The sequence below is a fragment of the Ciconia boyciana genome, chromosome 2 (assembly GCF_034638445.1).
Source record: "Ciconia boyciana chromosome 2, ASM3463844v1, whole genome shotgun sequence".
In the NCBI taxonomy this organism is placed as follows: Eukaryota; Metazoa; Chordata; class Aves; order Ciconiiformes; family Ciconiidae; genus Ciconia; species Ciconia boyciana.
The window spans coordinates 96,218,086-96,290,174 of record NC_132935.1 but is presented as its reverse complement, the minus strand read 5'-3'; the positions used below and the strand labels follow the sequence as shown (position 1 = coordinate 96,290,174).

The 72,089-nt window shown below is 37.5% G+C and overlaps 1 protein-coding gene across 3 annotated transcripts; it reads left to right on the top strand.

Moving 5' to 3' along the window:
- The first annotated feature begins 26,995 nt into the window (after positions 1-26,995).
- SLC35B3 (solute carrier family 35 member B3) lies at positions 26,996-57,880 on the top strand. Of its 3 annotated transcripts, none has more exons than XM_072853265.1 (10): positions 26,996-27,147; positions 31,777-32,055; positions 33,440-33,561; positions 35,516-35,670; positions 37,272-37,379; positions 42,147-42,244; positions 45,083-45,175; positions 45,578-45,689; positions 50,096-50,165; positions 51,255-57,879. In XM_072853265.1, exons 2-10 carry the CDS (start codon positions 31,855-31,857, stop codon positions 51,403-51,405), a joined length of 1,110 nt encoding a protein of 369 aa, XP_072709366.1. In that variant the 5' UTR covers positions 26,996-27,147; positions 31,777-31,854; the 3' UTR covers positions 51,406-57,879. The 3 variants fall into 3 exon arrangements, with proteins under 3 accessions (XP_072709366.1, XP_072709365.1, XP_072709367.1); XM_072853264.1 differs by lacking the exon at positions 26,996-27,147 and adding an exon at positions 27,208-27,266; XM_072853266.1 differs by lacking the exons at positions 26,996-27,147; positions 45,083-45,175 and adding an exon at positions 27,208-27,266 and having other exon boundaries at positions 51,255-57,880.
- Positions 57,881-72,089: the final 14,209 nt, after the last annotated feature.

The following is a 72,089-nucleotide window of genomic DNA, read 5'->3' as shown; positions in this document are numbered from 1 at the left end:
AGTGTTGATCACCTCTTATCATTACCAGTAGTTTTAAATTAGCTGAGGCAAACTAGTAAACAGAAGCCTGAAAACAAAATTAAAAACAAAAGACACCTTGACATAACACACTAATGCATTCCAGTGTCATCCAAAATGTAAAGCCTTGCTGTCCTGAGGGCACAATGTACAAGGGCTCCTGCAACTCATCTCAGACCAAAGTGGCATCCTGACAAGTGAATAATCTTAGGAACACAATGAAACTCAACAAGTAAAGACCAGTTCAAAGCTGATTTTTTTTTTTTTAACAGTTACCTCGGTATTTAGGCACTAGCATTACTTAAGCTGTGGATTAAAGCTAGAAGGCTTGCAAAATACTCCACCATGGCATGTTTCACTTCCCAAGTGCCAGAACCACTTTGCAGAGAGTCTTGGGGTACTGGGAAAAAGAGTAAGGAAACAATACTGTAACCCTCTGCCTATCTGCATGTCACATCCTCCCCTAACATGGGAAAAACTGACCTGTGAATTCCTTCTCCCTCCACCCATCTACTTGCACAGAAGGGACTGTAACAATCTCAGGCAGCTAATGGAAGCCTGAGAATCATACCTGGTGTTCTGCCTGCCAATCTAATAACAACTGCAGGAATGGGATTGAAGTTCCCTGTGCCGAAACCAAAGTAAATGAGATTCCAATATCTTTAAAAAATAATGTTTGTGTGCTGAGGGAAAATACAATTCTTGTCCCTTTCCAATTAATGAAACCCAGTATCTGCAATTATCTACAAGGAGGTTTCTATGCAGTGAAGAGGAATTACTTGTTTCTGGCAGCAAGATTCCCATGCTTAAAGCCCCTAACTCTATCAGTCATTCCTGAGCACTTTCCATTCTCTGCAATCCGGAAATCCTCTGGATGTGTGGACTAGTTGTGTAAGAAAAACTGCATTAATACACACGCTGGATGACTCAAACTACCGTATTCACTGCACTTCTCACAGACACTACTACTGAAACTGATATTATTTTAGCAGTGCATAAACAATGTAGATGTAAGCTTTTAACATGCAAAGCAATCAAGTTAACAAGCCAATATTAAGTTACTTTTTTTTTTTCTTTTTTTTTCCTGGTAGTAAATGCAGAACACTGTAAGCTCAATGTGATTTACAAGGTGTTAATAAACCCTAAGGTAAATAAATATCTTTATGATTCTGAAGGAGTCCTGAGGTGGCTAGGCAGTCTTAGATTCATAGCTAGTTACAATGCAGGAATAAAAACAAAAGCAAAAAAGTTTTTTTAAGTGCAGTCACAGAAGTGGCTGATACAGTGAGATGGTTCCCTCTTCTGGCCAAAACTGGAGGAGACTAACCTCTGATTTATTTTTTTTTTTTTAAATTGAAATCAGATAATCTGTAGAATTAAAAATAAAAACATCGGTCTAATTTTACTTTACAACAAATCCACCAAAATATTTTTACAATATATTTTCAGAAATTAGTCCAGAGATTAGGTAATTTTCAGAAAAGTCTTTAGTGAAGGTCATATCTGGTCTGTGGAACTTCATATTTATATTACCTTACTGATAAGGAAATATTAGCATAGATCTCAAACATGTGTCCAACTCACTGTTCTCTTAATGAATATGCATTCTTCAAAAGAAAGAAAATGCAAAAACCAGTTAAAGCTAAACTGAAAGATTATTTAATAGCATATTTAAAAAAAAAAAAAAGTGTCATTCCCTTGTTGACCTTGACTAACCTTGTAACTTCCATCAGTGCTCCATTCCAAACACCTGCTGGTATCTATGGCAATGCAAGCTCAATAATGATAAATTAAAAAGAAAAAAAAAAGCCCCAAACCAGAATATCTCCTTTCTACATATTGCACCTGAGAACCTAACTACACCACTAACAGTGCCGGTGCCCATTCAAGAGTGTATATTATCTTTTTACCACAACGTAAATAAAAAAATAATTTAATATATGAATTTGTATCGAGAAGTCAGGAAATACCAAGCTAAACTGAAAGAGCAGCTCCTAGGGCAATCAGTAAAAAATATTTAAATTAATAATATAATATTAAAGTTGAATACATAATTGTCTGGGTTTTTGTCTGAGGCTATTTTGGACCTCATCCAAGGAAATAAGATCAGCAAAATAAACAATGTAGAAACCAGAGAAGATGCAAGAACTGTTGAAGTCATTTGTTATAAAATACCAAAGAAAGAAACTCATCTTAAGAATCACCATGATTATCTTACAACAGTGTTAAAGCTCCTTAAGAGATCATTCAGAGCACAACTGGTAACAGTTAACCACAGGAACACAATGTACAAGGACATCTACACACATCTAGCAAAAGAGTGGACAAAGAAACAAAAAAGAAACAGCTCAAATGCTGCAACAAAACACTTCCTAGGTTAACTCCCATCAAATGAAGGCAAAATGGAAATGATGGGACTTCCACAGGACCTGAAGTTTTATTCTGATTCTAAAGCTCTGACAGATAATGAAGAATTTGGGGATGATGCTAACAGTCAGGTTCTTCTATTGAAATGCATACAGAAGTAAGGATAGACATAAAACAGTGTATTTGATGTTTCACATTAGTTTGTTATAAGCAGACTAAGTTCAGCCATTTGCCTAGTTTGAACACCATCTACTTGTCTCTGGGCACCATTTCTCCCACATTCATCCCTCTTTTTGAATTGCACCCTGGAAAAATTCCCTGAATTTCTCAATTTTTTTTTTTTTTTTCAATCCCAATTACTGTAATACATTCCTGACAAAAGCCAACATTAAGTTTTGGAGCTGAGACAATGTGCTTTCCAAACTGATACTTTTCTGGAGCATTATATTGCCTTTCCTAGGAGACTTGCAGCTGCTCATTCGCTGAAAATCCTATTAGCCCTAACTGCTACAATAAAAAACAAGAGATATTTCACTGTGTAGCACACGTCACTCAAGCCAAAGAGTTACCTGGTTAATGATGACAAATTGGGGAAGGACATGATAAAATATTTATTCTGTTCTCTTGTGCTTTAGGACTTATGCTCTGTTAGATTTTTGTATGAACTCACACGACCGAAGTTCTTCATAAAAGGATCCTTTCCCCTCCCACAAGTTATTGTGGCCAAATCATTCTGAATTCCTTTAATACATCTCCTTTTTGCTTCACTTGCCTCATCTCATTTATTATTCAGACATTGAGTCTACTAACTCTGGTTCAAATCCTGATTATTTTTTGTCTAGGGAAAATCATATAGCAAGTCAATCAAAGCTGTGTTAAAACAGTAACAACAACAACAACAGAGTTAAAAGCAAACAGAGCATACCATTTTGGCTCTACAGCAGCCCACAGAGAATTGGGAAGCAAGAACATGCATGGAGAAAAGAAAATTTCGAACAAGGTGCAATCTTGTGAGCACGCAGCTGGAAAAGATTAAGTTGCCACTGAAATACTTCCATAAAAAACTATAGTAAAAAAGAGCAAGTCTTGCTCAGAATGAAGAGCTACATCTACAGTAGCAAACAGAGCACGGCCAAGGCACAGGACTGAGTACTAACCTATGATCGTCCATAATATCTAGCTGCTGCATGTTGTCCACCATGGCTTCATGCCATGCCAAGTAGCACTCTCCCAGACAATGCCCAGACTTGGTCTGAGGGCCAACACAGGACAGAGGTTGTTCTCAATACACAGTGTGGATAAGGGCAGCCTGTTCTGTGAGGAGGCAGGCAAGGAAGAGATAAGAATGAGTTTAGCTTTATGGACACAAACTATTAATTTGCCCTTTTAACTCTCCCATCTCTGCACCACTTTGCTCAGGTACCTTTTATATGCACCTCAGAAATGTAAAACACTTATTTATTGGCTAACGCACACAAAAAACAGCTAGGACAGGCGAGGTACTACACTAAGCATTAATATGGTCACCATCCTTAATAATAATAATAATGAGTATTTTCCAGCTAGGCAGGCATCAGCCAGGTGGGAAAAGGTTGGTCTCTGTCGCTCCTCGGAATGGCTGCTCCTTGATGTTGTTGAGTTCCCATCTGCCAACTCCATTTTTTTTTTCTATTTTTCCATGTTAGTGGTTCTCGTCTTGAATCCCTGAGAACTTTCAACTAATCCCAGTTCTCCCATCTTACCTTTCTCTGCAATTTTACCTTTCTTGTCTTGTGCAGCTCTAGTTTAGGCACTTTCTCACAACTCAATTTTTCTCTAGAGTCTCTAGAGCCAAAGTTACACTGCCTTATCAATGCTGAACCTTGGAGGAAGGTAATCCCTAAGAGGCAGGTTACACCTTCAGGTCAAGAGAATGGGCCTTTTTCCAATTTATTGGCAAATACAAACATAGCCAATGAGCCCTGAGTACTGTTATTTGAAACATGGAACCAGTACACCTTAGTATGGAGTGGAGGCCACAGGCACCATCTCTTACAACATCATAGAGGGACAAGTCCAAATTCATTTGTATAAGAACAAACTTCCTTGCCTTGAATCTCACCCCTCTAGTGCAGGCTGTATCTGTCTACACATTAAAAAAGTAAAATTAAAAAAAAATATATCAAAATGTTTCCTACCACAGCAGGATGTTGCCACTATCCAAGTATCTTGTTTTTCAAAGTATGTTTTCAGGAAAAGAAACAATTTCATGAAGCAGACTGGTCTTGAGAGCTGCATTTTCTGACAAAGGTGTTTAGTTGCAATTTTCTAATCAGTTCTGCCACAGCATTCACAGGGGTGCTGTGAATGCTAATTTATTAATGTATATATCAGCAAATTATTTAAAAGATCCTTAGTTAGAACTGTTTCTGGACTATTAAAGTACTGTTACTCTCAATATGAACAGTAGCTTATATATCACTATTTTTTACCTGGGAAAAAAAAAAAAAAACAAGTCAGGAGAAAAAAAAAAACAAACCACTCCACTTGGCTTCCACAACAATTTTGTCCTGGAAGTTCAAGGCAATCAGTAATTTGATAAAAATAAAATAATTTTTCATTGAAAAAGTTATGAAATATTCAGAAACATTAGAAAGAAAACATATTTTGCAGGTGAAATTTATGTTACGGGCCAAAATGGTACTTAAATGATACTTAGTTTTATGTTTCTCTTGCACTGAAATACAGTGAATTTCAATATATGATCTAACATTAAAAGGTTTCCCTTAAACATATGCTATTTATACAGCACCAAGATTTTCTTATAATGGAAAGCTTCTCAAAATATGACTTTTTGGAATAAATCTGTAAATAAAACACTACTTTTTGTGTAAGCTTGACTTCATCACTTGTTATTCTTATATAAAAGAATGTCAGAGATATAAAAATGACAGAGATAAAGCTTTTACAGAGCACAGAGAGTCAGAATGTTTTGCATATTAAAACAAGCTTTTGTAAATTTCCTTTGTCTCAGATGATTTGCTTACTGAATCTTAACTTACCCAACAATGCTCACATTAATAATGCTAACATTACTAGATGACATACAATCTTTCCTCACACACAGAGTCCAGCTGAATAAAGAGGAATTAAGAGAAAATTTCTGTCAACTTCTACAATAATACGCAGTACTTCAAAGAAAGGCATTTACCTGACAAAAATAAAGGCAAGAAAGTGATACTTAGCAAAAGTAAGTATGAGCAAACTGAACCCCAAATTTCTAAATGTATGAGGAACATTATATAAATTGCTATCAGGTGTTTTATATCCTTTCTGTACCTAGTTTCCAGGATTTTCTTGATGCAGGAAAATAGTCAACCAGAATGTATTAGTGTTGATATAGCCATTTCTCCAGAAAAACAGAATTTTATTACCATAACTGAAATAAGAACAACAAATTCAAAAGATAAAATTCCACACTCGAGCAATCTGAAATTTTCATATGCTACCCTCAAGCAGTATTTCCAGTTGTCTTTTTTTAAAAACAAAAAGTTACAGTTTTTAGGATGTGAGGATTTTAGCATTGTTTTTGAGGTAGATCTCATCAGCAGAAGGCTCAAAACTTGAGTCACATGAGTACCAAATTTCTGGAAGAGATAAAAAACTTGGTATTTAGATCCGCCTCTATAACCTAAAAAAGCAGCTTCTTAAGAAAAGTCTCTATCAATCAATATTTACTCTGAAATAAGTTACTAATAATTCTGTTAAACAGCCATGGCACTACTTGTCCATTATATGTTCCACACATCAGTTTCTCATAGTTTTCAAGAAAAAATTAAACCATATCTTTAAAAAAAACAAACAAAAACAAAAAAAACAAGAAAAAAAACACAACCAAAAAAAACAAAGACAGGAGTTCACCTTTCTGGATGTTATAGTTCACGGATGTTATAGTTTGGTATAATTCAACTTCTAATTCCTGATGATATCAACATAAACTATAATTTGATTCCACTAGTTTAATTTATTTAGACACACATGTAAATTAAATATTATGCATATTATCATATTGCCTTTCAGTTTTGCTTTCTAAACTTAATGCAATACAAAGTATTCTTAATTAGTAGCAACGATGGAGAAACATAACAAAAAAAAACACCTCAGAGTTGGGTAAGATACAGAGATCAGCTACCACACAGCTTATGTTTTTTTCTTTTTCCAAAGGGGGTCTAATGTAACTCTATATAGCACCAACTTACAAAGTTGTATCCTGAACAAAGACCAGAAAAAGCAGTTCAGATGCATGCATCAAAATTTACAAAAATTAAGAGGCAAACCTAAGAAAGGTGAAGATCTGTTAAGATGTCATCTATAGGCTCATAGATGATTCATTACAATTTGCCCAGCTTTAATTCTACACCTTTAGATGGTGGCTTACTAAAAGCCAACAGCAAATGACAGACTAACCTTGAGTGTCATTCAGTTTTGTGGTCAACTGGCATTCATGCCAGATGCACCATTACATGAAAGGAAGGCGCAATGTTTAAGCTGCAACAATGTTGCATGGTGTTCCCTCCCACACCATACTCTGCAATGACTGACATGTATTTCTACAGACAGCTTCTCAGACAGGCCTGCATTTACAAGGGATGATGCCAAGCACTTTTCCTTTGTATTTCTGAGGGTCTTTATGCTGAGAGGTGACTCTTGACATTTTGGCATATTGATGTGAAAAGTACGGATATATTTTCCAGCAGCTTTGCATAAGACATATGGGAACCAGAACACACCTGTCACAAGTTGCCAACCATAATATGTAGCTTGTAAGAAAACATAACCTCTGGGAATATCCAAATGATATTAATATAGTATGGCTAAACAGACAGAGACCATAGTCAGGCCTGGCATATAAGGGCACAACTGCTACTGACTTTGGATGGTGTAACATTTCCTTACACCATAGCTGTACATGGTCCCAAATGACTATCAATTTAAAAAAACTTCATGTTTCAGTTAATCACAGGCATAACAGTAAAGACATTTCTTTCAGGGTTATTATGAAAGCATTTGAAGTAGAGAGAAGCAGAAATCACCTTTAAGCCATCGAATGGCTTTTTTCTGAATATCTTCACTCAGACAATACACGCTATTTCAGTGCCTAAATGATGGGTTCAATCACCCACAACAGTTCTTACTACACTGTAATTTCTCTGAAAGTAAATAAAAATAAAAATGTCATATATAGAGACACATCTGGAAATAGAAATAGTAAATTCTCTGCAAAAATAATTGGTTAGAAAATAATTCTTCAGCTACAAGCTGAATAATAGACAGCAACTGCTGAAAATACTAGAAGATATACAAACTTCTGAAGTTATAATGGATAATATTTTTAATCTGAGTAGGGATGACAATGAAAAAAGTTCCACATAAAACTGGAGAAATATTTCCTGAAATATAATCATCTATTACATTTAAATAATTGGTCTCCTCCTAGAAATCATCATGAAACAGTAGCATATCGATCAGTATTTTCTCATGTTTTCCCACAGGTACATTGTTACGCTTGCATTCTTATTCAAGAAGCATCTACAACACACAGGGAGCTCAACTAAATTACTTTTCTAACATACCTGATAAAAGAGGCTTATAATTTCGTTCAGACCATCAGTTTGTTCATAGTAACGGCTTGCCTGCAATGTTCTAATAATGCTGAAAGAACTTACTTTTTAGTCATTGTAATAGCTATGATTCTGACCAAGCAGCAAATCAAACACAAAGAGAGCCCAGAAACATAAGTAATCCCTTATCTACACTAACAGCCTCAAAATCACAAAATCAAAAACGAGTACAAATTCATTGACAATCTAAATTATCAATAGGCCAATGGAAGACAATCTGCAGCTGTACAATTCTCACACCTACCCTTGCAACACTCCTGATCCAACTCCTCTCCTCTAGTCAAATCCTACCACATTCCTGACAGTCAACTCACATAACTTCTTGCACAGGCAACACTTTGCTATAGTTTGTTTCCATTCATTTTGTTTATCATTTGCACTGAAACAGCAGTCAGGCAGTGTGTTTTAATTCCTGTACAAACTCACAGTAAAAACCAAGGTCATACCCCTGAAAAGCCTGCAAACCCCAGTCTCACAATATTTAACATAATTACAAATATGTGATATCAGACCTGATTTTGCATTCCAAAACTCGCTTCAATGAACCAAAATTCCCACTATAGTGAGTGGAAGCAGCAACATGTCTGGTAACACCCGAAGTCTATCATATCCAATCAGTACAGTCAAGTGATATACAACTTAATTTGTGACCGAAGAAGCATAGTAACTGAGTGATGTGTATCTTGCAATGCTGCGTGCTGCAATCATTATTATAACAAACCCGTGTAATCACTAGACAGCCCTGGGGAACACTATTGACTAAAGAAACAACTGATAACTTAATATCCAAAATGAGAGGTCTCGCTAGATAACAAAAATGCCAGCGTGGTCCTAAGGTATCACAAGAATCTCTGTCACTGAAGTTCCTGTTCCTGACAACAGAGATCAAACAATTTCAAAAAAAAAAAAAAAAATTGTATATTTATAACATTATACAATTGTGGGTTAACAGCCAGATCATGCTGCAAAGGAGCTTAATTCTGTGATCTTCCTACAATAGTTGACTTCAGATCACTCAAAGCAACATGGGATAAATAAAAAAAATCATGTTAAGTACTTTATATTTTAAACCCTTGTGTTTGATCTTAAGATACTTAACATCATGAATTATGGAACGGAATATGCACTTCTGAAAACTGATATGAAATTCACAATAGGTGAAATTTCATTAAAGAAAAAAAAGTGTAACCAACAGGTTTAGACTTCCTTAGGATATCGTGCTGTAGACAGAAATATAGAAAAGAATGGCACTGGTTTTGTTTAGTTTTTAAAGGTTGGCTTTCTGTAGGTTTTGAGTCTTTTTGAATTTATGTACAAAGAAAACTAACAGAAAATTCATCATCCTCCTCCATTTTTGTTGTCTTTTTTTTTTTTTTGGTGATGATCTATGGTACTGCCTAGATGATTATACTTCACTATCTGGTTAACCTTATCAGCAAGACACTAGAAAACAAATCCTGTGCAGTACAATTTTATCTATACTTCAGTTATTCTGATCAGAAGCGCTTACCCAAAACTATGAAAAATTGTTATGGAGACTTGAAATGTGCTGCATAAACCACTTTCTACTGAATTCAACTAAGGGCTCCTGCACTTTTCAAGGAAAAAAGTTATCCCCCAAAACTCCACTCATGATCATGGTTTTCATGAGTGAGAATATGCTACGTTAGATACTAGACAAGTAGATAATACTGGTTGGTACCAAGGTATTGGGAGAGCAGAGATCAGAGCACCCAGAAGCAGGTTAAAGTTTTTGATAAGCAAAAAACCCCAAATATTCCAGTCTTGGTAACTTATTTGGGATCTAGGAAAAATAAGCAGCAATGACATTTTGCATTTGAATCTTCAGGGCAAAATAGACATGTTTATCCTACAGAATAACAGTTACATTGAAAGTCTCACACAGTGGTTATCCATATACGTATGACAGAGAAAAACCTGGTATTTACAGCATAAGAAATAAATAAGCAAAAACAAATCTCTCATACACTACACAACAGAGTCATGCTGATAACCATAAGCAATCTCTTAATAACAACACTACTCTATTAGAGCAATGTGTTTCTGTGTTAATTCTATGAAAATTGACCCTTCACAGTTTTTGAGACACTAGAGTTTCCTAAATGGGCCACTGAAACTTTAAAACAAATATAGGCCATGCTAGAAAGTGAAGAGCAAGCCATCAGCCATACTGACTGGTTCTTCTAATTCCTTAGGGAAAAAGATCTGCCAGAGCAGGTTTTTTTCTTGTAGGCATCCTCAAAGAAAGGACAATGATCTGTTTTTCTTAAATGGCAGCCAGGAAATCCTCTTATCTAATTATTGCTCCACTGTCTGCAAAGGCAGAAGCCTTTATGAATTAAGATCAAAAATCCTAATTGGAGTTAGTAAAAGAACACCTCTCCAAGAGTGATCCAAAAAACTTGCTCAGCTTTTCTCTTCCAACTTTCTCCAGCAGAAATACCACAGTCTTACTGTCTATTGTAAGGCTGCTCCTAGCCTCATCATCAGAAAGAAATGAAGAAAATGAGAAGAAAAAGCATAAAGAGGTAAATTGTGACTACCTCACAATGGTCATTCAGTATTCAGCAGGTAGTATTCCAAGTAGATTGTCCATCCTTAACTTTTTGATGCAGCAGTTTTTAAAAACCAAATTCAAATTGATCACAATTTTAGTCCTATTTAGTCCCATGTATGATACAAGGTCATAAACAACAAAGACGTTTGCTCTGTAAATGAATGCAAACTGTTCTACTTGTACATGACATTTCAGTAGTTATGCAGAGCTGCTTTGGGTTTCTGCCATGGCCTTTACCTACCACTAAAGTGATAAACAAGACAAATGAGTGAACCACAAGGAGGTAGGGAGAAATTACCACAGGAAGGCAGCATAGAATCAACAAAAACTGCCTTATACTCCATGCCAGGCCCTAGTACAGAGCATAGTTAGGTGTGTGGAAACCCTGGATCTCAGTGCTATAGAATATATATGGTATACTGCATCCCACTGGCTAAAGAAAGGCTGCTATGAATTACAGCAGTCCCCAGAAATTCTCTAATTTATGCCAGAAGCTGCTGCAATCCCTTTCTTGACAGAGCCTTCTGTATTTCACCTCTCAGGAGAGTAGCATCAAATAATCTGCCCCACTGGGTCATGTACATTATAGAAATACAGATCTTTTACAGCAGGATCTCAAGATAGTGGGCAGCCCACACTTATTTTTGGAAAGAACAAAGCCAATATCTTCTGATAAACACCTCACTTGAAAAGAGTTGAAACATTTTTGTTTACAAAACAGTCAAACTCCCCTGTATTTATTGTTACCCAAATGAGAGCCAGTAACACAACATAGGCTTACCCTTAATATACAGATTTTAGAGAACAACTATAACCCTGTTCACCAATACTTCACCAATCTCAAAAATTACCTTAGAGGATCACCACATCCTGCTAACACTGAACTTGGTGTTCTGCATTCCAAAGGAATTCCATCACTCTTAACCACCGTTACAATCTCTCTCTTCCTCATACCTACAGAATGCCAAGAGCTTTGAAATGCATTACTATGCAAATATCTTGGGTGCCTTTACTACACATTTATATTGCAGAGTAATCAATAAATTATTATTTCAATATTTATTGGAATCTCAGAATAAGAAAGAAGACAGATTACACAAATCCATTTTAGTTGATTAATGGGTACTCCAGCAAAAGGCATACACTGATGGAGTGGGTCAGTATGCAGACTATATTACTGAATATTTCAGCTCGGTTGTAAATATAGTATCTGTTTCTCTTAGGGACTGTCACACTGAGTGCAGTATAAAAGGCAATAAATTTCAACAGATTAATTAACTCTTTGGTTACTGGGGCTGTGTGTCACCTATCCTGGCACCTAATAAAAAATCCTTTAATGCCAAGACATAAAGAAGGGCCTCTTTGGAAATGAGTTATTAACAGCATTTCGTGAATAGATGGAGAAATTGTAGCCCAGCCATTTAAGTGTCATAAAGTGCAGCAAAGGCTGCTGGAGGCCTCTGAGGGACGCCAGGCAATACCATAACAATCAAATCTGAGATGGAAGAGGGATTGAGCTGTCCACTCAGAATTTTTATATTGTCAAAGAGCAGCGAGGAAATAATGTGATCAAGAAGTGAATTAACCTTGTGTGTGAAAGAAAGGGGATGATCTGATGGAAAAGGCAGTAAAGTAAAAATCACTCCATAATGCCTACATTGCAGGCTGGTCATGAGGGGCCCCTAATGTTTGCAGGCTGTCAGGGAACAGATCCAGCCCTCTAAGTACCATAAACCCATTACCTGCATTAGTCTGTAATTGGAATACATTTATTCATACTTTTTAAGTTCTTAGGGTCCTGGTGCTGGCTAAACACACAGCATTAATTTCCATAAATGTTCTCTGTTTCCATCCTTGTGATAGAACATGGACAGTCTTCTGGGGCAATTAATACTCAAAAAAGGGATGGAAGACTTATATACCACTTTACATTTATACGTACGTCTATATCACACCATACTGTTTAATCTGGTTTCCTTGGTGTCAATTCCCTATGAAGCTATGCTGGCATTTCTAGTAAATAACAAGCTGCAGAAACTTGCACTGTTGGAATTGACACAACCATATGGGAGGACTATACCAAGGAGAAAATAATCCTTACCAAGTCTAACAAGGTTGCTTTGACCTAAATGTCTTTAGCAACATGCTAGCCAAGCAAGAGGCACTGAAAGTCATAGAGTATACTTCTGTCATGTAGGAGTATGCAATTTTTTTTTTTCCTCCTTACACAAGACAAAAATTTTCCTTGGACCACTCTTTATGGAAGTGATGGGCACAGTCTAGGAGTCGATTATGTCTACTGGGCACAAGCCTCTTACGTATACATCATTCACAATCAGATGTGACACCAGTGAACCCTAGTATAAAAAAAAAATCATGCATGGACACGCACACTTAAAGTCACCCACAAAGACACAGACAAATTACACGCAGAGTGGGCTCGCACTTGACGTTTTGTATGTTTAAAAGTATTTTCTATTATTAAGGCTGCCTTCCTCATTAAAAATTTGTTCACTATTACCTCAAAGCAGAACATATAACAGTGCAAAGAGAGCTAGAGACCATCTAAGCAATTGGTTGCAGCATTATTATACGAACTGAGCACAAGAAAAGCATCCTTTAAAGAAGGTCTAACAAATCCATATCCTGACTATTAGAAATACCTAGAATTACAAAACCAATACGCAAGTTTAACAAAGATTTTAAAATGTACTATGGCTGTCCAAGTATTCTTACTATAGTGAGGAAAATTTTGTTATCATCCATTCCAGCATACTTTAGTCCATCTAGCAATCAAAATCAGGTTGAGAAATGCAAGCGTGCGAGGTCTCCGTACTGCTGCCAACAGAATTTGCCAAAAAGAGTATGTTTCCTAGCCAGACATTGCCCTCAGAGGAAGGGCACAGGACTTCTGGTATAAGTAATCTCTCTTAATAGTCATGTTCAGCCACGATCCTGGGGATACCACTAGCTCTTGCCTTACAATTCTCCCCAGTCCAGCCCCTAGCACTTCTGACACTCAGAATGTGAACACAGTTATAGTTTAACCAAGAAGGTTTATCAAGAACCACTATTGTATCTAATTTTCAGAGGGCCTAGAGTAAGTACTATCACAGCTCTCACAGTCCACCCTTTCCTCTAACAAACTGACACTAAAGGAAAAAAATTGCAACTGACATTTCTGTAAATACCACTTCTTAGACAAGCTTTTGTGAAACTGTGTGTTTCTATTTATGCAGAGAATTTACTAACAGTAGAAAGGGATATAAAATTAAACAATTAATTTCATAAACAGAAAGTATTTACTAGTCATGGTGAATGTATTTTGAAATTTTGAAATAGAATTCCTGAAATTCTATTCAGCAGGTCAACAACAGCAGGAGTTGAATGAGTTTGGAAAGCTTTGGACATGCTTATAACAGATTACATTATGAATATAACCGTTAAGTTAGCCTTCTCTGCTCCTTCAAGATTGTCCACACTCTCTTATATGTTCATGACAAACATACAGCAAAATACCTTGTGTCAGTCAGTATTATATCCACTTTTAGTTACCACCAGAAAATATACAAAAGCTGCCTCTAGGAGCATCTCTCCAGGGCATGGAAAAATGCATCCCTAATCTTTCTGTCCCTTTTGTTCAACCAGCCAAATATCTGAAGCATCTAAGTGAACAAGCAATACTGGAGAATACATTCAAAGCTGAAATTAGGTTAGTCACTTCCCAACTCTGAACAACAACAAATAATGTATCCAAATCTATTACCCAAGAAAACATGGAATCAAACTGTGCAGCACTGAGCAGATTTAAAAAGCACTTTCACCTTAAAAAAAAAAAAAAAAAAAGTACTTGCAACAAAACAGCTGAATGAAAAAGTCTTTCTCCAGGTCTGCAGAGCAGCAGTAAGTGCCAAGCAAGGCTCAAGTACAGCAAAATTAAATCTAGCAGAAGTCCAGGCACAGACTGCCAAGCATAGTGTGCAGCAGGGATACAGAAACCATTCGTCCTGCTCCCAAGACTTCCAGTTCAGTATCGGGTGAAAACACCTCATCATTTTTAGTAACCTCACACTGATAATCCAATTGCTTGACATGAAAAATAGTTTTGCCAAGGAATATTAAATTCAGGCAATATTTGCTGAGCCTAATGGCATTTGAGCACATGGCCACAAAAAAAGCAAGACCAAAGATCAATTTTTCAGCCTCTCTTTCAGTTTGGTGAGAAACAGGCACTTTGTTCCTCAAACATTACAAAATTTGACAGCTATATGAAATGCCTGTTTACTAGTTTGGTTGCATTTTTGTTCCTTAGAACTTAAGACTTAATCCATGGGCTTCATCTTCCATTTATGAAATGGGCACTTCAATCCACAAACTACTAGGAGGAAAATTTACTTAACCCATAGTACTGTTCACATTCACATTCGTAATCAGAGAAGCCTTCCTAATCCTGATTAACTCTTGAACCTCATCCAACTAAAATCAGGTTGGATGAAACTTTTTCCATGGCTATCCTACATGTCTAAAGATTTCTAAAGATTGCAAAAATTTTGAGAAAAAGACAAACCTGCCTGTCTTCAACAACAACAACAAAAAAGGAATCAGCCTACATTTGAGATTGCAAAACAAAGTCAAACTCTCCTCAAAGCTGAAGCACTCTGGGACAATGCTTACTGGGCTGTGAGAGGAATTAATGAGCTCTAATAGTACAAGTAGTACTGCCCACTGTGTTATAAATGCTTCACTCACTTCTTCAGTTTTCTCACCTATAAACAGGAGCCAGAATAAAAACAGCATGGTGTTGAAAGACTACTTGTGAGACCTTACATCATCTTCAAAAATTATCAAACACTGTACTAGTTCAAAGTATTATAGATAAATGGCTGGACTAAAAGACCACATTTCTATGCAGATGACTTTTCACTTCAGGAAACAACCAAACAGAATGGTTTTCACGCTTTCGTAATGGAAAATGTTATAAATGGATGGTCTAAGTCATGAAACATCACTGTTCATTGCTTAAGGTCATGTCTACCACCACACTCAATCACTTTAAACTGAACTCCTACTCAGTTCAGTTTTGTAGTCATGGAATTTAAACACCTACATGGGCACTTCAGCATGTAAAACACTAAACATCAAGAGACTGAAGAATCCCAGGGAAAATTACATAAAGGAACTTTGTTTCAATCTGAAAAAAAAAAAAATCAGTTGGTTTTGGAAGAGTCACTGAAGTATGTCCAGATACCTCAGCCAAAAGCAATGATTCTGGTTAGTAAGCCCTGGAACAATTGTGCTGGTGAGTGAACTATTAAAGAGTTTCTTGTAGGGAAGTTTAAAACTAGCAGACCTCTAGCTACTTCCCATAAGGAATGGCCTTTAAGACAGCTGAAGCCTTTAAGATAGCTGAAGCATAATATCTGACAAGCAAAGGACCATGGAATGAATATTTTCATATAACCACATGCTTTTCTAATACAACTGTAGTGTAGTATGTTTTCAGAATGGCCAATTGCAATTAATGCTCACACAAACAAATAGAATAATACTAACAATGCTTACCAGTCAAGGCATTTGCCACAGCCAATACCATAAGAAGAACAGTTAGTCATTTTAGTAAAGCTACAAAATATATTTTTCCCTTTTATTTCTTTTTCTCTTCTGCAGTAAATATGAAAAAAATAATTGATTAATCTTCAAAATTAAATGTATTGGGTACATGGGAACCAAAGGCCACTAGTTTCTATCTAAACAAAAACTGTTCAACACTACCTTTAATCCTTTACAGTGAACCCTGCTGGTTCTTGCTCGTGGAAGGATTTTCTGCCACCAGCTTTTCTGCCCCAAGTAATTTTCATCTTTCTCACACACCATTAATAATGCTACTGCTCCAGGTATCACTAAACAATATAATTAATGGAGCCCAACTACACTGCAACCTAGCCATGTTGCAATGTGATTTGGGTCTATAAAGAACATGCTGAAGGCCTTGGCAGAATTGGCCTGATCACCCCAAATAATAACGCTGTGTAGGTTCAGAAAAATAAAAAAATAAAATAAAAAACCCCAAACCACAAAAACCACACCACCTTCAATATAACCAAGCAATTAGAATACAACTGTAATAAACTGAGAATAATGAACATGTTATAACGTTACTTATTTGTAAATATCAGTTTAAACTGCTTAGCAAAGGAAAAAAGCTTGCAAGATGGACCATGGGGAAAAAAAAGACTTCAGATTATTGGCCTAAGTTCAGCAGCAGAGTTAGCAATTTATGGACTTGATTATACCTTCAAAATGAACAATAACCCAGTAACTACTGCAGTAGAAAGGTACTAAATTTTTATGATATGGGGTAATCAGGTTGGCTACCAAAGACATAGTAGACTTGCTGCAAAGAAGAAACAATTCACATTAAAATAGCTGAGTAACAAATTCCCTTCTTGAAAAGGATATTTTTCTTTATATGATGTCTTTAGCAGACTGTAGGCTGTTTCTTTAAATGAATGCATATGACACACTTAATTTTCAGGCACACTTGGTTACAGAAACAGGCACTGCACTGTACATCATGTTTAGAAATAAATAGAGCTGTCATACCTGGATTCATATTGACATTTACATCAGACTCTTAATCTGTATAGATTTGACATATAGGAAAAAGTCAGTCACCCCACATATAAATGATGCTTACATATTCATAATCAAAATGCTCTTGCTTGTTTACTCAGTAAAGCAAAACTAGTTTCTTTATACATCTCTACTATGTCAGTAAATAGTCTAACATTTCAGCGTATTTGGAGACAGTATGCTATTTTATTGCAATTACTCTTTCCAGCAAAAAATTAAGAGGCAAAAATTGTGGTGATTTTTTTTTTAAATAATGTATTCATTTTTGTAGAAGGTTGAAAAGAATTGCATTCTTTGCTTCATGGTGTAATGGGTACTCACAGACTGTGGAATTAGAAATTTCATGCAAAATCAGTAAACTTTTCCCTGCTATTTAGTGCATGAGTTGTTAATAAAAATGAAATAAAAAATGAAGTACCTATGATGACTCAATAAGCACTCAAAGGAATGTAATGCTTTTTTAATTACTTAATGCCTACAGGAGTAACTCAGTTGCTATAAAAATGATGCAAATTAAATTATAAAATAGAACAATCAGAATTTAATATAAATAACATCCAAATGTTTTTATGACTCTACTATGTTTTTTCCAACTTCTTGCTATCTCCTAGAACTTAAATCAATTTTTATACTGTCCTCTCCTGAATGTTTATGTAATGAGTTGAGCCCAAAGTTGGGCACCATCGCTGTGTAGTTAGATGTTGGATGCATCCATAGGGATTTCCAATGAAGGCAATGAAGTCACATGTGGCATGAGACAATTTTTAGGACATTGAAGATAAATTTCTAGATATCAATTTATCTTTGTCAGCTGCATTAATTATGCCACAAAATATTTTTCTGTTCAAGCATTTTAGATAGGGTAATATACAATATATCCAGAGTCTATTTCAAAAAGCCAATACACAGTGATTTAGAAGGAGAAAAGGAAGTTCACCAATACACTTAATCCTAATAAAAAGAAATCAACCTAACACCAATAATGCTGATAAAACTCAGCCTTCAAAGAGACAACTGTGCTCTTTGCCTGAAGGAATACGTATAAATTTTATCCTTCCAGTTATTTACCAAAATGTGTGGAAAGGTTGATTTCCGTTTGGTTGGTTTTTAAAATCACATATTTACAAGCTAAGAGCTATAATGTTTGTCAGCACATTGAAGGATCTAACCACACTTCTTAACTGGGTATTTCTCGAAGCAATAAAATTCCCAGTGTAATCCAAAGCCCACAGGCTCAGATATCTGTCAGTCAAGGCCAGGTTTTAAGCAGCACACTGTGTAATGTCCATTCGGGTTTGCTAACTTGTGAACGACTATGTAAGCTAAAGCCAAACAGGAAAGGAAAAGGGAAAACGCAAACTAAAGTGAAACTGCTGAAACAGTAATAATAATTCAAGAGCTCAAGTGAAAAATACCAACATGACATGGTACAAAAGCCTAACAAAAAACCTGAAGAGTCAGAAGAGGCATTTGACAGACTAAGGATCATCCTGTTCTGAGGAACAACAGAGATCAACACTTCCATACCTTCTGGAAAGCTCATCAGATGTCTGCATTGAAAGTGGTGAGATATTAATGTGTCACCTCATGGCCTGTTAGCCCTAGCTATCCACCATGCATATTAGCAGTTGATAATTGCTGTATACTGGAAAGTTACACATGATATGCTTGCACTCTCTCCATGCACAGTAAAAGACGCCCAAATAAAAAGTGACCCCACAGAAGGTGTACTATACCAAATGGACTGTATATCATATGAATTAGTATTTATTTCTATTTTTCCCTAAGTTATTCCACATTATAAACTCCCCTGGTTAGAGAGGTTTATTTACGGTAAGTTTATACAAACTCGAGCACAACTCAAGCCCTGTCTTGCTTGAAGAATCCAGATGTTACAGTAGTAATAATAAATAAGATTCAAGCATGATTAGGAGACTTTTTTACTAATGGGAAAAAGAAGATACTTACTACACAAACGTGCACAATTTCCAAAAAAATATTGCTATAAAAGGACAATACTAGGGAAATAAAATTATTAGAGGTCTTTTCTGATGTACATTCTTCATACATTGAAATATCTACATGATAAACATTTTATAGTTCTATCGGTGCTACAATTCAGCTTGTAAAATGGGGGGGTGTCTTGGGGTTTGGCGGGGGCAGGGTTGGTTTGTTTGTTTTAATCAAAACCTGTCTCTCCAGTCACAACTTTAAGGGAGCAATCTCCAATAGTTTTGCTGATTATTTATTCCAGTGCACAGCGTTTCACCTAGTCAGAAAACACAGGTAGCTGTTTGCTATTAGATGGGAAAGAGATGGTTCTTCAGGAGTCTATAGTAGTCAGTAGCTGCACAATGACCATGGGGTTGTCCGAAAGCATGCAGCACCCTGCTGCCTTACAAGAGTATTGCCAACTGCCTTGACCAGACCATTAGCACAAGAAATCAGAGGTCCTGTTCACTGTAGTGGAAAGTAGGCCATGCCGGTAAATGTGCACTGACAATATCACACTGAAAAGCATCAACTAACTCTGCTTACTGTCTCTGTACATCATAGTAACATTGACATTGCACAGACAGAATCAAAAGCCGATACAGCGTTTGGGAGATTAAGTACAACTTTCTTGAGGGAAATGATACTTTTCTTGGGGAGTGCAGGGGGTGGGGACACAAATGTCTGCTCTGCAGTTACCTCTACTCCTCTTCTGTACAGCTCCAAAACTTGAACAATTCACATTTCTAAAGGTGTTTCATCATTTTCATTGTCTTCATGCCATTTTAGTATAAAAGAGCAGGTAAGATCTTGAATACTAGGGTCTAAGTATTTTGCTTCTAAATACTTAGAAGCAAAGCAATGCTCTTACACGCCCAGCACCACTGGTCCAGACCTCTGATTACACGATAATCATCAGCCTACACAAATTTTTCCTGTGGCCTGTTAACATATGGCAAACAATGATGAGACTGCATAGAAGGAAGGATATGCTCAATACATCACTCTTACCTCATCAGTTCCACGCTATGGGAAAACAGAGATGAGACATCTCCTATAACAGAAAACAGTACTGATGACACCAAATGCTACAAAACAAACTAGAATGCAACTTTACAGCAAAGAAGATGCCAGAGGGTGAAGCTGGCAGTTACAGAAGTCTCTGTCTTTGACAGCTTTGATTACCTGCCTGTTGCAGAAACTGAACTACATTTCTCACCAACAGCACCAAAGGAAGCTGAACATGGCACATGTCAGTTCAAAAGAGACTCCATCCAATGACAGGGAGACAATATCTTCGACGATGACTCTCTGGCTAGTCTAGTAAATTCTCTGTAGTCTCCAAAACATATTTTCATGAATGGAAGATAAAACTTTGTGTTGCTTTGGTGCAGGGGGAAATAGGCTTAATCATAAACATTTTCAGTGGATACTCTTTGCCATAGTGTGCCATATGGATCCATTCTCACACAACTGCAGGGTAGAGATTAGGATAGCTTAATAGAACTTTTCGTAAAAATGGTTTGGCACATGGATGACAAGTTCTCAACCCTTGTAAAACAAGGGGAAGAGTTAACACAAAAGGGAGATCTGCATTCCCTTCTTACCTCAGCCACTGAAGTCCATATAAACCTGGATATACGATTGTATCTTGTAGAATACCAGTTCTGATGCCCATAAAGCAGTGACAAAAGTACTTCACAGGAGTGCTGTTTTATCAATGCATGTTTGCAAGATATTCATAAGACACCATAAAATACCATAAACACACCCATGAGTACAAAACAAGTGATGTGAGAATTCATTTCAAAACCTTCCCATGCGTAACATGTTAGTTTCTTCAGATTACATTACATTATGGAGTTTTTCACAATCTTTCTTGCCTTCAGAAAATTTGAGAATACATATAAAATCCATTATTTATGGTACCAGGTCTTTAGTAATAAACACAGAATATTGCTTTTAACTGCAATTGTGGCTAATTCCCAGCTGACTATTTTTCTAGCACATCAGCAAAGTATATAGAGTTCTTTCACTCACGGTATTAACTAATATTAACTAATTCAGCAGAAGAAACCACTGAAATGTAAAAATTACTTAAACCCTCTTCTAAGAGGAATTAAGATGTAATGATGAATGAACTTCAGAAACTCGGGAATTTTTATTCAAATTTATTTCAACACAATATAAAATATTTTGATGCTTATCTAAAACTAGCATTCTCCAGCCAAGCCTGCCCAAACCTATTCTCTCCCTAAAGGCACCAATCAGAAGCATAAAATAGACCTCGTGCTCTCCTTTCCTTCTTCTGAGAGATATCAATCCTTCCTTTCTAGTACCCACTTGACATCAACAAAACTGTTTTGTCTTGCAGGAACATACCTTCCTTGTCAAACACCTACCTTCCACGTTCATGTATCTCAAAATACTGTACAATGTCTCCACATGCCCATTCCATGACCTTTAGAGTACTCTTCAGTCCCAGATATATCCAAGTTGAGAATCTGTTAAAGCTCCCTACAGCAGCTCCTTAGCTGAACATTACAGAGGCCAAGAACTTACATAGCTTCAAAGCAAGACAGACAAAGTGATGGAGGAGATGTTTACTAACGGCCATTAAACAATCTAGACACAACCTCCACACAAGTTACTAGCACAAGCCAGGGGGGCTATGCTAGAAGGAAGACTGCTTAATGTATCCCCAGCTTCTATGCTCCTCCCTAGACTCCATCAGAGAGAGTGACTAAACAGACCTTTCATTTGACCTAATATTTATTCTTAGGTTAGCTTTCAAGCCCAGATATCCCTCAACATTTCATCAAAGCACACATCACATATCTTCAGGACATATAAAAAGCCACATCCTTATTCAGCAAACCTCCCAAATCTTACACCTCAAGAAAGAACATCCATCACATCTTCACTTCTCAGAAGCAGGGCCTGAATTCAAACTTTGTACAGGCATAATACACCCTATTATTTACAGTCTAGAAGGCCCTAAACAATTATGAAAATCATGTGATAGGACAGTGAGAAATTTTTATATAGCAAACATTCCATCAACCAACCTGCCTTACTAGTACTCACTCTGCCATTGTCTCCAGCCTAACAAGAGACCTGCAGGCACAAGTGAGACAGCTTTTACTCACATGCTCTAGAGTGTCATCAGTGTAACACTGTTAATTTCAGGTCATAACGCCTCTTCAGAATGGGTTATGAATAAAAATAAGTTATTCTAAAGAAGGCTGCTTGTGACCTAAACCGACTGGTAAAGTTACTTTAACCCCCTCAGATCACAAAGTACAAAATAATTTGAATACATCCTGGCTTAAGCACAATTTGCCTGACATCAACCAGTTATGAATGCAAAATTCCCTAAGATATTATTCCAAACAAGTGGTAGAATATACATCTGCACACCCACTCTCTCTGAAAAAATTACTTCCTGTTTGCATTTGCAAGTACTAGCATGTACATGCACCAGTGACAAGACAGAAATAATGAAGTTGTATCTAGACAGTTATCAACACTTGATAGATTATCTGTCTGATCATATGTTCCGTGGTTTAAGTGCAATTTAAAAATTTAAAAATCAGTATTACAGTACTTTGTAATGTCAGAGGCAGAACCTTAATTTAACTTTATAATTCTAGATACAATAGCTTTCCCTTGAATATGAAGTGATGTATCACACATTTCAAACTGGGTATTCTGTAATCATAGAGCTTTTTGCTACTGTTAAAACTGCAATTTAGTTTCTAAGGCAATAAAACGCAGTAGTACAAGGAATACATTAGAAAAGGTTTTAAAAATTAGGCTAAGAAAAATCATTGCAGCTGGAATTTAAGTACAGAAAATTATAGGAAAGGATTCAGAAAACATTTATTAGAGAAGCCTAAATAATATATATATTTTAAGGTAAAATATGTGCTTTTTTAATTGCATTGATATTGTTATACTTAACTAGCCATCCCCAGTTTGGGTGGGCACTTACTCCTAATTTAAAAAATATTCCTAGCAAAAAGCCAATCAAGTCTTTCTTCTACATGTGCTTTATTTATTTTGTTCTCATTCCACAGCATCTCAGAGTAACAGCAATAAAAACCTGTACAGAGCTGGCAGGAAAATCTTACTGTGAAACATACGGTATTAAATTATCAGGAACACCATTATATTTGTCAACAGGATAAGAGAACTATTGCTCTTCCCCCCCTTGTTCCCCATGCTAGAGATAAAAAGCCTCTCTTCTTTTTGTCAATCAAGTTTCTAGGATCACCTAACTCCCACAAACTCAGCGGATGACAAGTTTGACAGCCAAAATGCATTTTCATCTAATCAAAATACTTACTTTTGCATAATACTTAGTTGTCTTGAATGCAAACCCTAAAGCACAAATCATAGAAAAATAGGAGGCTTTGCACATAATTCCCCACCATTTTTGGTAAAGACAATAAACTAGTAAATTACATTAGTTTTAGCTGTATCTAGACTCACAAACTGCATCCTCATTTGCACATATCATGTTTTAGTCAACATAGCAGATTCTAAAATTATTTATACAAAGCTAAAAACCACATAGATCTCAGAACTGGGTTCAAGCTTTTGAAAGTGGTATTAATTTGCCTTTCATGCAGAAATATAACAAAAAACCCTCATTGTTTTGCTTCATTAACTCCATTTTATTTATCAGCCAGGTGAAAATGTTTGCAGATACTTGTGTCACTAATGTAAATAGGTATACCTATTTACATGTTTCATGGGGAAACATACCTGTATTGGGCAATTTTTGCACACATAGGAAATATTTTTTACTCCTTTAAATTCTTAATAGGAACACACGCTATGCCACAAAGATATTACTGCCCATAATCCACTAGCAAAAAGCAAGATGTGCACCTGTAAAAAATATTCCATATTTGTGTTCCCTTCCACAAACAAGAAATGCGCAATTCCTTTGTTCCGGTTAATTCCCAACCTACTATATATGGCATGGGTACAGGCGTACCATTTTACAGTTGAAAAATTAGAAATGCTTATATTCAAAGAGCTGAAAAACAATCTAGGCTAGACAACAATAATATGAAGCTGGCATTTCTAAGTGAGATTGTAGTGAACAAAAGTTCTTGTCAATAAAACTACAGCCAACAGCATTATTGTGTATCTTCACTTATGTATTCCAGAAGAAAGACATAGGAATAAGTCTGCACACAGAGTAAGCTTCCCTATTGGTACCTTGAGTTGGTCAAGAAGGAGAAGTACATACAGGCAGCATTAGTGCTTTGAGATCTTTAATACTTCCACTGCCTCTGCTTGTGATGTACAACATCTATTTCCTGGATAAAGAGAGAAGTTAAGTCCCCAGAGTCTGAATCCAGTACCTTTCATAAGCCCTAACTTCATTTTTAAAAATGATAAAAGAAAGTGTAATTTGCTTTCCAGCTTTACCAGTAATCCATACGTGTTCATATTGCAGACTGCAAAAACATCCATGAGATCAATAATAAACATCCTACTTGTGGTTCATTCTTCTGCTTTATTTAAAGAGAACATTCCCCAGCATACACCCTGCTCTACAATTTCTCCAGTTTGAATGATGGAATATGGATAATAGAAAAATGCATTGCAAATGGCAAAATGCATGTTCTTTACAAATAGGCAGGAGACCTTCTGAGACAAAATCAAGCAGTCTAATTTCTACGTTTCTGAATAAAAAAATGTTACAATAAGACAGCAACAAGACTGCAAAGTCTCAAGTACTAGGGAATATCAGAATCACATTTGCCAGTGTGTCTCTCCTCAATGCTCTTCCTCATCAGGAGCCCCATGCCCCGAGGTTGCTCGTTCCAGTTACAGGTTGTTTAGTCAATCCCATTTAGTGGTACGGTTTGGTTTTCCCTCCTATCTGCCTGCTTCCACCGAGTCATTCAGGCACACTCTACTCCAAATCTTGCCTCCTATGTATTTTAACTTGCCTTCAAACTTCACAGAGTTGGGAGCTTTGCGCTCCCTCTTGATACCTATTTCCCACCTATCAGTAACTGGAAAAAAATGACGTTGTAGACAAGTAATCACTCCACTTATATCCGTAATAGTAAAGTTCATAACAGATGACATACCTAGAGAATTTACTTATAGGAAGCTAGAAAATCCCAGCTGACCATGTGCAAGCTTGAATTTATTTACTTGCGTTATCGGCATAGTTACTTCTATCACGGAGACAGCAAAAAGCACACCGTTCCTGTTGTTGCAAAAATGCACAATTGTTTGCTAAATGTGAAATCCCTCAACCCAGATAGAAGAAACCCAAACCAAGAAGAACTGAAACCTCCCAAGAAGATGGCTGCAGTATTTTCCTCAACAATCACTAATCCCCTTTTTCAGAAACAGCTATTTTGCTGAAAGGTCGGGGGGGGGCGGGGGGGGGGTTCAAATTTTTTTTTTTTTTAAAGTCAGCCTCAAGCACACACTTTCTTTTGGCATTTGTCACTTAATAAATATCCTTCAAAACATGATTTTAAATGCTGGTGCACTTGTTGCTACTATCCATAATACATACTGATTTACTATGCTAGCATTGGAAAAGGTAAAGTAAAACTTTTAACACACTGCAAACGTAAAGGCTTGAATTTCCTAAACACTGCAGGACAACAGATATGCATTTATGTATAATGTTAAATACTTCTGCACATTGTTACTAGAAACACAGCACTTCCATTTTATAGCCTGATATGATTAATAACTAGATTTTACATATTTTCAAGTTACACCTAATTCATATATTTTCTCAAAAATGCCTTTAGCTACCTTTCTTCTAAGCTTTTTACCTGATTCTTTTGGCCATTATGTTCTCTATGCATTTTGCTGTTATTGCTCTCATTTACCTTTTCACTTGTCATTATTAAATATTTTTATTATTTTCTTCCTGCAGTCTCATGTGGAAAGATCACAAGAAGGCCTCCCTATAGAGTAAAAAGTATTTTTGCGATTTTTATGAAGGCAGCAGCTTCACGTGGGTGATTTATTACTCACATCAGAATAGCAGAGCATTAGCCAAACCTTGGAACAAAACTTCTTGTCAAGGATTCCAAACTACTTCGATTTCACCGTGGTGTGAAACACCGTCACGTTCTCCTGGGGCTTTTCCAGAGCACTGAGGCCGTCCCGCTCGCTGCGGACCTGAAACAGCGCCTGCCCGAACCACGACTACCGACACCTGGGCTGGGAGGACACACCTGCACACCTGCCCGCGCGCTGCCAGGGCGGCCGTTGGAAGGCGGCCGTTGGCCCCGCCCCCACACCTGTCCCGCTGCGCCCTCACTGAGGCGCCCCCTCCCGCCCTCGCCAGACGGCCCCGCTACCCGCTCCCTCCGCAGGGCGAGCAGGCAGCCGAGGAGCCCTGAGCGGAGGGACCCTCGCTCCTGCCGCTCGGGACTCCTTCCCCAAGCCGGGAGACCGGCGCCCCGGTTGTGTTGCGGCGGGGCAGAGCCCGGGGCAGAGTTACGCCCCGCTTCACGGACCCACCGGGAAACCCCTCGGGAGCCGCAGCCGGGAGCGAGCGAGCGGGCGAGCGGGCGGGCGGGCGGGCGGTGCAGCGCAGCCCCGCCCTCTGCCGCGGCGGTGGGCGGTTCCTAATAAAGAGGCCCCGCCCCCAGCGGGGGTGAGGCAGGAGCTGGAGGGCGCCACCACCCGCCTCAGGCCGAGTAGCGGAACGCCGAGCGAGCGGCGCTCTCTCGATGCGCTCGATGCTCGCGCCGACCCCTGGCATCCCCATCGCTACTTCCGGCGGAGCGCCAGGCTGGAGGGAGCGAGGCTGCCGGGCCAGCGGGACGGGCGCAGCGGCGGCTGGCGGAGGAGGACGGCTGGCCGCTGCCGCCGTGCCCCTCCTCCCCCGCCAAACAGGTACGAGGGCGGGGCCGCTCCTCCCCCACGCACCGGGGCCGAGTGGGGAGGAGGCGGGGACGAGGCGGGGACGCTTCCTGGGAAGCGTCACCCGGCAACAGGGGACCATGGGCGCGACGGTGAGGAGCGCGGCGGGCCGGGGCCGGGCGGGGGCCGGAGCAGGAGGAGGCTGGTTCTGACTGGCGGGAGGGTTTTTGCTGTCCCGAGGAGGCGGTGTGCCGCGGCGCTAGGCCCTCGGGGCCCGTAAGCAGCGAGACGTTCCCTTCCCCGGAGGGAGGGGCGAGGAATGGCGGCTTGTCGCGGCTCGGGAGCCTCTGTCCCAGCCCTGCCCGGGACAGCTGGCAGGTGCTCGGGTAGAGCCACGTCTGTCCTGGCCTCGGGGTGTGGCGTGGGCCAACCCCCGGCAGCTCGGCTGGCAGACGGCTGGGCGCAGGCGAGTGGGCAGGAAGGAAGCTTCAAGGATCATGCTGGTCTCTGTCCCTCTTCCCTCTTTTGCCTCCGGGCAGGAGCCGGGTAGCACCAAGCAAAGAATCTGCTCGGGTTTCCGACAGATGTATGATTGCGTCCCTGTAACCTGGAGCATCCCTGTAACGGTGCCAGCTGCTGTCCTGCCACCAAGCATTTGTGGAATTGGCTCCAAAGGAAATGGATCTTCGTCAGGGCCAGCGTGGAGCTTGCGTTGCGTGGCTTATGCGAGTGATTTTTCTGAGAGTACTGAGGTGCAAGTTTCTGCCAAACTGATGTTTTTAATGCAGGTTTTTCAGGGTTAAATAAAAAAGCCCCAGCTCCTTCATAATGTTTTTTCCGTGCTTAGTACGAGTCATTAACTTTTTGGAGGCCAAATAAATTTTGCTGTTCTAGTTATTTGTTCATTTACTTCTTTTTAATGTAACAATCACTCTATTTTACTTGTGTGCTAGGTTAAAATCTTGCTCTGCATGGGACTTTTTTCCAAAGGGGAAGGAACAAAAAGTCTTTGATCTAAAGAATGCGTTGTTTACATTTTTACACACAGGAGAAAAAAAAGGGGGATATGCTATTTTACACACATCAGGACAGCTCTTAAACCACTTAACTCTTCATAAAACAGATTTTTGCTGCATGTTTGTTCAAAAGTTTCATCAGTTGCTTGAGGGATTTTGGTGAGAGGAGGATGAATAGCATTTTTGATACTTAGAAAAATAACAGTTTGAGAAGTCACAGTGGACTTCAGAAGAGTTCTGTCACTGTTAGTAATGAAATTACTTGGTGGAGAGTGTTTGAAATGGATACACACATTTACAGTTGTTAAATAATGTTCCTTGAAAAGTTTCTTGAACATGGTAATTTTTTTGTTTCCTTTACAACATAATAGAGAAAAAACAATTACTGTGCATCATCTTATGGGTGGCCTTGGGCATGACTAGAGCTGTCAGCGTCGTTTTTTACTACTGTAGTGGTAGACTCAGTAATCTGCAAGAAATTAAAGAGACAGATTGTAAAAACTGATGGTGTTCCTGAGGAAGTATTTTGAATATAAATAGTTGAAATCGGAAAAATTGTGTTAATTGTGGTGTGGGTTAACGCCAGTAGGCAGCTAAGTGCTACGCAGCTGCTTGCTTGCCTTTTCCCCACCCCCAGAGGGATGAGGGAAGAGGAAAGGAAGAGTAAAAGCAAGGAAACTTATGGGTTGAGATGAAAATTGTTTATGAAGTGTAGGAAAAGTGGAAAAAGAGAGACAGAAAACAAAACAGGTGATGTAAAGGCAATCACTCCTCCCACAGGTAGACTGATGCCCAGCTAGTTCCTGATCAAAAAATGGCTAACCTCCCTAAACCCCCTCCTCTTGCTTTTTATTGCTGAGCATGACACTTTATAGCATGGAATATCTCTGGTTAGTGTGGGTCATCTATCTGGTTGTGCCCCCTCCTAACCTCTTGCACACACCCCAGTCTATTCACTGGGGAGAGCAGAGGGACAAACAGAAAAGGTCTGGATGCTGTGCAAGCTCTGCTCAGCAATAGCTAAAACATTAGTGTGTTATCAGCATTGTTTTGGTCACAAATCTAAAACACAGCAGCATACAAGCTGCTATGAAGAAAATTCACTCCATCCCAGCCAGACCCAATACATAAATACACGTGTTACTGTTTCTGCTTCCCTCTACTTCTACTTCTTCTGATCCTAACACAGGTATTACACAAATAATATCTTAATTAGTGGCCAGAGTGGAAAATGTAGGTACAAAACTATGCATTATACAACTCCGTTTTGGGACTCTTGAAGCACACATGACAGTACATGGCTGTGTCTTCTGCTGGGCATACGTCATTCTCTGTGTTTCAGCTTAGGTGAAAAATGAGGCTCAGATTACTTCTGCAGCTCTGTTCCTGCTGAGAAAGTGTGACATTAACAAATGCTGTGTGCCTATCAAGAGGAAGTGTACACTGGACAGGAAAGACCTGAACAGGCACCAATGAAAACACAAGTTCGGCTAAGATGTCGGCAACTGATAGATTTCTAAATACGTTGTCTTTCCTTCATGGTGATTTGCTCCTTGGGCTTGAACTTGGGAGTCTTAATTTTGCATGCAGCTCTTCTGGGGAGAGTAGTAATTTGTATCCTGGTTTAGTGACCAAGTAAGGATCACCAAGTATTTTCTACAGGGACCTTTACTCTGCTTTCCATAGTGTTGGAATGCTATAAACACAGGACTAAAGGGGACTGCTCAGTCCTCACATCCAATCTTAACAGCTCTACATAATTGCTTTCATAAACTTCACCTTAAAAACAGTTCCATTGTTCCTTCTTTCATTTTTAAGTTGCTCTAGAGTACAGATAGTCTAGGGATGAAAAGGTAGTTTCCAGTAAAGGTTGTTCATGATCACTTCATGCCTATTTGATCTCATGCTACTGTCCTTAGAATTATTTTTCCTCCTTAGTGGTAATCCCTGTGATACTTTTATTGAAAGCAAGTCTATTTTCTTTTCATCGGGGTTTTGCTAGGCTAGACAAGTTACACTTTCATCCTATTTCAGTTCACAGGATGGACAATCTCTTCATCTATCTTGATGACCTTTTTTGCAGTTGTTCTTTGAATTTGTCTTTGAGGGTGATCAAAACTCTGTATGATATTGCCACACTTGAAGGCTCACTAGTGCCTCATTGCATGACATTGGTACTTTTCTGTTTTTACTGAAAAGAGTTGACTTAAATTTTTTCTGTTTCCATTTTTTTATGGCCACCTCATTTTGGGATTAGCTAACAATCCACAAGGGTAAACTTTCTACCTCTCACTTTTGGTTTTCAACTGAAGAGCTCTGAATTTAAACACAAATAATTATTATAGTCCCTAAACTCCTGTTATAGTCCCCAAGCTATTCTTTCAGAACTTTAATAGGAATGTTGTTCCAACCTGATAGTAGGTTGTATCGAAAAAGGAAACATAAACCACATTGCAAGTTTTATACTAATCCTTCATTTTTCAGCTAAACTTGTAATTTGTTATATTGTACAATAAATCACCAGTGTCCATGCAGATTACATTTACATTTATTGCATGATCTAGCTTTTATCTACTAGCATATTTTCCATTTAAAAACAGTGGCAAAAGCATTTTTCATACATGTGTGATGAGAAGAAGTATTTTTGAGCTGGGGAAAACAAATCACTAAATAGTTGAGACAAACAGAATTTAATCACTGACTGCTCGCTGATGAACTAGGTGCTGACCTACACTTAAAAATCTTGGGACAACTGACTGACCAGTGTGTTTATCTTGAAGCTGAAAAGAAAAAAGAAAAGAACAACAACAACAAAAAAAGCCTCAAACATCATACTCTCTGCTGAGCTGGAGAAAAGAATTATTTGCCTGTCAAGCTATTAAGCTGCTAAATTCCATCTCCAGGCTTCAGTTATCCAATTTTGTTTTCTGTTACATGTGGAAATGGCTGCATGTGGTTAATATTAAAGGGATTGCCATACCATAGACCTCATAAGATAGCCAGTCTAATTTCTGAAGCTGACTTCTTAATCTTGTTTCCATCTTCATGTTCTTTTCCTCAGAAGTGTGTGAGAAATAGTGAATAAATGTGAGAATGAGGGGATGAATTCTTCCAGTTCAACACTTGTAACCAATCATAGGCTCAAATCTCTAGTTTTTAGCAAGGCTTCCCATGTAGTGGACTGGTCTGGTATATTTCACTGTGAAAATGAAGTAAAGTAGACAGAACCACAGTGCTTCGATAGCAGTTCTTTCATTGTGATTTGATCATGGTGATCACTTCTCTCCCAAGCCATCACTCCTGTGATGCCATCACTACTGGCATAAAAGGGCTAGTTTGAGCTATTGTGAAACTGAAGCTGGTTTTCTATTGCTGGTGTTTTGGGGTTGATTAGTTTTTTTGTTTTGCAGAGTGTAAGAATACTACCTCCCACATGAAGCAGAAGTGCTTTCATAAAGTGTTATTGGCCTCTGATATTAACTGACATTAACTTTGCACGTCAGAGAAGATAAATAAAATTTGTGAATAAAAACAATCCAACAAAAGTATTAAACTTTTATATTTTCCATATAAATGTCACATTTGTTTACTGTTATTTTTGGAAGGCTGTATTTTATGTCTTATCTGACTTTAGTATTTGTTTCAGCTTTCAGACAGAGGACACACAGAAAGAGAAGAGCAGAAAGAAGATAACAGTAGCACCGAATGCAGCGAACTAGGAATCATGGATCTGAAATTCACTTCATCAAGAAAATACATTTCCATCAGTGTACCTTCCAAATCTCAAACTATGTCTCCTCATATCAAATCAGCAGATGATGTTGTAGTTCTTGGCATGAATCTCAGCAAATTTAACAAACCTACTCAATTTTTTATCTGTGTTTCTGGAGTTTTTATGTTTTATCTAATCTATGGATACTTACAGGTAAATGCTATGAACTTGTGTCTTAGGCCAATTCTTCCTAGCCCTTTTCTTTTTCAATAGCATAATAATATAGTATGTATTTTAATATGTGTAGATGTTTAAAATAGATATTGATTGAGAAGTCAAGCTTTCAGAATTCAAAGCAGTAAGTAATTGTATAATGTAAGATTCCATTATAGTTCATGTGCCTACAAGGTTTGGTTCCGTTGGACTTTCATAAGGTGACTTTTTACTTCTGTGTGCAAGATATACCTTTCAATATTGTTTTGAATGTATATTTTTTAAATGTGATTTCATAGTTTTCTTAAAGCAAACAAATTGCAGAACTGTACAGACTGACCTGTAAGTCTTCATTGGTGTTGAAACCTTTTAGATCTCCTTGAGTTCCATGACTGCCGTACAGTAATAGTAGTCTATTGTTCTCTCTGCTCTCCCTTCAGGACAGAGCTGAAACATGTACTATGGTTGTTTGTTAAGCAGAAGCATAATGTTTATGCTGTTCTAGTTAAACATTTCTCTTCCTGCTAACCTTTTATCTTTTATCTTGAGCAGCTACATTTCTGTTTCTTTTTTTCCTTTTTTTTTTAAAGTTCAGTGAGTCTTCTCAATAAAGCAATGATTTAAAAAGTTGATAATTCAAAATCACCATGTTTCCAATGCAGTTTTCAAAAACAGCTGAGAAGTTTGTTAAAACAAAGTTACTTCCAAAGAGTTAGACAAAGTTGTAGGTAATTGAAAGCAGAATCTCAAAAAGGAAAATATTAGGTAGCCTTTTGTTTCTATAACTGACACATCTACATAATTCTTTATGCAGTGCATGTATTTTTCCGTAACAAATTGCTCTGGTTTTAAATGTTCCTACAGCCTGCAAATTTATAAGTTCACAAGTGCTACTTAATGTAGGCACTCAAAATATTAGGTGCGCATTCCTAAGAGGTGAAAATGACCAGTAAACATGTCTGTTAGAGAAAGTTTGTATTTAATTTATTACTTAAATTATTATTAATTTATTGTGAGCTATTTATAAATTCTGGATAAAAACAGTCTACTGAAGTAAATGAACCAAAAACCAACTGAAAAGCAGACAGGAAACCATCTATAAATTGAGATAAATATTAATGGATCAAATGTATTCCACTGATGAATCGATCCATTAATTTCAGTGGATTTATACCAGCAGTAAATTTTCTCATTGCATATTGGAGAACCTAAATTGTCTTTTTCAATACTTTGCAAGTTATGTATGAGAGGTAAATTCTAGTTAATTACCAGCAGCTGCAAAGGCTAGATTTACATATACATGAAGAAAAAAAATCTGTTGATTTTGTTTTGATTTAATACTGTGGTGTATGTATGTGACCTTGGTGGTTTTTTGTTTTTATAGGAATTGATATTTTCAGTGGAAGGCTTTAAACCTTTTGGTTGGTACCTCACTTTAGTGCAATTTGGATTTTATTCCATTTTTGGACTAATAGAATTGCAGCTGATTCAGGACAAAAGGAGAAGGTATGTGTTTTTCCAAGCATTTTACCCACTGTCCATCAAATTAGAAGCATTTGATATTTATGGGAAATTCAACTTCTGTTGATTGAATGTGAATACTGTGAGGCATTGGTAGCAGTTCCATAGTTAAAATAAAATGAATTTACTGGACGGTTAGAAAATGTTTTATAAGCACCCGCTTAGATTTCAGACCTGTCTTGTTGACAGAGTCTTGTTGACTCTGCTGCCACTTTGTCCTACTTACAGAGCATGTTCTGTCCTTAAGGTAGCTGATACAGACTCTCATGTATGTGTTGCTAGGGATTATCACATCTAGAATAGGGCCAACTGCACTTCACGGCACTTGAAGCATCTCTCACTGAATACCTTTTCCTCATACCTTGGCACCTCCTCACCAAGGGGTTCCTGTAACATGCTGTGCATCTTGGAGAGTGTCAGAGGTCTGCTCTCGGTTTGTCATATGGCTGTGTAGGTTTGCTTTAAAGGATACGCTTCGGTTTTGCTTTTTTCTTTAAGATAGCACTCATAACACCCTGCCACAAAATTGCTCTGTGTTTTCACTGCAGTTGACCAAGGAGATTCTTGCTGTCTTGAATCTTGTGGATATGGGATAGTTTGATCTGACTCAGTGTGGCCATTCTATGGCTTCTTGCCCAACTACAGCCTTTGCAAACTGTATATTGAGGCCCTCTGGAAGCTTGGATAGAGGCTGTCATGGTGTACCTGAATTTTAAAATTGCTTTAAAGCATTATATTCTAGTTGAGCATAACTAGTTTTCCTTACCTGTAGTCAGCCTTGGCTGATTTTGCATATACTGACTTTAGGTAATAGAATTATTTTATAGCCAAACAAAGTAACTTTGATAAATTATTCTTTTTATTTTAAACACTGACAGCTTATATTTCAAGTTATCTGACTTTTTGAGATACATCAGATAATATTGCGTAGTTCCCTTTTGGGTGTTCTGTAAATCGTATTTAGGTTTCGATTACTAAATAGTTGCTAATGCTTACAGAGCATGACCCTATAAGTAAGTTATGTTGGAAATGTAGATCTTAAATATATTTTACATTTTATTTTCTATAACCTAGGCATCTTCTTGTAGACATTAAAAAATCTATTTCCTAATTTTTATGCAGAATTCTCTGTGTCTTAAATTTAAAATTTTTCTTGCATGCCTCAGAGTATGCCTACATCACATAATGAGTTATGGATAAGACAGGGTTACAGCAAGACATCTCCTTATGTTGCTTAATGTGGCTCTGAGTATGCATAAAAAATAGCTGAACATATGCACAACAATAACTGTAAAAAATCACAAAGTGAGCACAGCGATTGCTAAAAATTACTGTTGGATCATCTGTTGTCAGGTGATAATTTCATCAAATTGCAGACAATACATCTGAAAACGTTCAGTGAGCCCCTGCGTTCATGATATCTGAATCACTTCTCTCTTAGTTCTGTTGAGTTTTATAAAACAATGGTACTTTTTTAAACTTTCTTCATCCTAAAAGTATCAATGTTCATATGAAGACTTCACCAAAAAAATTGACACAGTGACCATGACAGGACTAAGATTCAGGAAATCTTGATATACCAACCTTCTGTTTCCTTTGACAAATAACCTGAAGCCTTTTTCTTGATTCTTCTGTAAATAATACACCTTCTCAGAAGGAGGTTAAAGAATTACTGCTTGAATACTTCATGAGCCATGAAGTTTTTATTGTCCTGTATTTGAAAGCTGTTTATTAGCAGTAATTGAAAGGAATTAAATTTGAAATTAGTCATTTATGTGTGTTTTAAAATTTCTATTACAGAATGAAATTCAGTGAGAAGGATAATAACAAGAGAGTATATACCAAATATATATACTATAATACCAAGGTAATACCAAATTCAGTGAGAAAGATAATACCATATCTGTAATACCAAGATTCGTATGTTTATATTTTGTAGAATTCCTGGCAAAACCTACATGATAATAGCGTTTTTAACAGTGGGAACTATGGGTTTGTCAAATACCTCTTTAGGATACCTGAATTACCCTACTCAAGTCATCTTCAAGTGCTGTAAGCTGATTCCAGTTATGATAGGTGGGGTTTTTATACAAGGTAAGTGTTAGTCTTCCTATTAGATGATTTTTTGTTGTTGTTTCTTTGGGAGGCAGTCATGTATGGAATACTGTACTTTGTTAAATTCCACTGAGGCTCTTGGATAAGAGAGGGACAGGTAGCATTTTTCCTATAGGAGGAAAAACATGACTTTCTGAAGCATCTTCTCAGAAAATGTACAAATACAGTTAGGTGAACAGAAAATGTGGGGAAAAATAAGTGGTACAGGTCACTTTCAAAACTTCATTTTTATGCAGGCTTTCTTAATTTTTAAGTAATGGTACTTTGTTTTCTAAACCAAATCACTTCATAAATGAAACATTTTCCATACTGAAATGGAAAACTTGAAATGGAAAAAAAAAAAAACCAAATCCAGACATGATTTGTGAAGAAATCCCCTACTCTTCTTGTTTGAAAAGCTTGATTCCTAAATTCCTAATTAAAATTCCTAAATTTTGATTAAATATTTAATCAGAAATACACCTTACTTTACATGTCTTTGGCTAGTCCTAAAGTCATAGTTCATATTCCAAGAACAGAAAAAGGGATCTGGAGAACCACAGATAAAGACTATAGTTATGTGAATAAACATACTTCAGCATTTCTGGATTCTGGATTAGAAGACTTAAGTATATTATAAAAGTTTCTATTTGATCAGTACACAAAGATTCATTAAGTCAATAAAACTTTCAAGGGCAAGTGTTATGGAACAGAATCTAGAATTATGTATTTCTGTTTCTGTAGTTAATTCTGGCCTTCTACTTGCAATAGAAAGCTGAACTTTCAGAGGTTACAAGTTTACATATGTACATGCGCGCACAGTATTTACCTTTTACTAGGAGTAATTTTGTATCATTTTCGTGCAGAGAGACTGGTATTCCCTTAAAGCTTTGTGAAACTGTATTGTGTTGTAGTAGTACTGTATTCTCAGAACCTGTGATTTTATGTTGTTGTTATTATTATTATTATTTTAAAAAATTTTCAGTTAAAATTTTCAGTTCAGAAAAGTTCCCTTGGAAGCTTATATTGAAAGTACAGCTTCTGGGAAAGGAATATGTTATTTCAAACAAGATATACTAACTCCTGCCTTTTCATTTCCCTACTCTTATTTCTTTCTCCACCCCCCTCCACATCCCATCTCTCCCAAACTAAGGGACAATGTACAATTCTAAAAGTACCCAAATAATCCGTTAGTGTTTGGGAATGACTTCTCTCTAATCAATATAAGGCAGCCTGAATGTCTTGCATGATGGAAAAATCCTAGGAAAACATCTAAGCTGTCCTGAAGTTGCTGAAATGATGCTTTGTCAGGGAGGATGTGCTTTATGTCATTGATAATGAGCTTTATGTCATTAGGAGTAAAACTAAAACTGACCACAAGAATCAGATAGTATCTGTTAAGGTCCTCTTCCATGTTAGGAAGTGCTATCGTAGGAGAAACTGATTCCAGTCATGAAAGGCCACAGCATTAAGTCTCCTGCTTAAGTAAAAGAATGGCATTGGAACAGTTTTTCTTTTGCCTTCTAGTCTTCTAAACAGGATAAACATGAAATTCTGAGAGCGTTAACAGTCCATTCATGTTGTTTGTATTGCTTTTCTAGGAAAACGTTACAATATTGCAGATGTGTCTGCTGCCCTATGTATGAGTCTTGGATTAATATGGTTTACTTTAGCTGACAGCACAGTTGCACCAAATTTCAACTTGACAGGTAAAGATATATTTTAAGAGTTTAACAAAATGCTTGTTTTTTCCTACAATCAGCATTCCGTAGAAGTTCTGAGAGTTCTTGGTGGAGTGCCTTCAGCTATTATATGGACAATGCAGGTTTCATTGTAGCTGTGCACTAGCAGAACTATATCTGTGGCAGAAGAGGCCTTTATTCTAAGTGTTAGTTTTTAGGTTCTTAAAATTTCTGGAAATTCCACCCTTTAGGTTGAAATGTCTTGTGCTTATTCTCAAGAAATACTTCCCAGTAGATATGTTAAAATAAATATAAAATTCAGTTTGACCATTTTAAAGCTTCAAGAGATTAGTTGTCTTTTCTACTTAAATCTTTAAGTCTTTTTCCATTTCAGAACCATTTACTTTATATTAATTGACGGTCTCACTTAGATTTGCTGTAGTTCTTAGTTGGAGTGCCCATGTTCTAACTTTTCTATACGGTGTAAAATCAGAAGCAAAGAAAAGATTTTAACCTGCTTAGGTTTAAAAACTTAGTTGAATTTCTTTCTTAAATGACAAGGGAAATTGGTTATTCATAAAATCCATGTTATTTACTTGGCCAGTGTTTGGATTAATACTGAACCTTGAAAACTTTTCAATATTCACCTTTAATGTATTCTTCTTTTGAAATTCTGAGATGAGTTACAACAACTGTTATGACAGACATTCAGTGTGAAACTTTTATTTCTTAATAGTGGAGGCACTGATTTAGAAGTTTTGTTCCTAAAAATAAATTCTCGGTTTTAAGAAAAGACTTTTTGTCCTCACAGAATATTATTTCATCTAGTGTTAGTAATGCTCAGTTTGTGATGTTGCTAAACTGTATGTATCCTTTGCCTTCCTCATAAATTCATTCTCATGCCTTTTAATGTAATTTTAGTGCTACTGGTAGTGGAAGAAATTATAAAAAAAATATGTGAATTATATAACCTCCTGTGCATTTAATGTGTTTGTGTGGTGTAACTGGGTGGCTACTTGAAAAAAAAAATATTCTGAGTACAGTATGACGTTGGTGTGCATGTAATTATATTCTAGTGTTTCTGATGTATAGATATGTTTACATATTACAGCTATTTTTGACTATAGCCTCTAAGTGCATTCACATGTTAATATATTCCTTTTATAAAATTTGAATTGTTTTAAATATGTGCTATGACTTAATTCTGAAAAGATTTGGAAAGTTGATTCTTCAACTGAATGGGATAGGGTAAAGTCCAGCAAATGTAGCAAAGTCCTGACGCCCTCAAAGATCTGCAAAACACAAGATAAAAAGCTTTAAAAGTCTTCAGAGAATAAACAGGGTTGTCTTTCATTATTAATTTATTTTGAACACTTCAAAAAAGTCTATATGTATTGAAGCTTAGAGCACTACCATTTGGAGGAAGTTAGTTCTGTGAAAATAGAATATAGAACTAGAATTCAAAAGTCTGAATCTCCCCTTAGGAAGGTGATTCGAAATTCTGCTCACCTTCTGAGAAGGTTCTTTCTGTATTTCTCTGTTCCCTCTTGCCTGTTTTGTTTTGTTCCCATTTCACTTCATTTAACCAGAATAAACTTTTCATAATGGGAAAGGTGGAGTTTTTCCTTTTCTTGGATGAATTGCGGAGATAGATGGTCCCTTCCTTCAAGAAATGTACTGATTTTTGGTATTGCAGAAATACATAGGTGCTGAAGTGTAAAACCAGTGATAAGAATTATTAACAACTTTGCTCACTCTGCAAAATGGCATATTCTTTTGAATAATTACACTTTTCTTGATGTAAATTACAGAATAAGAACTGAAAGCAGAGAGGCAGAATTTAATTTTGTATCTCCATAGGGTATCTTCAAAGAAATAACAAAGTATTTAAGGATATTAAAACTTTCAAAAACATAAACAGCAAATTAAATTACTGTTTTCTAAAGTTGCAGTTTTATGTTACTGCCTACTTAATGCCCCCTAAATTCCTGAGTTCCTTCCAGTGATTTATGCACATTTATGTAGAGCTGTTTCCATGCAAACTAGTATGATGCTAGCATGATTTCATACAACTTCTAATTTGTTAAGAACAAGCTGTTTACATTTCACAGTTCTGAGAGAGCAAAACTATGCTCTGAAGTTAAACAGAACACGTAATCTTTGTTGTCTGATGCAAATACTAAAAATGGAGCATGAGCAGATGTAAAATATTATCTGGATGAACAATTTTACAAGTCCTTTTTTTTTTTTCTTTTTTTTTTCTTTTTTTTTTTCTTTTTTTTTTCTTTTTTTTTTTCTTTTTTTTTTTTCCCCTTGCTATTGAAATCTAATCTCAGTATTGCTGGGCCAAAAAAGGAATCTACACAGATTTTGTTTACACATGAAAGAGGTCAGCCAAGAAAACAGAAACTCTCTTCTGCCAGAACAGGTACATATTTGTAACTAAGGTAGAGGTATACTTTTCAAGATGAAGTTGGTGCTAAGAGCTCAAAGCATCTCCTAGCATTATCAAATTGGAGAGGTAGTGGTAGATATCCTAAATAGCTGTGAATAATAGATACGGGACTTCCAAAAGAGAAACTAGAAGAGAAGGGTGTGCAGAAGGAGACAGTCTTGAAACATTGGTGCTATGGGAACTTCCACTGTTCTGGCATTACAGGTGTAAGTGGAAATTAACTATTTTCGGTGAAGACACAGTAAAAGTATCAATTGCATGAAAATTCCTCCACCCTAGACTGTTTGTACAGGTGCAGTTTAGTCTTTTGCAGACTGAAGTGTTTTGTCCTTAGCTTCACTGTTAAGATTATATTACTTGGTTAGTTACCTCTACTATGTCTTCTAATCTTATGTATGGGAGACTTCTAAAACGTGGAGTATTAAAGAGGGCATAATGGGCAGGTAAACTCCAAACAACTCACTAGTCTAATACCTTTGCATGGTGGGGATTGCAAGTGTGAGAATGTATTGTTGAGGAACTTCTGTAAATATCCAATAGCTTATAAATGTATAAGCAGTGTTAATATTTTAATGATTTCAAGCATCACATTAATAGTGTAAAATACGATGCAATGTAGTGTTTCAATCAAGTCTGTTGGTGCAAGACCTCCACGTTTAATTTCTTTCAGAACTAATTTAGGACCAGTTCTTCCAATCATTTTTACTCATGGTCTTGTTCATGGTTTTGCTGCGGCTGCTTGGCAGGTGCAGCACTATCACAACGAGTGGAACAATGCTTTTCTTCGTACTCTAACTGTGTATGTATGTAATATTAACATGTGTCTCGTCCCTACATTTCTCCTTTCCATGTGCACTTGCATTTCAGATTCCAGGTAACCTTTTCATCTCAATACAGTACTGAACCCATTTATTTGTCCAGTGATGTGCCTGGGCCATTAAGCACTGCTGGAACCAGCACGATAGAGAACACAGACGAAGACATACTCAGTCACTTTACAGAAGTGATCTGCAACAAGGCTATTGCTGAGCTGGAGGTGTTATTATACCTTTGGACCAGAGCTGAATCCATGGAGTTCATATCTCTATACTGTGGTCTTTAGCATAACCAATATTATTCAGGTTATCATGTCATTTCCATTGACTTTTCCATACCTTTTCCAATGCCTGATAACTTTGAATAATGAATTTTCTGTTGCTTCAGTTGCGTAATTCTAGCCTGGGAAAGGAAATGGTTCCCAAACTAAAAATGCTGGTTTGGAATTTCCCATGTAACCAGCAGTTGGCCAAGGAGATGCCACCTTAAACTTCATTGGTCTTAGAAATGTTAAGTCTTTCAATTCAGAAAATCCTAGGAGCTGGGATTTTTTTTTTCTGTCAGGAGCCTATACTCCGTTTGGTCCATCAGAATGCCTATTTTGAGACCTCTGATAGTAAGAACATAATAGTAAGAAAATATAACACTGGTTGTTTCTAGTCTTCCACTCCTTCTTCCCTGACATGTAAGAAGTTTTAAGGAACTAAGACTAGAGCAGACAGTAAATATGATGTTGATGACCGATATCTTCTGTAATGTTGTATAGTTAGGAAAAGTAGTATTTCAACCTGTGTGCATCATTAATTTCTAACTCTTGCAACATTAAATCCAACAGTTCCTACAGTCATGAAAGAATCGAAGTTTGGAGGTTGGGAAATGAATTGTGACTGGCATGGATAAAGAGTTATTAATTTTTGTTATTGGAAAGCTGATTACATTATTGACTGTATAGTGACTTTGTTGTGAACAAATATGGTAACCTAAAACCATGGATTTTTTACCTGAACTGTAGTTTTTTAAAGTAATATTTCAACAATGAAAGATTTCCACTGTGAATCCTATTGCATTTGTTTTATCATTACATCTAACATTTCTATTTGTCTTTGTCAGGAAAAATAACCTAGGATTAACTACTCAAAAGAGTATGTTCTCTGGTTATTTATCTTCGTTAAAAATACCTCAATAAATGCAACTGACATTCTTTCAATCTTGTTACTACAAAAACTACAGCTAGCTTCTTTATAGCACTGTCCAGATGTTCCTGTCAAGCTTAGAGACACACAGTGCTCGGGGCTTAACTGGTGGAGAGAGTGGGGATGGACACTGCTTTATACTAGTATAATTAAATAGTTTTGCTGACATTTAGAATATGATATAGAGGGGGTTTTATTATTATTTTTCTACTCCTGAGATTTTTAAATTTCTTCAGGATAAGTACAGAGTGGTTTTCGTCACTACTCTGCTTTGCTGATAAAAATTCTGAACAGGTTTTTGTTTGTTTGTTTGTTTTTTTCTTATATTAGGTGTGGTCCTAATATCCCTTGCCCTCTGCGCAGATGCAGTTATAGGAAATATACAGGAAAAAGCTATGAAGTTGCACAATGGTTCTAATTCAGAAATGGTAAATACCAGATTTGCAATTTTAAAAGAACACCTTCTATCATAGACAAGGCATACAATGACAAAACATGAAACTTAATGTGCTTTTCTCTTGCATATGTAAAGGGCTCTAGGTGTACTATTCTTGGGGTTTTCTGTTTGTTTGGGGGCTTTTGGTGGCTTTTTGTTTGTTTTGTTTTTTAACCTTTCAGGGGTGCTGCTTTCTGTGTGCAACTTCAAATGTGTATTGCAGCTACAAAAACACTTATTTCTAGCAACAATTTATTTGTCTACCCTGCAGGCCTGAAATCAACGGAGTGTTTTCTGTATGATCATGCACTTAATCTCTGAAAAATATATATGGTTCTTCTGGTATAAATAAGCATGTGTTACATGAAACAAATTGCTTTTCTTTGCTAAACTTCCAATTCTAGAGTGTGCTAACATTTGAGAGGCAGCCTTTTTTTAAGCTTTTGAAATCAGTAGAACTCTGACTTTCAGAATGGGTGAATATGTGTGTTCCTGATTCAGTGAAATACATGATTTTGAAAAAGTCTTGCTCAGGTTTTTTAATATACTTATTTGGAATGCAGATTATCTGTTTGTGTGGTCTGACTTTTTTTTCTTTTTAGACAAAACTTATGTTTTAATTTGGCATCTTTTTCTCTAAAATTGAGTCAATACAAGAAAATATTTTATTATAACAGACATTATTTGAATATTCCACAAGTAAAAAAATTATTGAAATCTAATTTGCATATTTGGCATGTATTTGACATTTAACTAGAAAATCTAGTTCCTCATTTATGAGAATAGCTTCATAAATGGAGAGAAAATTAGTTAGAAGGAAGCTTCATTTATGACTGAAAGTGATTTAGGTTGGCTCAAGAAGTTTGAGCTGTAAGTTTCTGGAAAGTGGAAGAATATACCTGAAAAGTGTCATTGTATTCTTGTGTTTTATTTTTGTACTTTTTCTTAGTATTCACTGTTGACTGCTGCCAGAGGCAGAGATCTTAGCTAGATGGACCTCACCTGACCCAGCGCAGCCTTCTGTGGCTGTAATCTCTGAAATCCAAAACAAAGTACAATCTGTAACTGTTTTCTTGCCCACTTTGCATCTTGCCAACAGTCATCTGACAGTTGTTAAGTGCCTTACTTGCGATGCTCTTTTTATTTCCAGAACTTTACTTGTTATTCTGCTTTAGTCTGACAAATGTTGGTCTTCATATTGTATACCCGTACTACTTGTAGAGAATCAGTGTAGTGATTAAGGATATAAAGGTTTTGTTTGTTTGAGGCCTGGAGATTTACGCTCCAAGATTTTGTTTGGAGAATTCAGTGCAGGAGTACAAGCAGAATTTCAGAAATCATTTTTCTAGACCTGAAACTGTGGGTGAAAATTTAAGAGGTCTTCTGAATCGGAGATCATGTTTAATGGACAGTGATCTGGAAATAAAATTGGATATTAAAGGAACCTGTCATCCACAGGATCTCTGTTTTGTTGCCAAATTTGGAATTTGCCCTGGATCAAGCAGTTATGAAAAGACAAAAGATGTCTTGTGGCTGAAATAGTAACTACTGCTCTGGAAAGTTACACCTGATTTTGCCTCCTGTGTGATTCTAAGGAAGTGATTTATATCACACTGCCTAACAAGGAACTAGCAATGTGGCACTCATTCTTGGTTGTGAAAAGTGAGGTCTTTGGGTAGTTTGGGAGAAAAGCTGGATGCAGAGGCAAATGAAGAACTAGAGACTAAGTTTTGTGTGTATAAACACTGTAAAATAAGAGCTCTGAAGATCCGGTCATTGTTTTTTAAGAGGTTGAAAGCAGTTCTGTTCTTGAAATGTGTATTCGTCCTCCTTTATTGTAGAGCAGTGATAAGTGTTCTGTTGTCTCATGGCATTGTTATCAATTGTTAATAGATTTGTTTTTGCAAATAATTGAGATAGTATAACAAGAAAACAATTGATGAAACCTGTGTCAAAAGAAGTAGACCTGTAATTGACACTGACTTTTGAAAGTGTAGTAAATCAACGTGTTCTAGGTGGTAATGTGTAGAATAGTTCTGTTCACTGTCTCCCTTTTTCGCAAGAAAAGCCCACTAAATGTTGCCCAAACAGCTGAATGCCTCCCACTGCATGGGAGGATGTATGGATGGGCCATTCCAGCTTCTGTTGTTGCCTCTACGTGGGAAAAGACAGGATGGAGATTCTTTTGTCGCTTTTGTATGAAGCAATGAGTTAAACAAGGGTATAAACAAAATGAAGAGCTTACCTGTTTGCTGAGCCTGTTCTGATTACTGCACTAGGCCAGAGCAGGTCATATATGAAAATCTTGTATGCCATAACCATAATGCAGGTGTGCCATGTACGTGAACTGAAGTGACACAGATGAAACTTATGTGACGCTTCTGGCAGTTCATAGTGATTATGTGCTAACCTTTGCACATTTAAGGTAATATGCACCTTTACTGTGCAGGATAAGCAGCAGAAAATGAAATATGTTTAACATATTATTCAAACTATTTAATTATATAGTTGCGTGAAGTTTTATTTAGGCTGTGAAATCCTGAATTTGAAGGATTTACCACAGTCAACATTGACCTCAGGATATTATCAACTGACTACCTTACAAAACTTTTGTTATGTACTTGTGGGTAGGAAGAACATCTCTAACACTTATTATTCACTTTTCACTGTACATCAGCTGTTATAGAAATTCTAGTAAAAATATCTTTGAAGACTGCAAATTCAACTCTGAGAAGGTGAACATATTAATAGAGCCAAACATTTGAAAACATTTAATTTTGTCCTTTTGTATAGTATCACGTGGTAATTATTTTCTCTTAAACTATTCTAGGTTTTGTATTCCTATTCAATAGGTTTTGTGTATATTTTATTTGGATTAACATGCACTAGTGGATTAAGCCCTGCAGTAACATTTTGCTCAAAGGTAGGTGTAAAGACTTCCTTTTTTCCATGAAAAACCTCATTAGAAAACATTGTTCTGTATGGTTTAGAAAATCTTACCACTTCTCTGAAGTTATATTTTCATCATGTAAACTGGTTGACTTGTATAATTCATACATTAAGCAAGTTGTTAAAGTCTTTGATGTATAAGATAGGGTAATGTTTTAAAAAACAAAATCACAGGACCAGACTTATGAGCTTATAATTTCATTATTATTTTTCCATTATTTAACTAAAATTAAATAAGGATCTTTGCATGAATGCATTGTTGAACAGCTTATTATTGCTCAAGCAATTGATTAAAGTCTGTAGTTTTATGTCATTTTGCAATACCTCAGGGTTTGTTTTACATTTTCCTAACAGGCTTTTTTTGTTGTTGTTGCAGCATCCAGTTCAGACTTACGGTTATGCATTCCTTTTCTCCCTGACTGGGTATTTTGGCATATCCTTTGTTCTAGCGTTGATTAAAATCTTTGGTGCCCTTCTGGCTGTAACAGGTATGAACAAATGATATCTTTACTGCTTTTTGGTATAAAAACATGAAGTAATCCCATTCTATTATTTAGGACAGGGCTTTTGAGAATTGTTCTCACTCTGGCTTTTTTCTGTTCTTTGTGCTGACTGATCGTGGTTTGTGTAGCATGGATATTCTCTAGTAGTATGTGTTTGAGAGCTTCCTGGCCCTTTCTGTGCCACAGTTTCAGCTTTGAAGAGCCTGCTAAGTAATCTTGTGCCTATAGCCTGTGCTGTGTGTTAATGCAGAAACAACGCTGTTCTAAACAGAGGAATTGCAATGGAAATGTATAGCAAGGTGTAAGGAGAAGGCAGGTATTATTTGAAACATGGAAGGAAAAGTAAGGATGTTCCAGTAAGGCATAGTAGGCAGTGTCACAGTCTCTAAACACAGACTTTCTGGAGATTTCCAACAAATGGTACTGCTAGAAAAACTATGAAGAACTCCCCTGAAGCTTCTGAATGTCTATCCACTCTTAGTGGAATGCTGCTGTAGCAATGTTACATGTACACTCCAGACTCAGTTCAGAGTAAACTCAAGCGGAACAAATTCTGACTTTTGTGATGGTCTCCTCAGTTGTTTTTATTAAACTGAAGGGAATAAAGGGTGTGTATTACTTTTGGAAGTCAGGATTTGAACTAAACAAACTTCTGGTGGGCTGTGTAACAGCTGCTGGATTATCTCTAAACTGCAACTTGTGTATTCACAGGACAGGTACAAGTCTATTGTTAATGACACAAGCAGACTCTGTCTAGTCTTTCAGATCTTTTTCTAGACTTCTGATGTAATTGTCCCACAAAAATGGAAGCAGTCATGTTTTCTGTTAAATGCCTAGTACAGCATATGACTGTATCAACCATGTCAGAAGAAACAAATGTCAAGAACTCTGATCGGTAATATGTTGAAAAGATTTGGGCCACTCCCTGGTGTGTCTGCTAGCCGCATGTGAATGTGGAACATTACAAGTCCCTAAAGTACGTCAAAAGTTACTGGAATCCTCTCCAGGCTAAGAACGTCACCAAATGCCATCTTGACTGCTCCTGTGATAGTTCACGCAGAAATAAAAAGTTTCTGTGATGTGGTGTTCTCACCTAATAATATAGTAATTTCCTAGCAATAAATGCCAGTCAGACCTATCTGCACTGACATGCTCCAGGAATGTGATGGATTAGGAAAAGGAGGACGTGAAGCAAGAGGCAGTCACAACCATTATAGATTCTCAGCCTTTATAGATATTCAGACTTGACTCTTATCCCATATGCAACTGGACATACTCTTCACATTGAGTAATCAGTCATCTGGGAAAATCATGTGGAGAGATTGAAATCCTACTAGCTGAGATTGTTTGGCTCTCTATGAATGAGGAAGCCACTGAGCACAATGAGTCTCAGCACCGCGCTGGCAAGTAACATCATCTGGTTATGCTTGGTCTTTACTAATGCATTGGCTGATGTGTGCCTTAGAAACAATGAAAAGTATTAAAACTAAACATACTCTGTGTGGAAGGACAACTGTATGGCTTCAGAGAAGGAAGCGTGTTCAGACCTTATTGATACTATGTCTGCCTGAGATTCTTAATGGAAGAACCAGTATAGAAAATGATTAAATCAAAAGAATCGCTGGTAAGACAGATGCAACAGAAATTGTGTCTCAGAAATTATTTGTACTAGTTCATCATGGCTTGCATCTGTATTTGTGAGGCCATGGCATATTTTAGTATGTGGCGTTATCTGAGTGTGGCAAAGCTAGCTACAGCCAAATGACGTAACTGTATTACAACTGAATGCTTTTAACTTGTATCATTATGAGTTTGTAAAACAGTCAGCTGACTGAAGTGTTGACATATCAGAATGTCCTCAACTGTTGGAATAAGGGGAAATGACCCTCTTGTTGTTTCAACAGCAGTTAATTGTGATGTTAACATTTTTTATGCATCTAACAACACTAAAGAAAAAGTCTGACACTTGATAATTTTTCAGCATCTTCCTGTGCACCTGTTTTCAGGCTGTCCCTAAAATTATTACTCTTTACTATATGCAACTGCTATAGAAATTAAAATTGTTTGTCTGTAGAAAATTATTGCTTCCAAACTTAAAATGTAACTTGAGTGTATTTTTCAAAAATCAGTCATTGCCTATCTAGCTTCTCCTATTATTTATGTAGTCATTACAGTCTGTCAAGAACAGTTACACCAGGCTCATTCCTTCCTCAGGTTACCTTTTCTTAAAACTACAAACACAAGTAGTCACAAGGGCCTGGGCGGGGGGGGAAGGTATAGCAAGATGCCATGGAGCTACTTTCCTCTCTACCCCTAAAAGCTGGTTTCTGTCAGATGATGCTCTACTTCATTTGCAGTATTGGAGAGGAGAAAATAGACAGTTGTTTTCTGACCTGAGGATTGCATGCTCTGCTCTCCTATTAATTGATGCTTCTGCAGCAATTCTGTTTCATGTTTCTATTTAAAAAAGTTCAGTACATCTCCTGACTGGAAATTGGCCCAGATGAGAGGGTTGGTTCATGTATTAAAATATGTCTTTAAAAAAAAATAAATAAGTCTTACTGTGCTAAAAACCATTTAAAAGTGCTGTGGAATAGCAAACCCTTCCCAGGTTTTCTTATGCCTGACCTTGACAATCCTAACACTTGAGCCCTTTCCGTCTTGCCTGTAGCAATGCGAAAATGTTTATTGTGCCTTGGAAGAACACCACATTCATTACTGTCCCTCCCACCCCCCATCCACGCTCCCCCTTCTTGGGGGGAGAGTGGGGTGAAAGAGTTTAATGAAAATTGTATTTCTATTAGCAGAATGAGAAATTATCAGACTTAATTGGGAAAAAGAAGAAAAGGCACTTAATTTAGAAGGAAATGGTTACATAAATATTTTAATTAATAACTGATTTGAAAGAACAGAAATAATCGTAATTAGAAAAACTGAAGTAATGTAACCATTTTTTAAATTATTCATCTGTAAACTGTTTTCTAATTAAAACTCAATTTTCTTTTTCATTCTCCTTTAATTTTTCATGTAATAGAAAATCATTTTATTTGATGCACATAAATTTCTTAAAATGTAAAGAAAATTGTTACTAAAAAGTTGAGATTGGGGCAGATAAAGCCATGGTGAAGGCTGTTTCTTCTACTACAAAACATGCTTTTAAGTAAATATTTGTCTGTGGGGGAGGGTTTGGGAGAATGAAACTTGCTTTATTAGCCATAACAGCATGAAAATACATCTATAGTCATTGGTTCCTTTTGCCAGTATGTTACACTAAGGCTAATGTGGATGTAGTTATACAAGTAAGGCTTTCCAGTACAGTATAGTAAAAGTACTTCATGGTAAGCAAAATATTTTCTGTTAATAAAAAACATAGTTTTCTTCTGGTTCAGACAATTGTACTGGAGTCTTTCTTAAGTGAGAAGCCTGCACTATCATGTAACACCTTCTCAGGGCCTTAACATCCATAGCTAAACTTGGACGCCTGGCTGCATTGTTACTTTTTTTTAAAAAACATTTTGTATAACTTTCACTCATTTATTGATTTGGTTTCAGTAATAAACTATAAAGGTTTCCCAGTACATAATTTGCTAGCAACACTGTATTCCTGTTCATAGCAGATAGCATTGAAATTGTTCAAATAATTGTTGGAGCTGTAGTTAATTTGAGAGTAACCCGAACAGATAGTTTACTTCCATTTTGGTAACAGGATTGTGTTCTCAACTCTTCTTACTACCTTGATTCTTTCTAGTGATAAGGTCACATGTAGAAGAAGATCTCTTAATGTTTTTGATGAAAACTTCCTAATGCATAATCGTTGAAGGCAGATATCCTTGGTCTCTTAGGATTCTAACCAAAATTGTATTTCTCTGCACAGTTAGGTAAATTTTCAGTAACTTCAAAAGAATGACAAGATGCTGATCCCATTCCACTTAAAAATAAAGCCCAAAACACCCCTGAAGTGAAGTTCCACCACATGAGGTGGAAATGGCAAGAGATTTGGTGTATCCAAATAGTGATACCACTTTTTTCTGCTTTAACAGATTAGTTTATACCATCACTTACAAGGATTGTTTGTTGCTTTCAGATATTGTGAATTGATTAGCGTGAAGTTATTAAATAGCAAGTCTTGTTCTGGAAGTTTCTCTGCTGCAGGTACTGTGACTGGAGCTGATACTACTGATTCAATGTACTTATTTCAAATAGCATATGATTCTAGTGCTATTTTACAGTGGACTGGTGCATCTGCAGTCTGTGTTTGCACCAAGGATGATCATCATTTTAGCCAGACACTTAATTATGTAATGAGGTTATCTACTAATATTGAAGACTATATTATGTTCTTTTGCTGTAACTGAATTCTTAAATAAGTAAATCTTTGTTTTCCTCTGCAGTAACAACAGGAAGAAAAGCAATGACCATTGTGCTTTCTTTTTTGTTCTTTGCAAAGCCATTCACATTCCAGTAAGTATTTATAGTTTTAAATGTTTTTTATATATTTTGTAAAAAATTACATTCTTCATCATGGAAATATAACAATAGTAATTAATCATATTCAGACTTTAATTCTACAAATGTTGGCCATCTGGTGTAAATATTGACTGGCTTGTTGATGCTAATCATGGTAGAGAAAATTTTTCTAAAGGTCTGGAAGACAAGCTATTCCATGTGTTGGCATTTTTTTGTTGTTTTTTTAAGAAAAATCTTACATAATATCTAGTGCTTATGATACTTAATAAATTGTTTGTGTACTTTCTCTGTGGAGGAAGAGTTGGCTAAAGGAAGGCATTTTCTCCATTACAGTATTGTTTCCCCTTTTATGAGCTCAGGTTTGAGTTCTTAGCTAGCCCTTTTAAATAACTGCAAGCTTCTATTATCTTGATATATGAAATTGCAAGATTTTTGAGCTTGGGTTTCTTCCCTTTTTTTAATTTCAAGGAAGAGCTTACATTGAAAAATGCAGCTAAGTTGCTACATTGATCCTAATTGCTTCTGGTTTGAAACAAAATAGTATTCAATTTTATTGCTATGTATACATTTATTTGAGATTTAAGAACAAAGCTTACAGCCAAATGCCCAAATGGAATTTACTCCACCTAAAAATCTTGAGGCTTAAAATAATGGAGAGCTGAACAAAAATGTGCTTACATTGGGAAGTGTGGATATAAGGCACTGAGTGAGAACACATTTTGGACCACTAATAGAGTATAGCTCTCATAACTGTATGAAGGAAAAACATACTAGAAGCCCTCAGGACTACTTTATTCATGTGAGAAAGAACAGCTACTGTTTATAGTTATTATTTAACTATAAATGCACCTTAATAAGCTCTCCAGCTAGGATGGGAAAGGGAAGGGTAGAAGGATAGTAATAATAAAGATTCAAGCAAATTCTTTCTCAGAGTCCATTAATTTGTGGTTTGTTTTTTTTTCCTTAAACTCCTCTCCTTAATGTAGGGGCTTTATTTTTATTTAATCCACAAATACTGCTATGTAATCGCTACAGATAAAGTGCTAATGGTAATTTTCCCCCCCTCCTCTCCCTCCCCTTTAGGTACGTGTGGTCAGGCTTACTGGTTGTCCTTGGTATATTTCTTAATGTTTACAGTAAGAATATGGATAAAATCAAACTGCCTTCACTGCATGGTCTTTGGAAAAAAAGTGTGGAAGAAAGAAAAACAAGGACGTTGTCACAAACTGTATAGACAGTGGTTTATGCCTTGTCTAGACTATGACTTACTATTATTATTTTATTGGAACAGTCTTCAACTGATTCACTTTCCAAAGGGAACATTATTAAAACCAAAGGAGATGAAGGCATATTGTCTGCAGATTGCTAGAAATGCACATTTTTGTGAGCCCTTTCTTCAGAGCACTTGAATTCATCGTAAAAGGTGTTGTAGGCCATTGTCAGATGGCATTATCAGGCAATGAAGGACAGCAGCTCCTGGCAGACTGCTAAGAAGCTGCACTCCAAGTGGGACACAGTAGAAGACTAATTTGGGCATTTTAATAATGTTGGCCATGTGGCTGATTTGAGATTAGTGGTTCTTTGTCTTTGTTAATTGTCTAGGCGGGGTAATTTAAATGTAATACTCTATTAAGATTAAATGGAACCTAATCAGCAACTGGTTGACCAAATAGCAATTTTAAAGGTGGAAGGTTTAGAATATGGTATGTTGTCACTCTTTCATTTTAAATAAAAATGTTGGGTTTTTTAAAGTTATTGATTAGATCATCACAGAACTTGCTATTTATTGTAATATTTGAAATTGTTATGGAAATCTTATGGTGTTACTCTTTGGTTATTGCTTTGCAAGTAACAAAAATGAGGTTGAGTTTGTGCAGTCAACACCCATGCTTTTAGAAGGGGGGAATGGGCTTTTAGGCTTGCACAGAGTGAGAACACAGAATGAAAATGTCGTGATTGAAACGGTGGCGTAAGAAGCTGTTACTTGCTTATTCTGTGGTGAAATACAAAATTTTTAGTCACCTGTGGCCCTCCATATCATCGTGGTGTAAAGATACGTGGAAGTCCTCTAAATTAGTGTCATCAAATCAAAACTCTTCATTTTCAATATTGGAGTAAAGAACAACAGCATCTGCTAATGTATTTGGAATATGTATTGTGTCAGTCTGTGTGGTCCTGTGATGAACTTAAGAGGATTAGGGTACAGATAACAATTTTCTTTATTTAATGACAGGAAGAGACAATGTGCTACCAGTCTGTCTTTTTCATCATGAATTTAGGAAGACTAAGTCCATTTATCTCTCTTATTTTCATATTCAACTTGCTTTTGAATCGCTTGCTGTCTCTTTCATTTTATATATTCAACAATAGCACTTTAAAAATACTAATCACCTTACCAGTTTATTGTTCTCATGTCGTCATGATGTTGTTCTGTCCCTTAGGTGCATCTTGGTGTCTGTTCTTTCAACTTAGACAAAAGTAAATTGGGTAATAGAATTGTATAGTCAGGAAGAACGTACAAAGAATTGAAATATCTCACAGGATTGCCTTCGTCCAAAAATACTGGTTTATGAAAGTATTCAAAATGTGCAAAATGGGGTTTCAGACAATTAGGAAGACTTGCTGTTCCAAGGAGCTTGTAATCAAAGCACAGACACAAAATGTGCCTTAAATTTTGCTTACTGAGTTGGTAGCTAGCATGTGCCATATTAAGTGTGTTATAAAATAGAACATGGAATAACATAACCATCTTAGCATGATGGGACAAATAGGTGGAGTGGAGAGCTGCGCTAACGTAACTGCACTGTTTCCAGCACTCACGCTACTCTGGTGTGTCAGCAAAGCCTTTCAACCCACGTACACCCAGTGTTGCCAAGTTATGAGAATTTATCGTGTGTGACAATTTTGTTTTTTAAATTCCCAACTGCTGCATGATTGATTGTGTCCTGGATAAGGTGGAGAGGTGTGAATTTGACGAACAGATACACCTTGAAAGAGAAGGATGGACTGCCATGGCTGTCCATTTTCATGTTGCAGCCAAAGTTATATGGTAAGATATGAAAAAGGGTTACAATTTCAGATTTGATGCAAAAGTGCATTTGGCAAAGTCAAGATTGGATTGATACACATTTCTTTCCCTGTAATATTTATCGACTCTTATATTCCCTTGCATTCTTTTCACTAAATGAAGTTGCTCTTTCCAGTGAGGTTAAGTTATCCATCAAGCTTAAAAGAGGGACAGTTTTTGAACCATTGAAAATAAAGTAATTATGGAACACTTACTGCTCTGTTTGTTGGCTTGGTGGAATTTGGTAATTAGCATTTGAGCATCGTTTTGACAATTTTTCAGTCTCAGTTTTGCCATCTGTGAACTCTGTCTGTTGCTAAACATTATTGAACTTCAGGAAACCAAATTATGTGAAAGCTACCATACATGCAGAAAGTCATAGTAAATATAATTCGTTTGGCATCTGCTTTATATAAATAGATTAGAAGTCACTCCCAAAGTTTCTGACTAGAATTCAGATGTAGTATGTAGGTTGCCAAACTGTTTATATAATCCAGTTTTGTCTCTTTTCTCTCTTTGGAGAGCGTAGTGTTCAAAATAATTTACCTTTTAATTTATTCTCTGTTGTATACAAGACTGAGTTAATGGAGCACACGTTAGGGGAAGTTTTGGTATTTTTTTTAATTAATTTTCTTTTTCTTAACTATAGAAATGTATGTTTTGTTTTACAGGTGTACTTTAAAAAATATTTTTATAGAAAAATGAATATTGTAGGTTTAGTGTCAATAGCATAAATTTAAGAGTCAGGTTTTTATTTTCATAGGTGTGAGTCTGGTACTTGCTAATCAACAATATGTAAGCATGTTAATGAAAATGCACACACAAGTGAGAGTAGTTCATAATTTGCCACCTGTCACGGTCTGTGCAGTTTCATGCTTTCATTGAGATGTTAAGAAAACCTTCAATGCAGTGAATTGCTGTTTGTGTGTTTTGGTTTTTTGTTTTTTTTTTTAATAAGCCTTATAGCACATGCAAGTAAGAGAACCTTACAAACCTCCAAGTGTTCTTATTACAGAATTTTGTTTTAGGATCTTCTGTACTGTATATGTGTGTGGGGTTTGTGTTGTCTATGAATTATGAATAAGGGCTTGTCCACAAAGTAACTGTAAATTCTTTATTTTTCATGTAAGAGCACTTATATTAGGGTGTTGATTAACCCTTCCTCATGTTGCTATGTAGGCTGATCATAATAACTTTTGCATTGTATATTCCCTGGCTCCTGGCCTCTTTATAGTAAGCATTATGAAACTACAGAAAAAAACAGTGATTCCGTCACCATAAAATTTATTATCTAAATATAATGTGAATTAGTTGCTTCTTATTCTTATGCTACACTTATGCCTTCTCCTCTATACAGAAAAACTGTGATATAAGAGTTTGTTATAATGGGATTGAAGTTCACACTAAAATTTAAGGCTGCCCAAGGTCTCCATTGATGTCAGCAATCTACCTCTGTGACACCCTCTACTTCTGCCTCCTTTGGAGGGCTGAGGGAGCTCTCTTTTCCTAAATTAGTATGCATTTGCAGTTGCTTTCACATTACAATTTTGCATTTATTGGGTACACTCGAATACCGAAGTAATTGACTGTGCAGTGGATTTCTTCAGTATTTTAGTACATCAGTATCATCAAACTGCTGATTATTCAGATACCTATATGTGAATGCAAGTGTGGAAGAACTAATGCTCTGACACCCCCCCCCCCCCCCAAACCTCCTGATACTGCGTTAAACTGTTTTTCTTAACCTTGTTTTACCACTCATGTGCTTTGAATTTACCAAACATTTTAAGCTGAACTTAAGCATACGTCATTCCTATTTGTCTTCCTTACTTCCTTACTTGTCTTTCTTACTTTTGGATGCTAACTCCCTTTTTAACACGCTCTGTTGATGCACAAATGGATTGTTTCAAGTTTCTATTCCTGCATTTAAGGGCTCACATCATATTATTACAGATTGGTCACATTCCGTATTTTCTGCTTCATATCAGTTATGACTGTCTGGATGAATCTTTTAAGTCCTTTTTTTCTCCATGAAAAAATCTTTCCTTTTATACTTTGTTATTTTTGGAAAGGTCTTGATGAGTACATGTATGAGTTAACTCCTTGACCTCATTCCATCTTCCAAGAAAATCTCTCTTCTCCTTTGCTTGCCTTTGAGAACTAAAGGAAGAGGAAATAAATTATTGCAAGTGCTCTTTTTTCTTTAGTAAGTGCCTTCCTTGCTAACCTGGTTTGTCTTAATTGTTTCTTTTCTTTCTGCTTCCCGTGCTCCCAGGCACAAGCAAGCCGTTCTCTTATGTTTGACCACTGCTTGTTCAGTCATGGAAACTTTTTGAGTTGTTTACTGTTCTGGAAAGATGTATAGAATTGCATGTATACTCTGGAGGGCAGGAAATAATAAGTAAACTTCACAAGTTAAGGAAGTAATTAAATGGATTCATACTTTTTTTTCTAGAGGGATTTTATATATGGTTTAGGTAATAGCTCAGAATTTGTTAGTGGAAGGGGTTTTTTTCTTTTACATTTTACCTGTTTAAAAATCTTTATATTAATTTTAATATTTAATATAAAACTCCTGACTATTCAGGCAGTTTATAGACATTAATTTTAGTCTTGCCTATAAGGCAGAAAAATCCTATCTCCATTTCACTGATGAAGCAGAGATGGTAACTTGCCCAAAGTTGCCTTAGTCTGTGGTGAGCAGGGAACAGACGTTAATACCCTCAGTTATTCTATGCCCCAAGTCCAGCAGAGCCCTTCTGTACCTGAAATAAACCAGTACCATTGTAAGTTCGGTTTTCTTTTACCCTGGTATTAGAGATTTTAAATTGTTTCTGTTCTGTGTTCTACACTAGCATAATTTAAAGTGAAATTAACGCAGCCATAAATAGGCTTCCTGCATTTTGTTTGAAGCTTTGCACTGTGTGCATTGTTATTGTCTTGTTGATTTATTCTGTTTTCTGTGAACACTGCTATGGAAAGAAGCCAGAGAGAGTAACAGTCGTAGGAGAAGCATAATACCCTTCACTTTCAGGTGACTGGTCTGAATTTAGTCCACCTTGCTACTGGTCAAAAGCTGCTGCTGTTGGAAGACTCTGAGGAATTGTCATAATGTGAGGAATTGAGTATAATGATGTCATGCCCAGTCTGTATCTCTTTGCCATTCACTTGCAGAGAAGCAAAGACAGTAACGCAATAAAGAACATTCATGCACAAATACTCAGCTTAGAATATAATGCTGACTTAACGCTTCTTTTCTATACCTGGACAATTTTTGCTGTTTTGCTGTTTTTTCTTAAGGTATGATAGTAATGTATTACTTCTCTACACTTTTGGATATTTAAATATTTTTTTCTTTGTTAGATTTCTCAGTTTTATGCTTCCTCTTCTCTTGTTTTTTTATTTTGAGTGTAAAGTTTTACCTTGTAATTTTCATTACACCTGTAATAATGTGTCCAGTTCCGGGCACCCCAGGACAAGAGGGATACGGGGCTACAGGAGAGAGTCCAGCAAAGGGACACAAAGATGATGAAGGGACTGGAGCATCTCTCCTATGAAGAAAGGCTGAGAGAGCCAGGACTGTTCAGCCTGGAGAAGAGAAGGCTCAGGGGAATCTCATCAATGTGTATAAATAGCTGAAGGGAGGGTGCAAAGAGGATGGAGCCAGGCCCTTTTTTCAGCAGTGCCCAGTGACAGGACCAGAGGCGACAGTACAAACTGAAACACAGGAGGTTCCCTCTGAACATCAGGAAACACTCTTCCACTGTGAGGGTGACCAAGCACTGGCACAGGTTGTCCAGAGAGGTTGTGGAGTCTCCATCCTTGGAGATCCTCAAAAGCCATCTGGACGCAGTCCTGGGCAACTGTCTGTGGGTGGCCCTGCTTGAGCAGGGGGCTGGACCAGGTGACCTCCAGAGGTCCCTTCTCACCTCAACCATTCTGTGATCATAAATCTTCTGATCTTTGTCCAGGTTCTAATACTTCCACTTTTTCTCCTGTTTTCAAAGTGTTAATAAACGTATTTAAAACAAGTATCTCTGGGTTGGCTACGGTAACTTTGTTGAAGCTGAAGAAACCATGCTGACAATGCCCAATGGTGTGATTCTAGCTGAATAGTGAGTAGCTTCAGAGCACAAGCCCCTTGAGACAGAGACCTTCATTTGGTAACTGCTGCTCAACGCAAAATGAGAGTATGTGCATCTCAGAGCAAATGCAAGAAACTGGTAGATGAAATTGATGTTGTCAACACAGAACTATTTGAATGTACTTATTAAGGAGTTCAAAGTTGCTTTTGATTTTGTGCATTTAGCTCTTCCATGCTATTGAGTGTTGGTACAGCATCTGATCTTCAGTTGGCTGTTAGAAGTGTTGCTACACCTCTTGCTGCCTTTTAGTTGTCAGCATTTTGCATGACCATGGTCAGCTGTGGTAGATGCCGTCATACTTGTTCAAAACCCAGGTATAAATACAGTTCTGTAGTATCAGGTATTTACACAAGCATATCTATGCAAAAATCTCTATCGTATAGCAGTCCTAGTTCTGTATAAAACCCAAGCAAAATTGCTATGTCAGGTTGCACACTTGAACCACAACAGCACTGGAACACACACACGCACAATAAATGCCTTTGTTAACCATTGTACAATCTCTCTGTCACATGGTAATCTGCTGTTTTACCTGTAACTGCAGCAGTAAAGGGAAAATTGATCAAATAAATGTCCCCTGGGCTTCTGTTAGTATGGTACATCTGAATAAAGTGTTGTAAATGTGGCTTTTGCTGCAAACTGTCTCCTGGAACAGACTTGGTGACAATGTGTTCTGGGTGAAATACCCCGTCAGGCATGGGAGAGGTCTGCAAGATAGCAGGCTTTGGATATGTGCCAAGTCTGGTTGATTCTATGCTGCCAGCATGTCTGCTTTGCTCTCTGTTAAGACAGCAAGTCTATCTGTCCTCAGCTTACTGAATTTTCTAGGTAGCACTGGGAGCAAACGGGATTTACCAAGCCAAGTTGTACACACGGTTTAAGAAGAGTGTTTGTGCTTACTGTGAAGTCTACGTCTTGAGGAAATGTAGGCATCCCAGAAGTCTCTAGCATTCATAAGAAGACGGAAGGTGGTTTTTTAGATCGTGGTGGACTAGGCTGAGCTCTCCTTGTTCTCCCGAGGAAGGACAAACACAGCGCTATTGTACGAGAAAGGTTATAGTTTCAGTTATAGTCTGTGAAGCAATTGCTGAGTGGTTCAGTAGGCCGCAAATCCCAAAATCATCTTTGAGAATTCAGACACATTCATAGGATCCATTTACTGGTACCATTTGTAGAAGAACGAATCTTTCCTGGCAAGCTACAGTTCCTATTTCTTCACTTCTGCCTCATTCTAAGTTCCTGAAGTCCTTTCTGTTTCCACAGCACTACAGTAACTATTGGCACTCAGTGCTAACATACATATGGTATAATAAAACTTCTGAAGAGAATAGTCTTTTTCACACTATTGCCTACAACTGGGGAACAGGAATGACGCAGCAGTGGCATCTCGGTGACGAAGCATTGAGAAAGCTCCGCAGCCCTGTCTCGCATGTAACGTGATATTGTTGGCTGCATACTACAGAGGTGCTTTGTCATTGTGTGCTTCTCCATGACTTCAAAAACTGCAAGTCCTTGTGGTAGTTCCATTGCATGAGAACTATCACAGTGTTTTGCAGGACTACACATTATAGTAAAGAGCCCTCAGCGCACAAAATTAAGGGCACTACAGGCTATGCTTAGGAAGTGGATTATGTTATAGGCTATCTATAGAAAGTAGAGGCACTGAAATTTGCAGATAGGTGAGTTATTCGAACCTATCTCAGCCTTAATTTGAATGACCAGGTCCAGCTAAATAGCTGTCCCTCATGAGCAAAACAGTGATAGCAATAGTAATTGGAAGTGCCCCATCTTGACTTTCAGAATGACCTGTACCTTAAAAGTTAGAAGTACCCCTCCAGAAGAGAGCTGAGGGGGAGACGTGGCTCTGAGTGCTGTGGCTGAGGAGAGAAAAGCCACATCATCCAATGATGATCAGTGCTGTTTAAAGATAGAAATGGCTTCTCTGCTCACTGTGTCTTTAAATGTAGCCTGCTATATTAATACTCTCATGCCTAATCCAGTAAATCTGCTTATGCTTACAAACGGGTAAAGGTATACCTATTTATTTTGAACTTGATGGGTGTTTCAGTTTGAGATAGACGTTGCAGCCACAGGATTTGGACAATCATGGACATGTCCACAAAGAGGATTTGGGGCCCCTGAAAGGCTTTAATGCATAAAGCAGAGTTCATATAAGCTTCAGGCAGCGACTAAGCAGAATTTAAGCTCTTTAGGCTTTAACATGCCTTTAATCTTTTGTTGCTCTAGCCTAAAGTTAGGATTATTTATTTTGTGTACTATCCAAATTTTGGTACTGGAAAATCATTTTAGTGAGAAATACACTAAAAATTGCCCTTAATAAGCAGTTCAAGTTAACAGCTGGTAGTATTCTATCCCTAGTTTACACCATCCTGTGCAGTGCAGCTAATAGTAAAATCTGGATGCGAGTGCTTGGCCTCTACAAAAGAAGACTGTGTTCTTGCTCTTAGGTAATATCACCATCCTCGATTTTAACAAAAGAAAATGAGTTCTACATAACTACATAGGTAAGAACTGATTTAAAAGTAGCTAATCCTTACTATGAGTCACACCTGATTTCCCTGGACTCCTTATCCTTAATAAATGAGTCATGCCTGGCTGTACAAGCTTGGTTTGCAAACTCCATCTTTCCTGGGATTAAAGCAGCCTGAGATTAAGCAGTCATGCTTGCATGCTTGCCAGGGATGAGACCAGTTATTGCCTAAAGCTTTTGGATCCCCAGGCACATAGGTAAAGGCAGCTTGAATTGACCATCTTAGACTGGGTAAATTTTGCATTGCAGGACAGCTTCAAGACAATCTATTTTTTCTCAGGTAAAAGCTCATTTTTTTCCAAGAAGTTGAAGCATAGACTGTGTACAAATGATACATGTTTGGCTTCTAAATAGAAATGTCACTAGTTGGGAAAGCTAGTTTTTTTCCTACTGAGAGCTAAATTTGTATGGAGAACGGGTGTAGCTGTGTATCGGAAAGGTGCAATATGGTATCTTTTACCAGATTATATTTCTGCACTGTGCACTGTGGTAGGATGAGGAAAGAACATCAATAAAGGAAAGAAATGAAAATCAAGATGCATTGATTCTCGGCTATCCTGTTTTTCCATTACATAAGGTTGGCGGGAACAGATACAAAGCAGGTTTCAGTAATCAGACTAAGAATCAGGACAGGGATTCTTCAAAGCAATCAAAGACAATCGAAATCCTGTTGAGCCTTAACTGCTTTACTGTTCTGAAAATACCAAATTCAGTCACCACAGAAAAGCACTAGACTGCCCCTCTCTGTGCCACGCTTCCCTTGCTGTCTGTGGAGATCCACTGTGAAGACAGATTCATCTTAAACGTATACCTTGATTGACGGGCAAAGACATTCTTTTTAGGTATGCTGAAACTTCATGGTCAGAAATAGGATGGCTCCTGTCAGTCATCTTCATTGCAGGTCCTTCAAAGCTGAGAATAGCTGTGCCAAACTGGAAATGAGTGAACCACATTTGGTAGATATGCAGGTGCCTGAAGGGAGCTGTATATGATTTAGTGTGCGATTTCTTCAATCTGCTAGACTTCTTCTGCCAGAGCTACGACTGTTGGATTAGTTTAACTGTTCTCTTGCTGGTAATGACTTACAGTGTTAAAATGTGTATTTTTGAAAGTGTGGATACTTGTGTTTTGCACAGTTGGGGCGGTTCAGGTTGATTTTTTTTTTTGTATTTGATCTAATTAATATTTTGTGGCACAGGGGATTCTTCGTAAGTAATTTTCAATATTGACCTTTTATCCTCTCTGGTTAGTTTATTTATTGAGACTCAGAGTAAGAGCTGTCTGCATCTCTTCTTCCCTGTGTTAATTTCTATTGTTGTAATCTCTCTTCAGCAGAATTGGTAACCTGTGTTATTTTCTCAGCCTCATGTAGTAAATAATGGTACATGTCTGAAGCTTATCACAACAGCAAATAAGATGGTGCGTAACGCATCATCCTCTCCAAATTGCCACAGCAGGGAGGGCTGGCAGTGCACCCATTACCTCTGTTATTTCTTGCAAAAAGCTTAATTTTTCTGCCCGTGGATGTTGCAGGGCAGCAACAGAAAGAGCTAAGGTAGCTACATGAGGACATGGGCTTTTGGGAGAACGGTGTTCCGTTTAGTCAGAGGAGCAACCCACGCTGGATTGCTTACAGTTTTATCTCCGTATTTTCTCCTCTGCCCTCGCCCTTTTCAATTTTTCATTCCTGTAGTCTAACTAGAGAATACCAGTTAAAAACCTGGCATCCTAATTACTAGTTTTATACTATGCAAGTAATTTTTCTGTCATTTTGCATTCCTTTCACCATGACAACTGCAGCCTATTGAGTGTTCATCGGCTTATTGTTTTGTTATCCTTTTGAGCCAAGGGTATATGTACTACTTCTTTATGCAAAGAAGATCTTGAATTATTGAAAAAAATAAGGACCACGTCCCCAAAAATATGTAAACATTTTTCTCCTTTAAATGTATGATAGACACCTAAGAGTTTGTGTCCATGAATTTCTGTGACGTGAGACTTGGAAAGCTGACACACGGTAAATTCAGGAGAAACTGCCCATGCACGCACACTTCTCACTGAAAAAACATAAATTTTCTCATATGTATTGAGCACATAGGTTGTTACTGTGGAATAGCTGACAGTATAAGATCACATTCTTCCCTATCTTGCAGTAACTTTCATGTGTCTGTGTTCTGAACACCGTTACATTTTGCAAGAAGCTGGAGTAAATCTGGGACTGAGCAGAGAGATGCAGCCGTACTTCTTTAAATAGATGTGTAGCCTTATAACCTCAGAACTCTCTTTACAAGAAAAGATGGAGAAAAATCATAACAAAGTCCCATTGCTTGTAGAGTTGTTTAATATCCAGCTATAAAAACACCAGTACCAGTAGCCTGTGAGTTGCACACTGCTGCAGGGGTGAACATATCCTCTCTCTGCTAAATCAGTTAATATTAAACCTGAATTTATACTTGTTATATTGCCCTACTGATAAATAAAAACAGTACATTTTTCTAACAGGTGTAATTTCATCTCGGTTAATGTGTGAGCTACATCCTGACTCTCTTAACTCTCAATGAATGTGTGTAGTCAATTGATGATTTGTTTTGACTGTGTGGAATAACTGACACTTATGACTTTAACTTAATTTAGTCTCTTTGCCTCTGGAATGCTGGTATCCAAAAGCAAACCAAGTGATTTACTTGGATTTGTTACTCAGAAGTCTGTGGCTGACACTACTGCAGATTATTTTTTAAACAATGGATTAATAAAGTTCTGTTCAGTCATGACTCCCTGTTTCTCTACAGTTGTCTATAAAAATCTGTCTCTATTGTTAGTTTGCAAGAAGTGCAATAACTACAAATTCATACAAATTCTATTGAATGTAGTGCATTGCACAATGTACCATAAAGCCTGTTGACACATACGAGCAGCATGGACTGCAGATCTATTGTTAGTTCATTGCAAGAAGACTGTAACTGCTACTTACATTTCAGAGGAGAACAGAAACCTCAGAATAACAGAATCTCATATCTTTGGAATTTCTTGTTGAAACAGAGGAGCTAGTGCTTCTGTTCTGCCAAAAAAGAACATCTTTCCTGAAGAAAAAGAAAGTATTTGACACCTTTCCTTGTAAATGAAGGACAGGACAGTACTATGAGCTCATATGTTTAATATGCATGAAATTAGGGTTTTATGCAGAATAACTAACAACAATTAATCATTTTTAAAGAAACTGTGAATACAAATAGAGATTTGTAGAAATTATTGAAAAGCAAAAATGTACAGATCACTATAAAAAGAGATCAACCAGCTCCTCCCTGGGGCTGAATTTCAGCAATTTAAACTCATTCAAACTCAAGGGCCAAACTGAAGCAATTGTGTGTATAATATTTGGCTTGGACTGAGGGCAGATTTAATCCTTAGGGAAAGTGTAGGGAACATTTTGGTGGTAGGACAGGCAGAGGTTTCTCCAGAAAAACAAAACCTGAGGAAGAACAGTTTGCACTTAATGGAAAATACTGTTTGATCTAAGATGAGATGTTACATTTTTAGTTAATGATACCATTAAAAAGCCAAAAGAAACAAAGAACTAGATTGACAGAAGTGCTGGAACGGGAGACTTTATCCAGTGGTCTAGTTACCAGACCAGTCATCTTGGCTGCTGGAGTCTCTTTCAGTCCCTTTTTCCCGAGAAGGCTGTAATGTTGCCAGAGATGATATTAATTTATAGAGTAGGTTCAAATATGAGGATGGAAACACGGAGGGACACTATCCCACCACGCTGTAGAATGTAATCTACTTGGGCATTTTTGTAGCTAGTAGAGAAGTGAAATAATAGAATTAGGTCTTCTATATAGGTTTTCTATAAAGGTGCATTGTATCTTACCAGTTTTACAGGATGAAATTGCATGGGCACATTTACAAATGATTCTGTTCAATTTTATTCTTTATATTTCCCTAGCATTGTAGCTGGAGCATCAATACCTGAGAATTTGTTCCTTACACTTTTGTTACTCCTCCAAAGTAAGGCTGGGATGGCAATTTAGCAGGAGGTCAAGAGTGTATTCTCGATGTAGAGATATATTGGGTCCTGTTTAACCCATCCTTTAGAGATCTGGCCACTCTGAAAGTCCTCTAAAACAGCAAGTAAAGGGGAAACAAAAAGTCAAAATACTAACTTGTTTTTCTTTGCTCTTGCTCTAGACTTTTTTGGAGTAGGGGACTGCATGAATGTGGGCTTTTTAACATTTTAATGGTGTCTTCATTAGGAATATTGAGTGCTAGTACTTTATTTGAGTTTCTTCATTGGCTTTCATGTAACAGATTTTTAATAGTTTATCCTAAGGAAAGTCTTGAGCTAAATTAAAATTAAGTTCAGGTTTTGCTAATATAATGCACAGAACATAAATTTTATGGGGAAGCTGTAACTATCCCCAACCAGAACAGTACAGTTTGCCACTTTACCCGCCTCCCCCCTGCCCCAATCCCCCACACCTTTTCTCTGCCTTGCATCCAGGCATGCAAAGGATGGAAAATGTATAGCATTGTTTTAAAAGTGCTTAATTTGAGGAGCTAAAATGCCTCTCTGTCATTGAATAGTTATAGCTTTGTGTCTCTACAGGGCTGAGGTGAGGCTGAGAGCTTTAGTTATGTTCTCTGCTTTGTTTTCTGTTGTCTCATAAGTGTAACCTTAATTGAATTTTCTGGATTTACAGTACTTGGTTTAGAGAGAGTATTTGAAACGCCTAGCTATCACTATTTGTGTGGGGTAACACATACCTAGCTCTGCCTCACTGGTTCCCAAACAGCCCTGCAGTATGCAGTTGTTCTCATCACAGACAGCAAACGGAATCAACAGGCAGTCAGCCGCACGTGAAAAATTACAAAATATTTCTCCCCATTTCACAGAAAAAGAAGAGAGGATGGCTGACACAGGAATCCTGTGCAGAATGACTCTAACATGGGCCTGCTGGATCCCAGCCTGGTGCCCTTATACCCTAACTGGTCTACTTCTCTTCCTTTGTTTTACAGGTTGCTCTTTTGGTGGGTGGCTTTATGCTGCTGTTTTAGGAAACGGTATTGCATGGCTTTATTCCCATCAGCTGACAGAGATGTAAGAATTTCATTAGCTTGATAACTGCTCTCATTCTGGCTGATATAACATGAAAAATGTAGTTTGAAAATACCTTCCAGGGCTGCTGTGGTGGCCCAGATAGGGCTGTGTCAGAGACCCCAATTCATTTCATAGCCTTTCGGTCCTCTGGATGCCACGTTTACTAAGTAGACTCCCGCAGGTTTCTCCACAGCAGGCAGAAGGGCAGCTGAGCAAAGAGCTTAGTCAGTACTTCAGCAAGTGTTTGGATACTTGCTGGAGATTCATCAGGAAATGCTTGTGATGCAGTAACTTCCTAAGGCTACCGCAATTAGCACACAGGCTTGCAGCCTTCTCTATGCCAGGATGCTCTCTCACAGCAGCAAGATGGAAGTAGGTCCCTTTCCCTGTGAGGTCCCTTTCCCTCCCTCGCTGTGAGTCTCTTGGGCAACGTGACCCCAAAGCAAAGAACTCCCATCCTCACCTGTGAGTTACGGATTAAAATGTTCATGTGCTCAACTTTATTTAGGGGAAATAACGTTCAAATCCTGAAAGCCTGAGTACTGACAAAGTAAAATTGATCCGTACATCCCACTTCCCAGACAGAGAACACAATTATGCCATGTGACTTCTGCATCCACTCAAAATGCCTTGACTAGCTACCATCGAGCACCCAACTCCTCCTGGATAAACAACAGGCTACAAATTCATCACAAAAATTGGCAAATAATGTTGAATTATAAATATATTTGAGAAAATTGTACTGCGTTGGCTGTCAATTCATTAAAAAAGAGGAGTTGAAATTGATCAAATGAATTGTTTGTTACTAATTATTTGCCTAGTGCTAGCTGTGATGTGAGACCTTGAGGGTGGGAATAAATTATCTTAATGAGGGATTAGGTTAAGGCATGTTATAAATTCTCATTTCAAGAGCTAACCCCACCATTAATATATTTGCCTATAACTGTGAATCTTCTTTAATAGCTGCCTGTCTTCTTTGCACGCATAAAGTGTTCCTCCTTTTTAAATCTGTGTTCTGAAAAGGAAGTATGTGGCCTCCCAGATTTTATCTTCATTAGAAACACCAAAGAAATACCTACAAGGACATAACAGTAATGTAGTTATATTTCATTATGTAAGTTATATTTCATTATGGAGAAAGAAATGTTCACATACCAAGGACAGATGAAGTACCAGATACCTTTTACTGTGAGCTGAACACATTCCTCCTTTTGAAAACCTCGTTTAGTGCATATGGCCTTGGAGATACAGCTTTCCAAGTGAAATGAGGATGGAGAAATGGGCATAAGCTGCCTTATGCAACTTGGAAGGGAAAAGAAGAACAAGGATGCATATATTGTTATGCTTGTAATTGAGTCAAGAGTTGCCTCTTATGATCCGAACACTGTACATGATGGTAACGTTTGCCTCAGACAATCCAAGTAGCAAGGATTTTAAATCTGATCTTCCTCCATTACGTTTCTGTAGCCACATGATTATCATACTTAATTATTATAACTGCTATTAATAATTCATAGCAAAATCTGAGACAGGTATATCATAGGCCGATTGAGATAGGGACCATTTCTCATAACTCTAGATACTACTGCAATATAACAACCGTGTAATAATAAAACATTATGTTTTTCTCTCCCTGTCTCTTTTCCATTTTCATTAGTTGTCCTCAAAGTGCTTTTAAAAGAAAGGGCATATTATTGTCTGTATTTCTACAGGCAGGTCAGTACCCACAGTCACTCAGCAGGTCAATATGGCAATCGGCGCGCAGACACACAGCTCCCCGTGCCATGCCTCATGTGCATCAGTCCTATGCGTGCTCTTTCCCTTAGATATTGCTTCCTCAAAAGAACAGGAATGCTGGCTATTTTGTAAGTTGAAGGTGGAGAAGTAGGAGGACGTATTAGGTGATCTTGCCTTTCTGTGAACTCGTTTTGTTTCAGAATTTATTTGATTGAATTTCCTCCCTATTTTTAAGGCATGATACAATGCCTCAGTTTGCCAAAAGCTTTAGAGCACTCTTTAAAATGATCCTTTACTTGCCTTCTTTTTTGGGTTTGTCAAATGCACACTGCTGTTTTTTACTAGTTACCTGTCTCCTCCTTTCTGCAGTACTTGGTGTATATTCGGTTAAGCTGTGGGAGCACACAGGAGATGATATGCTATTGATGAAAATTGTCAGAGCTCTTTGGAGATGCTGTTTGTCTCACTGGAAACAGAGTTGGGCCCTCTCTGCTTCCAGACAGACTTGTTTCCGAGCACTGTCAAGCCCCTTGCTATTGAAATTCAGAACAGAAACAAACTTCCCAGCATTCATTATCCTATTCCGTATCAATTCAGAGGCAGCACTTGTGTGTTTGTGTTTGTGCAGGAAAGATTCATCACATTTTTGGGTCAGCTACCTTGTCAGCTCCACAAACACATACACACGCACACATAGAGGGAAGAAAAAATGAGCTTCATACGCTTCATTCATGTCAGAACTCAACAACTTTAAGAGTGCAAATATTCTGCAGTCACTCATGAAAAGAAATTTTTAATAATAAATATCTAACAATTAATGGGCTGGTAGCTGCAGTTGTCTTCAGGGCATAATATCTAATTTCCTTGCAATGTTTCATATCCTTACTTTTCACGCTGCAACAGTCTATCATTAAAACCGAATGCAGGTTTCTATCACTTTTATTTATTTTTCAAATCAACTTATAAATCAGTGCCAGGCCTTGTTACAGATGAGTTCCAATAAATTATCGGCTGTGGACAAATTCTGAATGTTAAACATTCTTTGTTTCTCCCTTTTTTTTTCCCACTTACTATGCTCCTGTGTCGCCCTCTGAGCCTGGAGCGCATGACAGGCAGGGGTTTTTGGAGGGCTTTTCCCCCTTTTAAACAAGATGAGAACCTGGCTACTTAATTATGTGCTATTTAAATAATGTAAAAATGTATTTGTTTTTCAGGAAAAAAAAATACCTAAGGAAACAGTTTCACACAACCTGCAACAAAATTTACATCTCTGGACTTTAGTAAGATAGACATCATCTCTTTTACTTCTGGCTGACAGGTAATTCCCAGAGCAACTTGTAACCCTAATCTAACTCATATTAATTCTTTTACCAAAATGCTCTGTCATTGCCCTTTGGAAGCAGGTCACAAATGCTTTTGTGAGCTAATGCTAACTTTTCCTTAGCTAATCTGTCACTTCTAAATTGGGTTATTGAAATTAGCAGTGTATTGCTGATTTTGATATGACTCTATCAGTTAAGTAAATTTTATTTCTAGTTTTACCACTAGGCTGAGATACATCAAATGGCGTAAAGTGACAGAGCCTTGTGTGGCTGATGAGAAACTCTGACTATTGTAATTAGTAAAATGACCTTTAAAAATGTTCTGGGTTGCAATTGTCTGCAGCTGGGGTGCAACAGTGGGTGAATTAGCTGTGGTCCTTTAGCCTGGATGAACTCTGTATCACATGAACATGTATGGACGTAAAGATGCCCAAAAACCCATTCATTTATACAAAGCCCTCTCCAACATGTTGTGTTCTCTCCTAGTTTTCCTTTTTTGAGTCTCCTCCGTTCTGCCTTTTTTTTTTTTTAACTTTTATGCCTCTTTTCTCTTTCACGTCTCTTGGGTTTTCAACACTTTCCCTCTTTTGCTAGACATCATGGTTTCCAATCCATACAGAGTATGATTTGGTTAATTTTACCTCCTTGAACTCAAGTAAACTCCAACCCATTCCTTGAACCGTAAAGGGAACCAAGTGGAAATTGCCCAGTGGTCCTTCTATTCTTCTCCTTTTAAATTTTTTTTAGCATAAACCGCCCTGTTATTAGACTCAGTGATAATTTATCAAGTGGTATTTCTGGGTATTGTCTGACATTTACCTTGCTGGATAAATTATGTCATTCGATATATTGTTGAGTGGCAGACAACATTAATCCTTAGCATAAAATAGGAAATCCTTGAAGAAAAGCAGGAGGAATTTCTACACAGCATGGCTAAACCATGGCTTGGATGAAAGCCAGAAGTGCAGAGTATGCAGCAGTTTTAGACACTTACTTTCTTTCCATTTGAATTAAAAAAAAAAACCACCTTGTAACTATATAGTGCCAACTTCTGGCTTCATCTGAATGCAGTAAGAAAATCCTCAGTGTGTGTTCCAGGTCTCTTCTGATTCCTGCCTAATGAATCATTTTTAGTCTTTTCACGCATCTCTTCCCAGGTACCTGCCACTATTTCAGTAAAGCAATTACTTTTTTCCCCTAAATTCTTCCTTTAAATACTTGTCCTTGTAATTGGCCAGATGAAACTGTCTTATTCCTATGGAAAAGTAATTATATATATGATTTGTTGTTTCTCCTTGCCCCTCAGATTAAATGCTCTTCAGAGCAAAGATACCGTTGGTTTCATGGTCTGCTCTACATCCACTGTGAGCACAACAGCAAATGCACAAATAAACACAGGTACACAGTTAAGTCACATACTCTCCCTCTGATTAAAGATATAGCTGTTTCTACTATACACATGCACCTAGTTTGCTCTATTTATCAGCTCACATGAAGGACTGACAAGGAGAATTAAAGATGTCTTGATCTGCAAAACCTGCAAATGTGGGGACAGAGCAAAACTACAAGTTGAACTTTGCTATCCTGCCCTGCCCTACTAAATTTATTTCAGCCCATTTACACTGTTTGTGTGACATGAAAAGCTGCCTAGAAGAAGTACTGAGCTGGGAATGTGCAATTCACAGCTTTCCTGGGGAGGTGTATTTTAAGTTTGGACCCAGTGAGAAAAAGCAATTGATTTTTTGCATCCTTCCCCTTAATTCTACCTAGATGATAAGGAAATCAGGGTAAGAGGCAGCGACAACATTTTACATTCTTTCCAGTGAGCCTTTTGAATTTATTTCAAAAGTATTTAATAGAGCTGATAGGAGTGCACTTATATATCCCATTTAAATCCTGTAGCAGCTAAGCTAGATGGGAGAGATGTTCCTACCACACACTACGGGGACAAGTCTGTGCTTACAGAAGGATTCGGGTTCCTGGGTCAGTGCGAGGAAGACTTCCCAGTGCTTCCATGGACCTTTGTCACTCCTGCGCTCAGGTGACGCCTCTGAAGCAGCATGGGATTAGGAGCTCCTCTCATCGGTCTGTCTCTCTGTCAGCAGTATATCTTTGCAACGTAACGTGGTCCTATGAGATGATTCTATGATTCTAACATAGATGGTTATGGTTATACCTTAACCATAAAACATCTCACAACCAGATCAACTGTACACCAAATAACAGCCATGTACACGGTTTCCATTACCTGTGATGCTGAATTGCCAACAGTTTGAAACCCAGAGGCTTTCAGCCAGGTATCTAAATTCATACTGAGATGCCTAGATTTAAGCTGAGATTTAGCTGTGTATGCTCAGTGTCACTGAAAAGCAGGGCACTTCTATTTCTGTGTTTATACAGAAACTGATTTCAGTAACCCAGACTGAAAAATAATAACTGATACTGATATTTTGCTACTGAGAAATTTCTTTCTTGATCTTCTAAACCCACTGTGCTTCTTTGCACCGTATAGAGCAATGTTGCCTTGTAGTCAGGCTGCAGGGGAGTATGAATCGGGACTCCAGCTTCTACCCACAGCTCTCCCATTGACTTCACATGAAGTCTAGGGCAAATCTCGCTCTTTCCCCATCTATACCCTCTCAGTTCCTATGACAGATCGGTAGGTGATACTACTTCCCAGAATCGCTGTGAGGCCTAATTAATTTGCAGGGTGCTTGGAGTTGTTTGAATGAAAGGTGCTATAGAAGTGAAAAGGTGGTGGTTGTTGTTGTTGGTGGTGGTGGTGGTAGTGGTGTTGTTGTTGTTATGATTATTTCACAGGAGACCTTTGCATTGTTCTCTGGAGCAGCCTGTGCCTGGTGGAGGATTGCCTTCCAATCTTTCTAGACACGAGCTCTATTAACATATGAACAAACAGGTCACACTATTCTTGGAGCAGAACTCTTTAGCATGTTAATGACAAATTCACACCAGTGGCCCCTGAGTGCTCTGGAGAAATACAGGTTTTGCTTAGCGCTTAATAAAAAAAGGCCATCATAAAATATGTCACTTGGGGCCGATTAATACTATCGCAAGAGATAAAATTGAAGAGGAAAATGACATAAATTTAGCTTTTCATGGGTGCCAAGTGTGGCTTCCACATATAGTGCAGACTCACTTTTAACATAGTATTCATTCAGGGCTACTTGGCAGAGGCATCTATGCGGCCAAATTTTCAAGTGAAGGCTCACAAAAAGGGCTCAGCTCCTGCTTCTGGGCACCTGAAATGACCAGCTTTTGTTATGACTTAGAAAAGAGCCCAAAGTCAATATGGATGCACATGGTGATGGCCGCTAGAAGCCTCGGGACGGACCCACAGCAGCCACGTCCTGCCCTAACGCCACCAGGGGACTGCTACGATCGATGTCACCTGAGGATTCATCTCACGGCTCCAGCTACCTAGTTTGGTCCTTCTGTGCAAGATGAGCATTTCTGAGAATTTGGCCCTGCATATAAGCAGATGAGCTCTTTTTACGCTTATGGCCACAGCGACATGCAGTACTGCACATCTTTGGATATATTTCAGATGTGAAAAGGCACGGGAAAAAACTCATGCTCCTTATTTCTTACAAAGCAGTTTAAGGAATATTTTTTTAATCAGGGATCTACAGGCCACTTATATGAGTTATGGATGAGAGAAGAAAATTTCGCTCAAAGGACTTTATCCATAGCCCAAATAAGTCAGCAGAAAGCATTCTTCTTGATTCTCTTGAGCCTTGGACCAAGCCCTCAGTTAGGAAATGACATCTTATTCTTGAAGAACATTGTTGTTGGGAAGATTTGCATGCATGCCTTTAAAAACAGTCTTATTTTTATAAATACTTCATTAATTTTCCTCTGACATTTTTAGTTTAGAAGCCAACAGCTGCAACAGGGCACAGGAGTGCACAGCAGCATTACCCATATTCAGTACTGGCTGCTTGTTGCGTGGTCCGTGATACATGCAGGAGCAGAGGTGA

Bases quoted from the DNA above. Each gene is read 5' to 3' on its own strand.
- SLC35B3 (XM_072853264.1), top strand. The intron at 42,245-45,082 runs GTAAATACCAGA...AAACTATTCTAG, and splicing joins ATGGTTCTAATTCAGAAATG to GTTTTGTATTCCTATTCAAT. The intron at 50,166-51,254 runs GTAAGTATTTAT...CCTCCCCTTTAG, and splicing joins GCAAAGCCATTCACATTCCA to GTACGTGTGGTCAGGCTTAC.